Consider the following 72,089-nt stretch of genomic DNA (forward strand, 5'->3'; position numbering starts at 1 on the left):
AATATGTTAGGTGAAGTATGTTAGGTATCAAGGATTATAAAATCAGACCGGACGGGCCATCTCGTTCGCCCTGTGCCCCCAATAAGCACAGGGTTACTTAGACATGAATGGACTGGGAAGGCAAGTAATAAGTCTCCCCAGGAATCCACCAGTGCCCCCCCCTCCCAAACTCAAACATAGCCCCATGTGTCCTCTGCCTCCGGGGGGATACCCCTAACTGCAGTTGAGTCTGGTCAGTCGAAATATTGCTTAACATACTGATCATTTCATCTTTTAGTGAATGGAGACAAGAGATACCGCCACAAGTTCACCGAGTGTCCCTGTGCATCAAAGAACACGGCGTGATGCAGAAGAGAGATCATTACTTGAACCCCCAACCGTCTCAGTCAGTAGCCACCAATTGCAGTTGATTGGAACACTGATGAGATGGCTAAGGTTTTATCGCACAGATGCCCATTTCTAGTCCACTGATCAGCAATGGCCAAAACTCATAAGAGCAATGGTCAGTATATATATATATATATATATATATATATATATATATATACATATATATATTAAAATAAAATATATTCCGTATTCAAAGAACTGACTCACTTTTTCAGTACAGTACCATCATGAAACGCATTTAATGGACGACGACGCTGATGATATGTATCAGAGATGCGAACCCGCACCTGCTGGGCGGTGGACCCTCATTGCGCCTGCAATTTTTATCTGGACACATAAATGTTACGCGATGCTGAGCAACAAGTAAAATGTACCATCTGTGGGATTCAGTGACGGCTCTGCAGTAATTGATATCATTTGTGGAAGACCACACAGATGCTATACCCTACTGGGCAGCACTTTACATACGACGGCCAGCTACCATGTGACCTTTACACGTCAGGTTCAAAATGCCTTCATTCACACGATGGCATTAACAATAAAAGAAGTTGTTGCCACTAGAGGCACTCTGTTTTAGATTCCTGCCTACAACTAACATAGAGGCTCTAATGAATTCATTTTCTGGTCAGCTGAAGATACAGCTGAATGCAGATATTCTGTAGCGACTTACCAGATGAACTGCTAGCAAGAGGAAAGCTCCATCTAACGGACTGAAATAACTATCATTATACAGAAATTTTTATTTGCTCCAGCAGGACATTTGTACTAGATTAAGGTTTTTGGGGGTATCAAATATTTAAGTGCATTTGTCTGATCTTTTAGATCACAAATGCCCCTTGATAGACAAATCACCTCTGGACTCATGAAGTGTCATTCTTATATCAAAGGTATAAAAGTGAAATCATGCTTTAGCAACTGTCATCATTGGAGTATGAAAATCTCTTGCTCCTGAATGGGTTAAAAAACGTCACACAGACCCCCAATAAATATTTATAAATATATGAAATGTTTTTTTTTTCCCCCCATATAAAAATGCTCTAGCAAATAAATACGACCAAGTGGTAAGCCTCTGCATTTTGCACTCCCCATTATTTGCTGGTGATTATTTGGAATGCACCAACATATAACAATGTTCCAGGGGGATACTTGTGGCATTTGGGCTTCACCTATTTCTCTCCAATTTCCATTTTTTTGTGTCAAAATAGGTTTTCAGCAGCTGTATCAGCACTTAGCTTTTCGTTCGTGCCTTTGTTATTGCGTTAGCCGGATAACCCCGCCCACTCGACTGTGCTTGGTTGATTCCATGCATAGCTTTTCGTTCGTGCCTTTGTTATTGCGTTAGCCGGAATAACCCCGCCCACTCGACTGTGATTGGTCGATTCCACGCATATATTAACTGCCGTTTGACTTGACTGTGTGCAGCTGAGCAAATACTTTACAAGAATAGCTGACATAATCATCATGATAATGCAAAGTAATCATGTTACTTAATAAATTACCCATAGAAGTTTTTAATATGACAGTTAACAGCAACAAACAAATATTGAAATGCTCACCATCACCTAAAGTCAGCGGCATTTCTAAAATTCTTAAAGGCTCACCATAACCTTGAAAAAGCAGCATTTCTCGCGACATTAATACCAGGGTTTCTTGTTTTCTCTTTTTTCTCTTTTTTCTCTTTTTTCTCTTTTTTCTCTTTTTTCTCTTTTTTCTCTTTTTTCTCTTTTTTCTCTTTTTTTCTCTTTTTTTCTCTTTTTTCTCTTTTTTCTCTTTTTTTCTCTTTTTTCTCTTTTTTCTCTTTTTTCTCTTTTTTCCCATTTTTCTCTTTTTTCTCTTTTTTCTCTTTTTTCTCTTTCGTGAACCCTTAAGTAGCTGAACTAGGTTTCTTCTCCCATACGGAAAACTAGGTGGGAGCCCCCGGTGTATGATGGACCAAATGGAAGGAATAGTGTTGAGGACGAGATCTAGAAAAAGTGCAGGATCAAAACGTACATCGCCTATATTAAAGAGACTGTTTTATCTTCTATATAAGCAACTATAGCATTAAGAATGTTACTCCTATTAATTTGTATGTCCTAACATTATTTAACCCCATGAAAACTTGCCACTTTGCCATTTACCCTGGGTAGCAGTAATTCTAGCTCTGATCATGGACACATGAACTGTGACGGGTTAAACGCATTGTCGCTATTAGCACGATCGGAATGACGTAGGGTACGGAAGATTCTATATTTACTATTTTCGGAATATATTGTGCTGCGGAGATTAACAGGTGTTGTATCTATTCCGATGTGTTTTACAGAAGGATAGGAAGATGAAGACTCTACTGAAGTCTGTTGGTTCTGAAGGATAGTATGTTAGATGAAGCATGTTGCACATGAAGGATAATATGTTAGGTGAAGTATGTTAGGTATCAAGGATTATAAAATCAGACCGGACGGGCCATCTCGTTCGCCCTGTGCCCCCAATAAGCACAGGGTTACTTAGACATGAATGGACTGGGAAGGCAAGTAATAAGTCCTCCCCAGGAATCCCACCAGTGCCCCCCTCCCAAACTCAAACATAGCCCCATGTGTCCTCTGCCTCCGGGGGATACCCCCTAACTGCAGTTGAGTCTGGTCAGTCGAAAATATTGCTTAACATACTGATCATTTCATCTTTTAGTGAATGGAGACAAGAGATACCGCCACAAGTTCACCGAGTGTCCCTGTGCATCAAAGAACACGGCGTGATGCAGAAGAGAGATCATTACTTGAACCCCCAACCGTCTCAGTCAGTAGCCACCAATTGCAGTTGATTGGAACACTGATGAGATGGCTAAGGTTTTATCGCACAGATGCCCATTTCTAGTCCACTGATCAGCAATGGCCAAAAACTCATAAGAGCAATGGTCAGTATATATATATATATATATATATACATACATATATATATTAAAATAAAATATATTCCGTATTCAAAGAACTGACTCACTTTTACAGTACAGTACCATCATGAAACGCATTTAATGGACGACGACGCTGATGATATGTATCAGAGATGCGAACCCGCACCTGCTGGGCGGTGGACCCTCATTGCGCCTGCAATTTTTAACTGGACACATAAATGTTACGCGATGCTGAGCAACAAGTAAAATGTACCATCTGTGGGATTCAGTGACGGCTCTGCAGTAATTGATATCATTTGTGGAAGACCACACAGATGCTATACCCTACTGGGCAGCACTTTACATACGACGGCCAGCACCATGTGACCTTTACACGTCAGGTTCAAAATGCCTTCATTCACACGATGGCATTAACAATAAAGAAGTCGTTGCCACTAGAGGCACTCTGTTTTAGATTCCTGCCTACAACTAACATAGAGGCTCTAATGAATTCATTTTCTGGTCAGCTGAAGATACAGCTGAATGCAGATATTCTGTAGCGACTTACCAGATGAACTGCTAGCAAGAGGAAAGCTCCATCTAACGGACTGAAATAACTATCATTATACAGAAATTTTATTTGCTCCAGCAGGACATTTGTACTAGATTAAGGTTTTGGGGGTATCAAATATTTAAGTGCATTTGTCTGATCTTTTAGATCACAAATGCCCCTTGATAGACAAATCACCTCTGGACTCATGAAGTGTCATTCTTATATCAAAGGTATAAAAGTGAAATCATGCTTTAGCAACTGTCATCATTGGAGTATGAAAATCTCTTGCTCCTGAATGGGTTAAAAAACGTCACACAGACCTCCAATAAATATTTATAAATATATGAAATGTTTTTTTTTCCCCCCATATAAAAATGCTCTAGCAAATAAATACGACCAAGTGGTAAGCCTCTGCATTTTGCACTCCCCATTATTTGCTGGTGATTATTTGGAATGCACCAACATATAACAATGTTCCAGGGGGATACTTGTGGCATTTGGGCTTCACCTATTTCTCTCCAATTTCCAGTTTTTGTGTCAAAATAGGTTTTCAGCAGCTGTATCAGCACTTAGCTTTTCGTTCGTGCCTTTGTTATTGCGTTAGCCGGATAACCCCGCCCACTCGACTGTGATTGGTCGATTCCACGCATATATTAACTGCCGTTTGACTTGACTGTGTGCAGCTGAGCAAATACTTTACAAGAATAGCTGACATAATCATCATGATAATGCAAAGTAATCATGTTACTTAATAAATTACCCATAGAAGTTTTTAATATGACAGTTAACAGCAACAAACAAATATTGAAATGCTCACCATCACCTAAAGTCAGCGGCATTTCTAAAATTTTTAAAGGCTCACCATAACCTTGAAAAAGCGGCATTTCTCGCGACATTAATACCAGGGTTTCTTGTTTTCTCTTTTTTCTCTTTTTTCTCTTTTTTCTCTTTTTTCTCTTTTTCTCTCTTTTTTCTCTTTTTTCTCTTTTTTCTCTTTTTTCTCTTTTTTCTCTTTTTTCTCTTTTTTCTCTTTTTTCTCTTTTTTCCCTTTTTTCTCTTTTTTCTCTTTTTTCCCTTTTTTCCCTTTTTTCTCTTTTTTCTCTTTCGTGAACCCTTAAGTAGCTGAACTAGGTTTCTTCTCCCATACGGAAAACTAGGTGGGAGCCCCCGGTGTACGATGGACCAAATGGAAGGAATAGTGTTGAGGACGAGATCTAGAAAAAGTGCAGGATCAAAACGTACATCGCCTATATTAAAGAGACTGTTTTATCTTCTATATAAGCAACTATAGCATTAAGAATGTTACTCCTATTAATTTGTATGTCCTAACATTATTTAACCCCATGAAAACTTGCCACTTTGCCATTTACCCTGGGTAGCAGTAATTCTAGCTCTGATCATGGACACATGAACTGTGACGGGTTAAACGCATTGTCGCTATTAGCACGATCGGAATGACGTAGGGTACGGAAGATTCTATATTTACTATTTTCGGAATATATTGTGCTGCGGAGATTAACAGGTGTTGTATCTATTCCGATGTGTTTTACAGAAGGATAGGAAGATGAAGACTCTACTGAAGTCTGTTGGTTCTGAAGGATAGTATGTTAGATGAAGCATGTTGCACATGAAGGATAATATGTTAGGTGAAGTATGTTAGGTATCAAGGATTATAAAATCAGACCGGACGGGCCATCTCGTTCGCCCTGTGCCCCCAATAAGCACAGGGTTACTTAGACATGAATGGACTGGGAAGGCAAGTAATAAGTCTCCCCAGGAATCCACCAGTGCCCCCCCTCCCAAACTCAAACATAGCCCCATGTGTCCTCTGCCTCCGGGGGATACCCCTAACTGCAGTTGAGTCTGGTCAGTCGAAATATTGCTTAACATACTGATCATTTCATCTTTTAGTGAATGGAGACAAGAGATACAGCCACAAGTTCGCCGAGTGTCCCTGTGCATCAAAGAACACGGCGTGATGCAGAAGAGAGATCATTACTTGAACCCCCAACCGTCTCAGTCAGTAGCCACCAATTGCAGTTGATTGGAACACTGATGAGATGGCTAAGGTTTTATCGCACAGATGCCCATTTCTAGTCCACTGATCAGCAATGGCCAAAACTCATAAGAGCAATGGTCAGTATATATATATATATATATATATATACATACATATATATATTAAAATAAAATATATTCCGTATTCAAAGAACTGACTCACTTTTACAGTACAGTACCATCATGAAACGCATTTAATGGACGACGACGCTGATGATATGTATCAGAGATGCGAACCCGCACCTGCTGGGCGGTGGACCCTCATTGCGCCTGCAATTTTTAACTGGACACATAAATGTTACGCGATGCTGAGCAACAAGTAAAATGTACCATCTGTGGGATTCAGTGACGGCTCTGCAGTAATTGATATCATTTGTGGAAGACCACACAGATGCTATACCCTACTGGGCAGCACTTTACATACGACGGCCAGCACCATGTGACCTTTACACGTCAGGTTCAAAATGCCTTCATTCACACGATGGCATTAACAATAAAGAAGTCGTTGCCACTAGAGGCACTCTGTTTTAGATTCCTGCCTACAACTAACATAGAGGCTCTAATGAATTCATTTTCTGGTCAGCTGAAGATACAGCTGAATGCAGATATTCTGTAGCGATTTACCAGATGAACTGCTAGCAAGAGGAAAGCTCCATCTAACGGACTGAAATAACTATCATGATACAGATATTTTGTTTGCTCCAGCAGGACATTTGTACTAGATTAAGGTTTTGGGGGTATCAAATATTTAAGTACATTTGTCTGATCTTTTAGATCACAAATGCCCCTTGATAGACAAATCACCTCTGGACTCATGAAGTGTCATTCTTATATCAAAGGTATAAAAGTGAAATCATGCTTTAGCAACTGTCATCATTGGAGTATGAAAATCTCTTGCTCCTGAATGGGTTAAAAAACGTCACACAGACCCCCAATAAATATTTATAAATATACGAAATGTTTTTTTTTTCCCCCATATAAAAATGCTCTAGCAAATAAATACGACCAAGTGGTAAGCCTCTGCATTTTGCACTCCCCATTATTTGCTGGTGATTATTTGGAATGCACCAACATATAACAATGTTCCAGGGGGATACTTGTGGCATTTGGGCTTCACCTATTTCTCACCAATTTCCAGTTTTTGTGTCAAAATAGGTTTTCAGCAGCTGTATCAGCACTTAGCTTTTCGTTCGTGCCTTTGTTATTGAGTTAGCCGGATAACCCCGCCCACTCGACTGTGCTTGGTTGATTCCATGCATAGCTTTTCGTTCGTGCCTTTGTTATTGCGTTAGCCGGATAACCCCGCCCACTCGACTGTGATTGGTCGATTCCACGCATATATTAACTGCCGATTGACTTGACTGTGTGCAGCTGAGCAAATACTTTACAAGAATAGCTGACATAATCATCATGATATTGCAAAGTAATCATGTTACTTAATAAATTACCCATAGAAGTTTTTAATATGACAGTTAACAACAACAAACAAATATTGAAATGCTCACCATCACCTAAAGTCAGCGGCATTTCTAAAATTTTTAAAGGCTCCCCATAACCTTGAAAAAGCGGCATTTCTCGCGACATTAATACCAGGGTTTCTCTTTTTTTCTCTTTTTTCTCTTTTTTCTCTTTTTTCTCTTTTTTCTCTTTTTTCTCTTTTTTCTCTTTTTTCTCTTTTTTCCCATTTTTCTCTTTTTTCTCTTTTTTCTCTTTTTTCTCTTTCGTGAACCCTTAAGTAGCTGAACTAGGTTTCTTCTCCCATACGGAAAACTAGGTGGGAGCCCCCGGTGTATGATGGACCAAATGGAAGGAATAGTGTTGAGGACGAGATCTAGAAAAAGTGCAGGATCAAAACATACATCTCCTATATTAAAGAGACTGTTTTATCTTCTATATAAGCAACTATAGCATTAAGAATGTTACTCCTATTAATTTGTATGTCCTAACATTATTTAACCCCATGAAAACTTGCCACTTTGCCATTTACCCTGGGTAGCAGTAATTCTAGCTCTGATCATGGACACATGAACTGTGACGTGTTAAACGCATTGTCGCTATTAGCACGATCGGAATGACGTAGGGTACGGAAGATTCTATATTTACTATTTTCGGAATATATTGTGCTGCGGAGATTAACAGGTGTTGTATCTATTCCGATGTGTTTTACAGAAGGATAGGAAGATGAAGACTCTACTGAAGTCTGTTGGTTCTGAAGGATAGTATGTTAGATGAAGCATGTTGCACATGAAGGATAATATGTTAGGTGAAGTATGTTAGGTATCAAGGATTATAAAATCAGACCGGACGGGCCATCTCGTTCGCCCTGTGCCCCCAATAAGCACAGGGTTACTTAGACATGAATGGACTGGGAAGGCAAGTAATACGTCTCCCCAGGAATCCACCAGTGCCCCACCTCCCAAACTCAAACATAGCCCCATGTGTCCTCTGCCTCCGGGGGATACCCCTAACTGCAGTTGAGTCTGGTCAGTCGAAATATTGCTTAACATACTGATCATTTCATCTTTTAGTGAATGGAGACAAGAGATACAGCCACAAGTTCGCCGAGTGTCCCTGTGCATCAAAGAACACGGCGTGATGCAGAAGAGAGATCATTACTTGAACCCCCAACCGTCTCAGTCAGTAGCCACCAATTGCAGTTGATTGGAACACTGATGAGATGGCTAAGGTTTTATCGCACAGATGCCCATTTCTAGTCCACTGATCAGCAATGGCCAAAACTCATAAGCGCAATGGTCAGTATATATATTAAAATAAAATATATTCCGTATTTAAAGAACCGACTCACTTTTACAGTACAGTACAATCATGAAACGCATTTAATGGAAGACGTCGCCAATGACATGTATCAGAGATGGAACCCACACCTGCTGGGCGGTGGACCCTCATTGCGTCTGCTCCCTCGTCTAGGATTCCTGTGATTGCTCTGCCGTTCTTACAGTTTTCCTGAAGAGAGTGGGGTGCTCCCACATGGTGTATTCTATAGACTGTGTACATCGATTAATATATAAATGCCAAGACAATCAACATCCTGATGTCACATATGATTTACACAGAAACACGGCTACTGGATTGTTTTCTGTTGGATCACAGAATTCAGTCCATTAAATGTAAAAAAAACACATTCCATAAAACACCATAAAATTTGAAACCAGAGATGTTCAAAATAGATTTTTTTTAACTTTTGAGAGAAAATGAAACAATATCTTCTCCAGAGGACGGGGTGGTACCTTCTGGCCCGGGGTGCAGGTAAAGCCAGGTGGTCCCCCTGGCCTCGTGTCAGAACTATTCTTCTTCCAAATGAAGAGCTTGATGACAAGTCATACCTTCTCTTTTCTTCATGTATTGAACATACATACTGCGGGTCTGTATTAAAATCTGGGCAACCGTTTCTATATGCGGCTCTGGGTAAAGAAGCCATTGGTTTCTCTATTTTGAATTACAAGCATATTGATGGCTTAGTCACACTGTATGGCCATGTATTGCTTAGCCCGCCACTACGCCAAAGTACCTCAATTTGGCGGGTCCTAACCTAGTGTTATTGCTTACCATGGGGCAATTTTTAACTGGACACATAAATGTTACGCGATGCTGAGCAACAAGTAAAATGTACCATCTGTGGGATTCAGTGACGGCTCTGCAGTAATTGATATCATTTGTGGAAGACCACACAGATGCTATACCCTACTGGGCAGCACTTTACATATGACGGCCAGCACCATGTGACATTTACACGTCAGGTTAAAAATGGCTGAACTGTATCTATCCTACATTCATATTAGACTAACTGCAGATCTAAAAATACTTATCTATGATAAAAAAATTGAGGATTCCGTCACAATAAATGGCCATTTTTATTCTACGCATGCAATAAAATTACTATCTATGTACTGATATATAAACTTATTTATAATGATATTTACTACTATATGTCATTTATATTATCTATAAGCAAGTAAGCTACAGTTTATCTACTTATTATATCGATACATTTTACAGGGATCACGTATCCACACACATTATATATATATATATATAAACTAAGTTTTTTTGTATTTTTGTATTTTTTTGTATTTAATTTCTTTTATAAATAAAATATAAATATTCTATGAATATATTGTTATATTTAACACTATTTGATACTTCTATATAATCAAGTAGTCTAGAGGTCACATTTTAACAAAGAAACACATTAATCTAAGACAAAGTGCAAAAGATTTATGTACAAAACATGTATATTTTTTATGTATAAATGTATAAATAGTATATAAATATATTTTTTATATTTAAAGCTATATGGCACTTATATAAAACATATGGAAGATCTAACATAACTAGTATAACATTACTAAATTGCCTTTTATAAAACACACAGGTATGAGCATATATATACACTTAATACATACTGCTAATCTCATCAGTGCCCTAAAACACCCTGGATTTAGTCACACTACATCCATATATATTTTAGCCCGTCACTATGCCAAAGTACTCCGTCCCCCACAGAGGTACTTAGTAATGGTATACAAAGAGGGGTATAAATTACAGGAGAGACACAGGGGTATTAAAGGGGCAGTCATGCCCACAATGTTTGTTTAAGGAATTAGTGAAGCAAATGTTTTTCTTCACTAATCCCTACCTTTCTGTTTATGCATGCGCAGGTATTGGGATCACATGTTCCCATCACCTCTGTGGTTGAACATGCATTTCTTATATCAATAGAGAAAAATGTTCACATGGTAAGCAATACAGCTAGGTTAAGACTCTCCATACTAGAGTACTTGGCTATAGTGAGGGCTGCAGCCATATAGTTTGACTAAATCCCAATTATTGCTATACATACCTGGGAAAAAACGTAATCCCTCGGAGATCCCTCCATTCTTCTCCATTCTTTATTTCCTGCCCTGTGGGAAAACTCCATCACTCCCAGGTTCTATGGAGTGTCCCTCGCCGACATGTTCTTAAACAGGCCTATTCACTATAAACGAGCGCTTGCGAGTTGGGAAAAATGACAAAAATTCATTAAAACCACCTCATATTAGCACTCGGAAAAAAAAACAAAAAACAATTTGCATGCAGGAGGTGTGAGCGTGTGTGAGTGAAAACATTTTAAAAAACAGGCAACTCACAAATTCACTCATTTCCTAGTTGCCTGAAACTTTAAATTATGTTTCTACTCACAAATCTAACTCAGAGTGTTGCAAGATGCCTTGCGATTTCCTCCCACCTCCATCCGCTACATTAAAAACAAAATAGAAGTCATTCTGTAAATCCAAAATAGGGGTCCTCAGGACCTCCTATTCCCCAGGGAGACTTACCAGTTCTCTCCTCTTTCATCATCTCATGCATGATGACGAGGGGACTTTGGCACCAAAAGGATACCATCTGTAAAGAAAATAAACCTGTTTAAGTGCCTATCCAGCGATGATCACAAAGTCCCGGCGATGATCCATGAAGTATTATTAGGGAGGATTTTATTGATGGAGAGAGACGGTGACTCCTGTTAGAGAGGTGAAGAGAGTGTGAGTTGATCTCCATGAAGTTGTAGAGCAGGAGAGAGCAGTTTTCTTCCTATAGTGATGGGGAGAGCAGATGGTGGTGCTCTGGAGGGAGAGCTGGACAGAGCCGAGGTTGTTGCTCCGTTCAGCATCCTGAACAGAACGGCATTTCTTGATGATGTTGATGGCAGCTGAATATTTGGAGAGGTGGACAGTGTCGGTGTTGATCGACGTTTCTAGAGCTGTTGTTATTGCTCTGGTTGAAGGTACACTTGGAGTGTATACTGGGCTACATCTTTGAAGAGCAGACTGGTGTGATCAGATGTCCCACGCCGGGCTAGTAAAGGAAAAGCCATTAAACAGCGTTTGTTCCTCTATGCTGAAAGGTGTCTTCTTGGCTTCAGTCGATGAGATGGCTTTTCCGTGTATTACGGGAAGAAAGCCGTCCAGCGATGGCTATGCAGAAAACATGAAAAACTCACTTTAGTAAAATCCACAACAAAAACATAAAGCCAAATATATTGTAATTATTTCAATCCATCATTTTAAAACGGCACAATGTGGGCTGCATAGGTTGGCATAGATGTGCTCAGTATGTAGTGCCGTCTAGCGTCCAACACACACAACAAAGGTTAAAAGAAAAGTTTAACCCCTTAATGGCAAAGCCTGTACATGTACGGGCTCAAAATGCATTGTTTTCAATGGGTTTAGGGACTGCCCATTGTCCTTAAGGGGTTAAAAATATATCCCCTTTTGCGCTCTACCTGGTTGTGGACAGGCAAGAAAAGTACACAAAAAGAGACACATAACATTGAGGTCAAAGCAGACAAGATAAAGATGTAATTAGCCCTCTGCCAGCCCTCTCCTGACTGTAAAGGACATTACAATCACTTTTACAATGTAATTACAAATGCAGGCAGAGAGAAAACGAATAAACACATTTCTCAACCTACAGAGCCTTCTCATTACTTGTTTTTCCAACTTGTTTATCTACGCAACAGATATCACCATTCATAACCCGCAGGTCCTACTGCATTCCCCTCTTTACAATCTGTTTATTTGGGTATAAAGCTAACTCATTGTATGCTAGCATACATTTCTGTCGACGTACTTACTGTGATTGGTGAGACGGGTGGCTCTAATGTCCCGGCCTCCAGCTTCTCCCAGTCAATGGACTGGAAAAAGGGATCTTCTCGGATGTGGCCAGTTGCCCCCAACCGCCTGGACGGTTTCTTGCAGAGGAGCTGTAAAGAGAAACAAGGAGCGTCTATAATAAACCTGCCTTTGCCTTGATTCATACAAGTTTGTTTGGGCTTCTTACACCTATTATTTGTTGAGAATTCTTAGCAGTTCTACACTAACTTTATAGAACTCTGCAGAGCTCCATAAACTATTAATAGATGATATGGATACAGCGGTGTTACCCCGAGAGACAACAATATCTTCAGTTGAAGGATGTAACTATGTAACTGTGTAACAAAGTATGTAACTCTCCGTCTCTTGCTGTTGGCCAAATAAAAGACTGCATAAAACTGTTACATATAACGCCTTATTATCACATAACATTATTCCATGGCGCCTGATTATACCTACCTTTTCTAGCAGGTGTCTGGTGTCAGCGCTCAGGTACTCGGGATAGGACGGTGTGTCCTGAAGTGTTGATCTGACCACCATGTCACTGCTGTGGCCACAATAAAAGGGTTCTTCGTCTGTGGCCATCTGATATAAGATCACTCCAAGCGACCACCAGTCCACCGCAGCGTCGTATCTTTTTCCTTTCAGCATCTGCGGGAAAACAAAAAGCAAAAGTTTCATTAGCCATTCACTTAAAAAGCTTGATAGTGATGAACGCTTCAGTATTAATGACGTTTTGATAATAGTTATACATGCTGGTCCTGTTTAGTACTAATTACCTCCGGTGCGACGTAGCCTAATGTTCCAGCATATCCTCTGGCTTTTGTTTCGCCGAAAATGCCCTCCAACGCCAGGCCAAAATCGGCGATCTTCAGGTGTCCTGTGCTGTCCAGCAGGATGTTTTCGGGTTTCAGGTCTCTGTAAAGAGAATCAATATAAACAGATATATATAATAATAAAATATTAATGGTGATGGGGAAAGAACAGAGAGTTTAAACTATAATGTGTTAATGCTATTGTTCACCGATGAATAACTCCTCTCGAGTGCAGATATTGCAGTCCGCATACTATCTCCGCAGCAAAGAATCTGCAAAGATCAGAACATTTATCAAATAGAATGCCTTAAACATGAATCCATTCCTAGCAGGATAATGCTGTCTAGGTTAACCCCTCTAATTTCCATTTATTTCCTTTACATGTTAACCCTGCCGCTGACACATTCTGAAATATTCCATTCTCTCATTCTCTTCATTCGCAGAAAAACTGTTTTCCCTACAAAACCCCCAACAAGCCTTACGTTAGAGTGCGGAGATCCAGCTTCCCGTTCTGTTCCAGGTAGGAAAATAGGTCCCCTCCGTTCACGTATTCCATCACAAAGAAGAGGTGGTCCTGTTGAAGTTAATTATCATTAATTAAAAACCAATTAACGTTCAGCTCTCATCCTGGATACACTACACATCTTTATTTAGTTAACCTACCCCACGTTAGGCAAACTCTAGCGATTGCCTGGCAAGGGGTGTATAAAATCATTTTAAAACCGAGTGATAAAGCATTTTAGTAAATTATGGGCCAGTATCTGAATGTTCTAGTAACATAAAGGTCCATTGACGTGATTCCCATACCTTGGATTGGAAGGTGCCGTATGCCTGGGTCAAGAAGGAACTTCCACTTGCGATTTCAAGGACCCTCCGTTCCACAAAAACGCTCTCTCTCAGGGATCCCAACATGGCTCTCTTCTTGATGACCTTGATGGCCAATTTTTTGTTGTTCCTCAGGTCTGAAGCCAACCAGACCTGGAAGAGACAAGGAAGAGATAGCTACCTGCACGTCACAAATCAATCATGGGTAAGACCAAAGAAACCTACTGAACAAACGTCAGGCCTCAGGTGTGATTGTAGAAATAGTAGAAGATGTAGACATATCCAAACTCTGTGCCCCATTCTCTCTGCCCCATTGTACCTCCTACATGCCCAATCTGACCCCAACACCCCAACCCAGGGCAGAGTTCAAACACCATAAGATGTGAGCCCTAAGACAATGATCCAGCGATGTCCCTGAAGAGCAAAATCTATGTTATTTATACCTCTAGGATCTATATCACTGGTCTATAGAACATTATTTTACACGTCAATAGTCATAAAACATTTCAAATGATTTTATTTGTGTTATTGTTGCAATTCCTTGTAAAAAAAATAAAAAGTTACATCTACGGCTGTGAAGTCATAACCCTCTTTGTTTTGTGTATGGATTTTGGCTTTGCTGAGAATGATAGGGGTTGCAGTTTAGCAAAAGCTGGACATTCTGCTTACTTTTGTCTAGGGATAGAATTCATTATCATGAAGTGGAAACAATTGTAACAATGAAAAGGCTGGGAAATGGAATTGAAGTAGTAAAAAATATAGTTAGAACAAAAAGGAAATGGATATTAAGTTGTGCAGTTTAAGGACATAAAACAGAAGCGATGTAATTGTCATTTTATACAAATTTTTCCTCACACATAAAGATCTGGGGGTTGTTCGGGTATCTGCGATACAGAGAATCTTTGGGGTTTAATCATTAAGATGAGAGTTGTCGGGAGACAATATTCATTATGTAGGGTCAACACTGGCAAGTAGAAGGGCTGAGCTGGCCCTGTATAATGCATAATTCAGCGGGTGAAGAAACCTGCCTCGTTTAAGCTTTTCGGTCCGGGTAAATCAAACACAGAATAGAGTCATCTTAATTAAACCAAAATACGGTAAAAAATGGCAAAAACAATACAGTCTTTAGATACTAAAAATCTTGGTAGGGAAGGGGTTAAAAAATGGAGAGCAGAAGGTCACCTGGGTTGGACCTTCATATGGTGAAGTCAAGGAGTTAAAACGGCAAATATCCTGCAAACTCTCGCTTTAGTTAATAAACCCCTTTGACTGCTTATTATACTGTAATCAACAAATTCAAATCCTTTTACAGAAAACCCTTCCAGGGGCATTTGTAACAGACCGAGGGGGTATCAGCGACTCTGACAGAGTATGTGCCGTCAGCTATGAGATGGTGATCGCCAAAGCAAGGCATCAAGTAAATGAGACTTAGTCTTATTATTAGTATTTAACGCTTTATATATCGCCATCCTATTCCGCAGCGCTGTACAATGGGTCTTATAGAAACATTCTGCTTTTTTTTCACTGATGGGATGAATTTTATTCAATAAAAACCTCAAAATCCCACAAATTTTTTTCACATTATGTGCAGATTCCTTCCGCTCTACGGCATCGCGTGAGCCGGAGTCTGATACACATCGCATTATGCTGGACCAACGCGACCGTCTTGTAAGAGTTAACTGGTCAGGGCTGGCCCTTCATGGCATAATGACATCAGTGACTTATTGCTTCATCGAACCTCAACCTATTGAATAAACGCCAGAGTGGCATTATATATATATATTTACAGTAAATATCTATACTATACATGAAAGGACACAATACCAGATATCACAGCTGACGGAATACCTGCTACCCTTTTAAATGGTTTAGAAGCTGAGATTGTTCCATATTGAAAGAGCAAATAGATAAGGGGAACAGCCTTCCAGAAGACATGGCAGAGACTAAAATAGTGCGGCAATTTAAACATGCACGGGACGAACACAAAGATATCCTAAATCTTAAAAAAATCCTGATTAAGGATCCAGTCTTTAAAGCAGGAACAAAAATGGACTAGATGGTGCAAATACAAAAAAATGGTAAAACAGTGCAAATACCAACATTAAAATAAATACAAACAATATAAACATACTGAAGTAAATCTCATATTAGCATTAAAAACAAAAACACGCAGAAGTGTAAAAGAATCTTCATTTCATGTTATTACTGTTGGAAGTAACACCAGGTGAAGCCATCACATCACATGATAAATACTTTTCACATTTAGCTAAATGGATGGAAATAATCGTTCGTCCCAATTCCATTTGTAGCGAAGAAATGTAAAAATCATATGAAGGAGGAAAGCGGGCAGTAAGTATCGCAGTCAGGAAGAACGGGGAGCTTTCTTCTAATATGGAAATTAAAAGCAAAATACGGGGCTCTGTCTAAAAACGACGGCGGGATGAAGTGTGAATATTGGTGCAATCACCGCAGTCTCTTATTACACGGACTCTGTATACAATATAAGTAGAGATGAACGTTCATCAGCAGAAGGTCATGAGGACACGGAGCAGACTCAGTAGTGTCAGTTGGACAACAATCAACAGTAAATAACGTAATACGTTTAACGAATCTCAATGTATTTCATACATAAAATGGAACTAATAAAGACCCCAATCATCCTCGGGGGACGATGTCTGTAATTCCCTGACTTCAAACACCTTCACAGTGTAAGTAGACAGTGTGAGCCTCATCACCCTGACATTAACAGCAGCAGGACAGACATCATGCGGATAAAGCAAATAAAGATATTTCATTTTATTATTATCCTTTATTTATATATCGCCAGCAATCCACGCAGAACTTCTTACATACATTCAGGGGGAATGAAGTAACTAAAATAGACCAACAAACCGATACATTAGGTAAAGAGGGCCCTGCTTCTTACAATACGTATATTCAGGGGGAACGGAGAAACTAGAATAGACCAACAAACCGATACATTAGGTAAAGAGGGCCCTGCTTCTTACAATACGTATATTCAGGGGGAACGGAGAAACTAGAATAGACAGACAAACCGATACATTAGGTAAAGAGAGTCCTGCTCACCAGCTTAAGAAGTGAGTAATCTTTACATACCTTCCCGTAGGAGCCCTCTCCAAGCACGCGATGGAAGGAAAACCTCTCCAGTGGAAAAGACGTCCTCGTTTTCTTTCCAATGAGATCCTCCAAATCTCCCTTTCTTCGCTTTTTAGCGTCGTTCCTCGTCTCTCCACCTGTTGTTGGTTGGGTCTTCTTTCTCTTCTTATTCTCTGCTGTCTTCATTTGACCTGCTGAAGTCTCTCCAAAGATGGCCGCTTCTTCCAGGGTCTTCTCCAACGACGTATCCTTCTTGCTTCTTTCCATTTTGTGTTGGATGATGTAGCCACACCACCAACAACCAAAAAAGTGAGAAAATCTTCCGCTGTGAAGAGTCACTTCTTTAACACGGGGACGTATTGAAAAAAGTGGCTGCACTGCCTCAGCATCAGTTGAAAGTCAGGCATGTGCCAGAATTCCGTGACAGTTGGTAAGGCTCATGCTGCAATGCAATGTGTCTCACGCTGTTTGTATGGATTCAAACAGCTATATTAGTGGGTCAATAGGTATTTTTAACTAGTTTTCTGTATATTTTAACAATGTTGCCATCCTTAAAAAGGTAGAGACACCATATACACATTAGGGACATTAGACATTTCAAGTAATTGAGAAAATACAGATGAGGAGACTGCATGTATACAATAATTTGAATATTATGAGTGGCTGAACAAGTTCTACTTCATTTTATTTATTGTTTTACAATAAAACAGAAATATTAAGTAAAATGATTTAAAAAATACACTGATGTTTTTACAAGGCTGGATAAGAAGAAATCTATATGTTTCTGAATATGGGACACACTTCTGGACCCAAACTGGGGCATTTAAAGTACTTGTCCAATGTTCCAGGTGTACAAAAGGAATTCCGTCAGAGATAATGTCTCAGGACCCCATGGTGCGCACACTGCCTGATGATTCACTATGTTACGATTTGTTATGATTTGTTATGATTAGCAAAATTGTGGTCTCTGGTCTCTATATTCAGCACCATGGTCAGTAACATAGAATCCCAAACCTATATTTACTGTGATGGACTGTAGTTTGGGGTAGCCGTATTAGTCCAGTGTATAAGAATGCAAAAAAACAGAATGTTGCAGAATCTTGTAATACCTTTTTTATTGGACTAACAGTATTTAAAATAATAGACGAGCTTTCGGGAGCCCTCCCTTTATCAAGTCAAAAGCATTTCTGACCAAGCAAGTGAAAAACACAGTTTAAAACTGACCAGTACATGTTCTGATACAGGGTTAAAACAGGGGTTAGAACAACACGGTAGAGAATTTGCAGACAAAAAACTAAGAGGGGCGTAAATAGTAAATAGTGGCATATACTGCACAGCTAAGGCTACTGTGATGGAGAAAGCATTGTTAGGAGCGCAGTCTGTCTGATACCTCAGAGAGCCTTGTTTGGTATATAACTTCATCTGCGACCCAAAAAATTAATGGAAAGTGGATTATTTAATAATGCTTATATTACACACATTATATATATAATTTAGACTCATAACAAAAAGCGACAAGGATCCTGCTTCAATAAGCTTACAAATACATATATACGTAGGTGAAAGTCAAATATTTCTACGATACTCCTCACTGTAACCGATGTTATTTATGAACAGAAACACAGACCGGGTCGTACGCGCCTAGAAACGTATACATTCCATTTTAACTTAAAGAACAATAATGGTTCCCAATTTAAGGAGCGAAAATTCACAAAAGGCCGGCTATCTCCTCAGTTCTCACCGTGAAGACCACAGCAACCAAATGTAATGATTACTTTAGCACAGGTGGTTTTGTTGAATGGACAGTCATTCTGTCATTCGCTGAGGATGAAGAGCTGACACTCCGTACTGTTCAGGGGGCTCAGGGCCGATTTCATGGCAGTCGGTAACTTGTTATATTTTTTTTATTGTACATTTTATACGTTCCATTTTCTGTCAGCTTTTTAACTTGTACCCGGCCTCATTACACCCAGTATTGGAACATATACTTTCCCCAAAATATTCTGCGCATTCAGAGAAATGATTTCAATCTCTGCTCCAGATGCCGGTTATTTACGCTCCGGCTGCTTATTTCTGTAATATAGCAGACGCTGTACGGAGCAGAGTATTTATTCTTTTTACATCAGACTCTATATGGTAAAAGAACGGAGAAACAATATGTTTGTGTCACAGATTTTCATATAATACATAATACGTTAGCGTTACCCGGGTTGTATTAAAGGGGTTCTCCCTGTAGGAACGTTAAATAAAAGCACCACCGGAACAAGGGGTCAAAATGCAATCATTCTGAAGGTGAAGGAAGTGAATGAATGGAAGGCTGCGGCCTGTTCCTGTCGCGGCAAGGAAAGGGTGCAGATGGCAGCAGCTCTCCGGAACACGGAGTGACATCCGCTGAGTAATAGCAGATCGGGATATCGCTATCATTTTGTACCACAAAAACATAGTAGGAGGTACCTTTTCCCCTTTGAGGAGAGGGTACTGGGATCTTATGAACTGAATAGTTAGGGACAGACAAAAACATTTTTGAGGATCCTTTGGGGCTGAGAAATGAGGAAACTTTGAGGAGGTTGACGATTGAATTCCATCGTGTAACCCTGGCGGATTATGCATAGAATCCATGGGTCTGAAGTAATCTCTGTCCAATGTGGTGGAGAACTGTGTCAGTCCTCTCCCCACTTGGGTCTGCTTGTAATCAGTATTTTTTTGACAACCCCTTCCTATCTTTTTTTTCCTGTATGATCTGTCCCGAAAGGACTGATAATCTTCTCTGCCTGGTCCATATAACACCTTATTCTTGTAAGGTTGGGAAGGTGTTGAACCTAAAGCGAGGTGGCACTCTTCTTTGGGGCAACCAACTTTTGTCCACTGCTGCATCCAGTCTGGAGCTTTCCCACAGATCTGTGGCCATTAAAGTCATGTACAGGAAAGGTTTTTGGTTTTGTTTTTTTTTTTTAATGTGGCCCTGGAAGGAGTTTGACTTAGTAGTGTCTGTTTCAGAGTTCAGAGTTGCAGATTCAGAGTTGTTCTGACTGCAGATATTAACCTTCCCATTTCTTCTACCGGGAAGAAGTTTTCTTCCCTTAACTCGCCCTCTTCATCAGAGGATTGAGGGTGAAAAGGTTCTGGGTCTGAGTTTGAGTCCTCCAGTAGATGCGACGTGAGGGCAGGACTATGCCTGGATGGGCCAGATGTCTGTGCTTCAGCTGGATAGGTGCTGGCCATTGATTTAAAATGATCAAATGCTGACTGCAACTCACTTTTCAGACAGGCAGTTAGCTCAGATGTTGAAGATTGGCTCGCTCTTGTACAGGCCCCAGAGGTTTGCGCAGGGTCTTTTAACACAAAGTACAAGGCTTATGGCTGTTTTTTTCTTGGGGGGAGAGGGAACAGCCAAGGTATCAGGATTCTTATCCCAAATCTTGGAGAGATTTTCTGGTAGTACCCAGCTCAGGTACCTCTAGCATTGGATTCAGCCCATTAGGACTGATCTTACCCCCCTTTTTAAATGTTTGAGTTTGGCAGGTGCCCTGGTGTTTGTAGCCATAAGTGCGTCCTTGGATATTCCTGTCGAGCCAGAAGCGACTAGCTCAAAACAGAAATCCGTTCAGCATCATACTGAAGCGTGTCATCTGCTCCCAACGGGCCAACCCCCCTAGGTGGTACAGAGGAGTGAAAAAAAACCCCTTTGGTTACCTCATCTGAATGTTTTCACCTGCCAGGGTAGGGGAGTGTACAGGGCCTTTCCATATAAGTATTGCCCAATTTCTTTGGTACCCTGGCAGGGACCCCCCCCCCCCCCCCAAAAAGTAGGAACGAGTTGGACAATTGACTCAAAAGCTGTTTTATGACCAGGCGTGGACTATTCATGTATTTTTTCATCAATTAGGCATGCAAAAACCATACTGGAGCTCTGCAACACAGAAACGCCTGGACTTCCACGGAAAACAGTGGTTAATGATCATAGAATAATCTATAAACTCCTTACATTTAGTGAATGCGCTCAATACAAATGCAAGGTTTTATGAAATGCTAACATTTTGTAGTGTTGCATATATTATCCAATGCATTACTTTGTTGAATTCAATTAGCATTTTCTTAATACATTCAAATCCCCTGCCATGGAAGAATAAGACTGAACATAGCTTGCCAAAGACACCAAACTGGGAAAAGTTTAAAGATCAAAGCTAGCTTGCTATGAGGAAATGCATCAAAGACCTATGGAAATCTAAACAAAGGCTATTATAGTGCCTATATTTAAGTTCCACCTTATTCCAGGGTGATTGATTGACAGGATTTATTAAAAGAGGATACATTTTTCTCCAGTATGGCATAGCATCCAAATTTACATTTTCAAGCACCCCAACACCAGACTTCAAGGTTGTGATTCTTTGACATTCCATGGTCTTTAAGATTGAGCTAAACTATATGGCTTGTTTGAATATTAAATAGCGCTTCAGTAAACTTTGGTTATTGCCAGTAGTCCCAATGACTTAATCTTGGGCTAGTCCAGCTACCATTTGACTTCATGTTTTAGACAAAAAATCTTAATGAATTAAAGCTTAGTGCGAGCAACAGTTAAATTCTGTAATTGAACTTGGTACAATTCTGAGCTAATCAGAACAAAGGATAGTACTATGACACCCCCCCCCCCCCCCAAGAACTGTCGTGTAACGAACCCTGAAATTGCTCAATGGCGTTTTGGACACAAAAGAAAACAGACTATTTGGGTAAGTAATGACTTTAATCAGTGCATCAGAAATACCACGTACAAAAATTGAATGAAATTAGTTTTGCTTTTTTTTTTTTTTTATAATGTAGTTAAAATGTTAAAGCTAGAAAGATTTGTAATGAAGACTGCATGGAGCAACGATATTGGAAAAGTGGAATGAACCAGGTCATGAATACGCACAAAGCAACAAGTTTTATTTTCCGTTTTCTGCACTGTTAAGCCGCTCCTGTAATGAGAGAAAACAGACTTAGCGAAGTTACAGATTTTATAGCACAAACAAGAGAATTTCGAAATTTTCTAAATAAGCGGATCAGTCATGCAAAGATATTGGGGATTCCTTAGAGAAAAATTAGGACAACCAGGAGTTATACAAGCTCTGGTGCAAAGGCAGACATTGTTATCACAACCAACAGATTAGTCTGGCAGGAGCATGCCAATGGTCATGAATAAGCACAAAGCAACAAGACTACTTCTCAAATTGCCTTAATAACTTTATACATATCCACTGCTGTCTCAAACTCTAATGCTCAGATTATACATAAAGAACACACAATTCAAGTATCTACATTGTACATCAACAGGCAAAATCAATCCACTGTTTGCTATAGGCTTGCAGCCGTTTAGCAATTATCTCCAGACTCATATACTACATTTATGCCACTAAAGAACTTTATCAATGTATTTCCACCTCAATCACTGTCATACATAAAAATGTGGAAACTGTTATGCATCAGAAAAATACATTATGATGTCAAACACACACCTTTAACATCTTCTCCAACTTGATGGCGTCAGCAGCAAACTTCCGGATCCCATCAGACAGTTTTTCCACAGCCATTTGGTCCTCATTGTGCAACCAGCGGAAATCTTTTTCATCCAGGTGGATTTTTTCCAGATTGCTGGCCTGGGCTGTAATAGAAAGTCTGTTATCAGCATGCACAAGACTTGACCTTGAAAAAGCATAGCTCATGGTAAAAACTTATATCACTAGAAGTTAGTGTAGTCTCAATCATGTACATTCTAAAAGTTAAAACCACAAACGGTCCATGGGATGGCATAAGTAAACACAGATCTCAGTTGAAGGCAACTTTCAAGCAGACAACTCATGTGTTCTGCTCAGTGACCACCAGGTGGCACTAACTGCTCATTTAATGTAAACATGGTGTATTTTGACCACAGGGTGGCGCTACATGCAGATATTTACCATGCTTCAATAGAAGACGAACAATACAAATAGTAATCTGAAATGTAATTGAGTTTCTGGTTTCTTTGACAGCAGCATGAAAGCTTTTATCCTGTCAGATGCCCAAATATATTGCTCTTTGTATACCTCACCATATCTGCCATTCTCAAATCTTAATATGGTCCAGTTATGTCTGCTGTGCACAACTATTGTAAAGCTGATCTAAGAAGTGGCATGAAAGGAAGCATACCCTCTTTGACAGTAAGTAGTGGAGTGAGTTTGGAATTATCTTTGCTCAGCTCCCCCAAGAGTTTGGGGGAGATGGTAAGGTAATCACAGCCAGTCAGCGCTTTGATCTCTCCGGTGTTTCTGAAGGAGGCACCCATCACAATGGTTTTGTAGCCAAATTTCTTATAATAGTTGTAGATTTTGGTAACACTCTGAACACCTGCAAGAACAAAAAAAAATGAAAGGTTTACTATATAGATTATACTTTACATAAACTTTAGGGCTACACAAGTTAAAAGGTTTCAACAAGACAACAAGCATGATACATAGGCAGTTACTTGAAATGGCAAAACCACACAGGACCCCTTCCATATGTTGACAAGGAAGAAACTTAAAACCTCCAGTAAAATGACAGAAAAAGGTGAACGTAGACAAACAAAAAAAAAAATATGACAATGTTACCTGTAAGGGGGCACTGTGTCCTGCTGAAAAACTATGTATGTGGATAATATTGTACTGGGGGAATGTGGTGAACACATTTTCATACATCCATTTGCTCTGCATTTTAGCATATACATATATATTGCCAAATATAACCGTCCAACAAGAGTGTCTTGGAAAATCAAGGGTTCATATAGGATTGTACCTGGGTCCTCTGAAGGCTCATAAGTCTTCTTGTCAGAGTTGGCAACATGCCAATCCAAAATGCGACCCACAAATGGGGAGATCAGGGTGACTCCAGCTTCAGCACAGGCAACCGCTTGGGCAAATGAAAAAAGTAGGGTCATGTTGCAGTGGATGCCGTACTCCTCTTCCAGAACCCTTCAAGAAGGAACAAGTTAGCCATTGTAGAATTCGCATTGGCTTCCTCAGTTATATAGTCGTGCTACGAGTAACAATTGTGAAATACCCTGAGCAAATATGTTCGCATTAATACAGGAGCTTCCTATGACAGGGGTTGCTTGACCACCATGGCCAGTTGTCTAATTGCAAGTGGCAAAGCTACTTCACCAGTCATCTGGTCCTTTCATTCTGCATGGGTCTAGAGACCGCTACACTGATGTGAAGCATCTTGCTGTAAGACGATGTATATGTAGCTCAAGCAAAGAGAAAATGAACCTGGATATAATCATATGCACATTGTTACTCAAACCAGAGCATTTCAGAATCTGTAGAAACATTTGCCTTTAAAATGAAAAGATGCGTACTTGCCAGCTTGAATCCCCTCCCAGGTCGAAGACAGTTTTATCAAGATCCTTTCTTTCTCAATGCCAGCTTGCTTGTAAAGTAGGATGATGCGCTTGGCACGCTCAATCATGCCATTTTTGTCAAAAGAAAGCCTGTTGGCAACAAAATGGATTTACACACAGGGACCACAACTACTCTATGAATAAACCAATTTAGAGCATAGAAAGGCAGATGTAAGGACATTGATAAAAACATGAACTGCTTGTATTAACGCTCTTAAAATGTCCAAAATTGTGTACTTGGTAACCAACTAACCCATTTTAAAGTGCAATGGTCATTTTGGGCACAATCTAGGGAGAACAGGTAAGGTGCATGCGGATAAAGAAGCATACGGGAACTAGAATAAAAGGTTTTTTATTATTAAATACGCTGACAGTCCAGTTTACTCAGAAGGGGTTCCTCTGACACTTTTCATGCAGCCGTCACCCAATCAATAAATGCAGTCATTTCTCTACATCCTCTGCAATTTCTTTCACATGAGAGGTGCAACTGCGGAATATCTGATGCACCAACATCTCATGTACATGTCAGTTAAGACTTTGAAAAAATTTTCATGCTTCCTTCTTTCATTTTTTTACGTTTATTGGGAAAGGTACACAGCAAATGGGAAAAATAAACAGAGCAGTGAAACAAAACGGGAGATCCATGGGGTCTACAAAGGGATCAATACTTGAGATGAACCCCTAAAAATGTCAAGCCTATAGCTATAATAGCATAAAGACAGAAATATAGTACGCAATGTGGTCTGCAGGAAGCACAAGAAACATACAGGCAAAATACATCGCACTGAAATCATACCTGGCATCAACCTCCGTCGACACTCGACCTGGGATTTTCTTAAGGATTTCAACGCCAAACAATACAAAAAGCTTGTCCATGATGTTGTTTATCTGCTCCTCTTGTGAACTAAAAGGTAAAAACACTCAAATGTATTAATTTGGTGATCAATTTTTACTTACAAAATAACCTCTTGCATTTACTTACCCACCAGACAGCCTCCCGTATTCAATCGCATCATTTACCAGATTTTGGTACTCTGGCATTTGGGCAGCTGCCAGAATCAAAGATGGGTTTGTGGTGGCATCCTGTGGTTTGTATTCCTCAATGGCTGCATAACAAAGAAAGCGAAGATGGTCAGAACAGGAGCAGAGAACAGCCTATCACAAGCTACAAGATGCACAAGGTTGGAACTAAAATCATGGGTTATTACAGTCATTCACGATTATTAATGGATGATGAAGCAAAACATTCTTTGCCCCTAGAGCAATTTTCACACAAAGGTGGATGCGCAAGTGAGCTGGGGTTTTATACATAATCCCTAAAGATGCGCGTTTGTTTCACTGATCCCTGAAAGAAAAAAGTAATCTGCTGAAACCGACTGCACGTTGAAGTGTCTTCTTGCGATGACAACTTACAGATTGTTCATGCTCTGCCAACAGAAGATAAAACAACCTTGAACAGGAACACCGTGGCACCAGATGGCAGCATCCAATCACAAGAACATGATGACCCAACAGGAAAGGATGAGGGGTCTCAGACTTTTCCGACAATCTGCAGGGTGCCATCCAGTGCCGATTCCGGTTATTCATTATAAGACCACTCCAAGAACGGCCACCATTACAACGCAGGCAGGGGGGTCAGGATACAATATTGGACAAAAAAAAATTATGTAGCCACAAAGGTTTCAGTACTTCCCGATACACACAAGCCTTATATCATGCAGGTATTTATCCTCGAATTATTCCAATTCCTTGTTTAGATTACCTTTGTCAGAAAACCTGAAACCACTACTGAAGCCGTTACATTGGAATTAAAGAAAGCAAACCTTAAAAGGGACAATCTGTACTTTAATAAATATGATAGCTGTGTGGTGACTTTAAATTTGTGATGTCCCTCCATACGCATTGGGGGAATTCTGCAGATATATCGCCCATACGCCCCTTTTCCAGTCCGCCGTATTTTCCACGCACGAGATGTGTACAGCCAATCACATCTCCCGGCACATCACATACCTACCGCCAGTCAAGTTCCTGCTTGGCTTATGGAGCAGGCGGCCAGCTGCAGGGCTGCAGTTTCTGCGGCTTTCTTGTTTTGGAACAATGCACGTTAAAGTAGTCCTGCCACTTTCATATGCATTTACATGGGGGTTCTTCAAAGTACTGTGCTCTGAACCAGAATCTAATGAACACGCCACATTAAATTGATCTGTAATATTACTGAAAACACTACATTCCTCCACCTTGCTAGATTAACTCATTTGACTCCACAGTCATAGTATTTACACAAATTAGCTACATTAGCCAATTTAAACATGTAATAAAAAGCACTTTATTTGGCCAAGCCAAATATGCCAATACTTCCAATGTCTTCCCTTAATATTCAGCCTACTCATACAGTTGAAAGAAAAGGCTTCTCCTGATTTCACCTTACAGGATTAGGCGTGTTCTTCCAGAAACAAACAAGCAGAACAAAAGCAAAAGCAAATGTAGTTTATGAGCAACATCTTATTCACAGTGACTGTGCAGAAACAGGAGTGATTAGTACTGAGCGAGGAAAGCAATTCCAGACAGAACTGAAACAGTTATTTTCAGCATAAAATAAGTTTATGGCATATTGTACAGCTCTGCAACATACGTCCATATAACAAAAAAAAAAAGCAGCTAATACAAGGCCACGCGATAAGCCAAACCTGAGCAGCGACATGTCTATTCACAAAGAACAGACTGGTCGTAGAGTGAAAGGACAGTTGTGTTGAGCCGGATTCTACAGCTGCCAAACCTCTCGGCCGAGTCATTTACGGAGTTTTACATATTTACAGGAAGACTAGATGGGCTTCTTATCTTATCTGCCATCAAACTCAAATTCTGTCTGCGATTAGGAAGTTTGCTTCATTGACACCGAAATCCAAAACACTGGTAAAGCCCCCCAATTAAAGCCGATTTCTAATGAGTGACTCAACAGGACCTTAAGGTTGAGCACTGCAGCAAGCATGGACAATACCCCAGGTAGCATAGAGTATCCTTTTACCAATTGGTATTTGGTTACTTCCACCGAAAACCAGCAGAGAAAAGGTCTGTGGAACATGGAACGTGAACCTCGACACCAGTCATCCATTTGTGTAATGTGTAACTTCTGCTGATACATCAGGCTTAATGCAACACTTACTCCACGACCAGGTACACACATGACTTGGTCAGAGTCCTAACATCCATTAGGCCATCACAGGGTGGGTCAGAGATGACATGGCAGGAATGACCAGACCCACTGTCATCTTTTCATGTAGACTTGTTTTATATCAGACAAAGGCCCCTGTGTCTATTATACAAGGGAATCCTGGTCTGACTACTTGCACAGCACATTTTTTCTTCTTAATTGGATTTAGCCTTTTAGATTCAGAGCTTTAAAAAGGTTAAAAGTCTGCACTAAACAAAAGTTTAGCTCGAAATCCAATTTACACCGAATGCACTTAAACCATACTAAAAATGTATTCATAAATTGATGTTGCAGTTCTCAAAATGATAACTATTATAAATGTGTTGAAATCTGACTTTCACTAAGTCATCATGAGCCACTCGAACAGAACAGATAATCCCAAATAAAACAAAACTATTTTATCACAAAGATAAAGTACAACATTAGTTACACAGAAGCCAATACCGCCGTCCCTTTAAGGGACATCGATTTGCTGGATAGTTCTTTTCTGTTGACCGCAGCTGCCGAGGGCCATACAACCCATTTTAATCGCAGCTGGCACAGAATTTTTACAAACACGCACGAGATGAAAGCTTCCCCACAACTAGAACATTTTGCACGTGATGCAGATTGGCCAAGAGAAAATTGTAAAAAAGTCTGGCTGTACAGTAAATAAAAGTAGTGACTTTTATATCATTTTACCGACTCAAATTGTGTGGCAGATTCTCCAATATTTATGTTAAAAATAAACTTTAAAGGGACAGTTTAATGCTTGACATCCCCTAAAGATTGCATTTACCTGAGGAAGAAGCTGCAGTTCCCCATCCTGCGTGGCTTGATTCTTGCCACTGATTGGCTGCCTGAAGCGACCAATCGCAGGAAAGAACTCTGATTCAAATACATTGAATAGGCCCCAAGCACACAGTTCGCAGAACAAGCACTTTAGCAGCCTGGTGGTTCGTTTCTCGTGGATATGGGTGGACAGCATAGGCATTTAAGAGGACCCGCTATCATAGGCATTAAAGCACACGATGGCTGAAGTGCCCCTTTCAGTAGCATTTGAGGGGCTCATGCAGATTCCATGCTTTGTTGTAAACATTGGTCAATTCAACAGAACCCCAAAATCTGTATTTACAGGCTTGTTAGTGTGCGTCCCTCTTTTGGAAGGATTCCTCAGCTGTACATGCCATCCGCTTATTACTACGTATACGCACTATTCTCACCGCCAGCCGTCTCCGGGATGGGCTCACACGGGAACACGCAGGCTCCGATCTAAGGAGCCCGCCGCACACAAATGCATCCGTTGAGTTCAACCAGAGCACATTTCTGTTGGCGATTGGGTGCTTTCAGCAGGCAAAACAGGTGTAATAATTGAGAAGAGGGTGATGCCCTGCATTTCTTTCTAACTTTTTTTGCAGGTAAACGATGCTTATCAACAAAATGCTTTAATATGTCTTCATTGGTGGGGCTGCATTGGCGTCTGGAGTACCCCTTTAAAGACTCAAACAAAGAAACCAGCTTTGCCACCAATTTCACATCTGCTTACTGCAACCCCAACCAGCATTGGCTCATAGCCGGGTGCCGCAATACTGTTAAGTAAAAACAAAACTAGATTTCAAACACTTTACATAAAACAAGAAACTGATGACATTCCAATCAGGTTTGCCATCACCCGGTCTAACTAATATTTCCTTATATTTTAAGGAAGCATGACACAATGCACTTCTTTTGAAAGTCTTCTTGCAACATCCGGTTTCCCCATAAATACATCATTTCAAAGCACCCCTTTACATGCACCGTATAAGATCTACAATGTTAAATATACATCCGCCTACTCCACTACCATTCACATTTGGTGGCACAATACAATTTCCATCACAGCGCCAAGGAACAGCACCCTGCGCCTTTATTTGCCAAGCATTCGCTGCCACTCCCTGCACCGGGAATTCCAACCAATGCAAAGCAGGTTGGCATCAAAAAATTATAAACGGACATTTACATTCAGCTCTCTAAAGCTGAAGCCTCAAATCTTAATTCTCAGGAAGCAAACTTTGTAACAGGTGTCCTAACAGGATAAAACTTTAACTATTAAACCCTTTAAATGATGTGGTGCCATTGTGTTAAGTTTTACACAGACTTAATATATTAAGCCAGATCCCATGTGAAGGAATAACTGCTAAAGTGCCCCATAATGCAGCGCACCGCATGCCAGTTACCTGTTCTGTGATTATGGATAAGGAAAGGAGATCATGCAGAGCGAAAGCCCCTGAAACTCCCCTATTTCTCTAAAACTTTATCGCCACATGTCAAATCTTGAGGCCACAAGCCCAAGAAGACTACTGAGGGAGCAGGGAACCAGAAGGCCCCGATCCCATAATATACCAGTGACTCTGGCAGCACCGCTGCTGGTTTTGCTTCCTTGGCCTCCTGAATTGAATCAATAAAGCTTGGGCAATAAATCCAAACTCAATGCTCTTTAACAATGTATATAACACGGCAGCTACGATACGCACGTATTAATGATAGTTACTGTGTACTAGGCACCTCATTCATTCTCAGCCATCTGAAAGCCACCCTGATACTAATATTTTCATATCTAAAAATGTAATTTTTATTAGTTGTCTAATCTGCCCGATTCCCTCCTCATCGCCCAGCCACCATTAGTCATAAACGCACATACATGAAGCCACTCACAGCCCGATACACACGTGCTGGCTGTAGCCCAGGAACTGACAGGGCTGGAGGGGTTCAGCAGTCACATGTTCACTGACACACATGGCTTAGAGTGGTAGGGGTTAATAAAGGAAGTCTGGTAGTTCGGGGCTCACCATTAAAGTCTCCAGTATCGGCCACCACCACGGTGTGCTGCTTCAGCTGCTCCAGCGCAGACTCCATCTTCTGTTTCTTAACAGGGGTACTGGACATGACAAACGTGAACCAGGAGCCTGGGGTCCTATATATACCTACGGTCGGCGAAGGGGGCGCGAGGACGGCGGCCAATAGGAAGAGGGAAATTGGAAAGACCGAGCGCGCGACACACAACACGCGATACGGGCCACACGAGAGCGAGCGCAAGAGCGATCCGCAGCCAATCAAAAGAGCAGAAGAGATGAGCGCGTGCTGCAACCCGGCCCACTCAATGCAAATCTGGATGAAAGCCTGCAGAGAAATCGACATTTGACTGACACGATAATAGACTAATACAAAAGCAGTGATGTTGCATGGTAGCCAATCAATGGGCAGGAAATATTGGGACTGGTGTTAACCGACTGTAAGGTAAGAGGGGCGTGTAAAATAAGTTTCTTCGCAGTGGATTGTAAACGATTGGTGGGGTTTACTTGGCAAATGTGGAAACTATAATAACATTCTTAATTATGACAATCGTCTGGCATTTCTAAAGTATACCCTCTAGATTGCAAATTATTATGAGCGAGATCCTGCCATTGTTTCTGTAACTTCAAAGCATGAAATGAACTGTTTTCGTTTCTTTTAAATAAATCAGAGCCGTAGCTAGCTCCTTTTGTGTCTGCAATATTTTATTCACACTGCCCTTACACACACATATACACATACACTGCCCTTACACATGCCTGCACATACACACACACATACGGTACGTTGCCCTTACACACACCTGCACATACATGCACATATATACACATATACTGTCCCTACACACAACTGTCCATACACACATATACTGCCCTCACACACACCTGTCCATTTATACACATACGCTGACCTTACACATGCCTGCACATACACACACACACAGGCCCAGACTGGCCATCGGGCACACTGGGCATTTGCCTGGGGGGCCGGGTGGCCCAGGGCCGGATTGACGTAGGGGCTGATGGAGCTGCAGCTCCAGGCCCCTACCTTAAAATAGTCCCAGTCAGGACTCTAAACTCCATGTTAAATAAAGTTTTTTTTAACTTTATTTAACATGGAGGATGTTAAATAAAGTTAAAACAAAAAAAAAACCCTGATGTTTTAATTTAAACCCTGTGCGGCCGCACACCCCTAAGGCCAGCCCTGGTGGGGGCTGCCCGGCCCGTTAGAGTGGCGGGCCCGGTCGCAGTTGCTGCTTACTCCGGCAACAAGGTAAGTATGGTGAGGGAAGGCGGTGCAGTAAGAAGGGGCAGAGGGGAGAGAGGGGTTAGATAGTGAGAGGGGGTACATAGTGATAAGGGAGAACATAGTGAGAAGGGCAGATAAGAAGGGGAGGGGTAGATGGGGAGAGGGGGTAGTGTGAATGCGTACGAGAATGAATAAATGTGTGGATGAATTGTGTGAATGCGTATGAGAATTAATGAATTCATGTGTGCATGAATTGCTTGAATGATTTGTGAGACTGCATTAATGAATATGTGTGAATGATTTGTGTGAATGAGTGTGTGAGTGTTTGTGTCTATCATGAATGTTTAAGTGATTTGGGGAAATGTAGAGATGGTACATGAACCCTTTAACAATAAATAAATAAAAATGGGCTGCTCAGTCTTAAATGCCCGGGCCTATTTTTTGTCCCGGTCCGGGCCTGCACGCACAAATACACATATACCGCCATTACACAAACTTGTCCACACACACATATACACATACCGTGCCCTTACACATGCCTGCACATACACACACATACAGTGCACTTACACACAAATGCTCATACGCACATATACTCTTCCCTCACAAACATCCTCTACCATTATCATCCCCTATGACACACACACTTACACACTCATGCTAAAGCACACACTTATTCAAACAGACACACTTATACATATACACTCATGCTAACACAGAGTTGAGCATACACATAAACATTTATTCATACATACATACATACATACACCCCTTACCCTTTTAGGGAAGCTTTCAGCTGCAGTTGCGCTTTTACTGCAGGGTCACGTAACAAGATGTCATTAAGTTTCCATCTCCTTAATTGTGCCAGACCAATTTGGATCAGCCACTTTTTAAGATTAGTTGTTCTCCTGCCCCTATGTGGACTTCCTCAAGACCATTTCCGACACAGCCCACTCGGAACGTTCCCAGTGTGCCGGTGTGGAGCTCCAATACTCGTCCAGAGTATCTCTGCCAAAGTCTCTCTCCCCACCCAAACATCAGTCGGGACTTGAGGAAGGGTGCAAACAAAAGACCATTTATTAAAGTACAGGACAGACATTGAAATACAATCCTCCACTCCCCAACATTCTAGCTGTCTGCCTGGCGCCCTTTTTCCCTGGCGCCCTGCTGTGAGCTGTTCCGGTGTACAAAATACAGGATCACCCTAATGGGGTGACCCCAAACCCTGTATATCCCCGGAGGCCTGTCACCATTACCTCCCTCGTTCCTAAATGGTCTATTTATACTATGGCAGCACAGCCTCCATAACACATAATTCCTATGGGTGGCTGGGGGAGCTGTCCTGGGGGTTACATAGCACGCATTATGTGACCTCACGAAAAGGAAAGTGACAGCTTGTACAGAGAGTGCAAGCTTCAATGAAGACAGAGTTCTACGAGACATAAGGGAGAGACACGAAGGGACAGCAGTGCTAGCTTTTTATTGTTCAATATTTATTTATTTATTTTTCAATTCTGTGTTTTTGAGACAGGAACCACAATCATAGAAAATCATACATCGACTGTCAGGACATTGTGTACATACAAATGCCTCGGTAATAACAAGTAATTGGTATATGATAAATAAATCGAGAAACAGCGGTGAGGTATAATAAAATACAGACGTCAATAGGTACACATCTATAGTAACAAGACAATGCTAGGTGATTACCGTACATAAATGCGGTTCAATAAGATGAACAGGAGAGACGGATAGAGACCAACAAAGTACTGGCAGTTGGTGCAAGTGTTCAGCCTGAGTATATGTAATAACAGAGAGTTAAGTAGAGATAAAAATAACTAAACCAAAAACTAAAATCAATCCGTGAGCGGTATTACAGATATAAGTAAGAGATAAGTAGAAACGGCTGGTCGTGTAGGAAATGGTCACAAAAAGATGCAAGCTAAAATCAGTGTTATCCAGTTGCTTAATTGGATAGCTGGGCTTCAATCCTTAAAATGGTTTTAATGTTTATTTTATTTTTTAACAATATTTAACCTAATAAATTGCTATCTGATCAATTACTCTTTAGGTCACTGATCATCAGCCAGTGAAATAATCTTATGGGTGCATATTAGATTTGCACAAATGGACCAAAAACGATTTGGATACATTTTTTGTTTTGTTTTAGTAGATTTTTTTTTGAGAAAGATCAAAGATCAATTACACACATATACACACATATGGTCTGCCATATACACACACATATATACTGCCCATACACACACATATACACATACAATACCCTTACATACACCTGCCCAAACCTAAAGCTGATCATCCAGCGGTGACATAGAGTGGCTTTACATAAATTAGCTAGCACCTGTAATTTTGGGAAGTATTTATCAATAGCCATCAGAGACCAAGTTGTTGTGGGCCTTAAAGCAGAAGCTATTCAAAGGAAATCATTGCCAAAGGATGATCTGACCTTAAAAAGAGCACAGGAAATAGCTGCAATTATGGAGCAAGCTGTGAAAGAAGCAGAAACAACTTGATGGACGTATACAAGAAACTATTATTGTGAGACACGCATAAAGCAATGTTTTAAATCTTCAAATTAAATGTTTAATTTGTGTTAAAGATGTGGCACAACAGGCTACAATGCAAGATTTTGCAGATTCAAAATTGTAAATTGGCGTTGTTGTAAACAGTATCATTTGAAACACGTTTGTCGAAGTTTAAAGGATAAGACTACTGTAACAAAATGAGTTTCAAGGAAGGAAACATACAAAAGGGATAAAGATGATTCACTGAGACATCTTTCTACCGGCACAATAAGCAGAAGTACATCAGGTTCGACATTGCTAATGGACAGAAAAGAGACAGAAACAAGTGGTTGTAGCTACACCACCGCATGAGTATGAGCATGAGTGATGTCATCAAGTGAATGGAGTTTTTTGTGTCAGTTGCTGTTTTGTATGCAGGGATGCTGTGGCAATGTTGTGTTGGAAAAACTCAGAACCCTGTGTGTATCATTTTAGAGTAAGTGGTTGGAGTATGTGTGTGTTAGTAATTACAGCGGTCGTGGAAGAAATACTGCATCTGGCCACCATTATCCCTAGGCTTGTTTCCATCTGCTTCTTATACTGTATGTTACTAGATAATAAAACCCACAGTACTACAGACATGATGGACAGGATAATAATTCTTTCATTCTTTTACTTGGGGGTACCAAGCAATCCTGTGTGGGAGTATGGAGATTTTTCACCTTGACTGTTTCTTCCTTGACTGTTGTTTGTCCATGATTAAATACGGGTCGGGACAAATATATTCCAATCTTAATTAAAGCCTGACACTGACTTTTGTTTAAACTTTTGCAGAACTTAAGTGTATTGGAAAATGCCTCCATTTAAAAAAAAGGAAAATCACTAATTGAGGGTGCCATCGACATGGTATCCATGATACTGTAAACAACAGTCTCACCATTTAGATCACCTGACATTTGCAATGATACATGCATGGTGCTGTATGTGCTTACAACCAAACATTTTCTGGGGTTGTAAGCCTAAAGGGCTAATCGCAGTATAATGCCAGGAAAATTAGCTTGGGCACGTAAGGGCAAAATGACACTGGTTATCAACTTATAGAGATTTTCCGAAAATATACCGTATTGGCTCAGATATAGGCCGCACCCGAATATAGGCCACACCCTAAAAGTTTGGTGCTTTTTTAAAGAAAAAGTTTTGTAATAGATATGCTGCCACTCTGTCCCCCCCCGATATGCTGCCACTCAGTCCCCCCCCCCGAGATATGCTGCCACTCTGTCCTCCCCGATATGCTGCCACTCTGTCCCCCCCAAGATATGCTGCCACTCTGTCCTCCCCCCCTCGAGATATGCTGCCACTCTGTCCTCCCCCCCTTGAGATATGCTGCGGCACCGGGAGTTGTATACGCGTATTGCGTAGATGTCCCCCGCCGGCCCCACAAGACACCCGGGAGTCTGCTCTGGTAAGTCTTGGGGGCAGAGGTAAAATGCATCGTGCGGACGTTCACCGGCTGCGGCGATGCGCGTAAGCAACCTCCGCTGCCGGCACGTCTGCACGATGTGCTTTAACAATCTCCCTTGCCAGGACCCCCCCTCGTGGGGAGTGCTGGCAGGGGAGGCTGTCTGAGCGTATCGGACAGTAAGATACGGGTCCCCTGCACCGCTGCGGGGGATCTGTATCCTAACCCTGCTGCCTGCCCGCCGCCCAGAACTGCATGTCCCGGGAGTCGGGCGCTAGACCCCGAATATAGGCCGCACCCCCACTTTAAAGACTTAAAGTGGGGGGGGGAAAGTGCGGCCTATATTCGGGCCAATACGGTATTTTAATAGAACTCTTCCCGCACCACACACATTGTTTTTGAGTTTTAGTGTAGTACACAGATTCTCAGGGTCATAAACGTGCCCCCTCCACCTCCAGCTCTGCTAACAGATTTCTCCTGGTTGAAATGGTTCCAAATGATGGGGCAGACTAAATGTCTTGTGCAGGAATCCAAAACAGCTCGTCTCATATATACTGTATTTTAAGACACTTTCTCAGACTTTTGTTTTCTTTCCCTGCTGACTGCTATGTTGACATGTAATGATGTTTGTGCAAACCCATTAATCTTTTTTCAGAAGTGTAAGTTCCTTTCTAACATTTAACTTTGGCGAAGAGCAAAATGTTCTTTTATAAATGGAGTTTTGAGAAAACAACCTGTGCTCTAAAAGTTACAAACTGATGTCTCAATGCAACGGGCCATGTATGCTTCCGGGAAGTGATCTGGTCATTGATGGTTTCTCAGGGTTCCTGCAGTAAGTGTCTCTGTTTGAATCAGGGGGAATTGCATTGGTGGGGTTCCCCCATGGGCTGCACATGTATAAACATTTAGGGCACTGTCTGAAACTTTTTTGTTTGTTTTAGTTGCAATTCCACATATACACATAGAATTTGACAGCTGACAAAAACAGTTTGGCCTGTCTAGTCTGCTCATTGTTTCTACTGTAAAGACTTGGTCTCGTTCTAGATCAAGGAACCATATGACTACCTCATGCATGTGTAAATTCCCTCACTGTATTAACCTCTGTTACCTCTTATGGGATCAACCCACAAGAGGGTCTAGAGCAGTGATTCTCAACTCATGGGTCGTGACCCAAAAGTGGGTCGCGACCCTGTCTTCAGTGGGTCGCGGAGGGTCAGGGCCCAACTGGAGGCATACCGGGAAAATTTCACTTTCCTGGGGCTGCCTTACACATTCTAGCGGCAATCCGCGAGCAGCAGGCTGTCAGGACCACGGCTGCAACAATCAGGGCCATCAGGCAGCCTCCGGTCTGGCATGTACTTTAGTATTACTCCCCGAACGCAAAGCAAGTTGCTTGATTGGTTTGCGGTCGCTGTCTGCTCCTAGTGCTAGCTGAACAAAGTTTTACTCTGCAGCCCGCGGACAGCCTTTCCACTCCCTCATCTTTTCTGAGGTTATTTTTGAGTTGCGACTTAATGACCAAAGACAAATGTGGGTCCTGAGGATACACGGGTTGAGAACCACTGGTCTAGAGCAACAAGGACTTAGGTAGCATTTATTTGATGACTGTATCCTTTCATTACTCCCTTTAGGTGAATATGTTTTATATAGGACTTCAGAACTGCATATTACGTGTGTTGTCTGCCAAATATGATTTGTCTTGCTTGATCCCAACTCCTTTTTTTAAGATGCTGTACTTGCAGATTGCTTACTTGGCTTCCTGTCTCAGCTGAATGTGTAGCTACAAAAGAGAGTACATCTCAGCTGACATAATACCTTTTCCTAAGATACCTTGCAACAAAACCAAAGTGTATTCTAAACCTAAAAGCCTCTCTTATAGTGTTCTGCTATTAATTAGTCCCCTTTGGTTCCCGTGTGCCTGACTCTCCTAGATGTCATCAACCTTGTGTGGTGTATTCTTAGTATAGTTACTACCTAGTGATATATTACCTGCAGAGGCAAAAAAAGGAATAGTATTATAAATATCAACATCCCAATTTCTTAGGAATAACAAACAGAAAACTGTTACACTGTTTTACAAGAGGCTGTAAAGTGTGTAGCGAACTGGTCTTTAACTTTATTTCGCTGTAGGAAACACTTTGCATGGTGTTTGAGAGTTTACACACATTTTGACTTATGCCACTTATTTCACTTAACATTTATTTAATGTAGGATAATAAATCTTGATAACTGTGATCCTCATATGAATCTATAATGTATATGGAATGTCTCGCTTAGTGTAGTTTCCTATTGTGTATGGCCCAATACTTCCTTTTGTATAGGGATTTCTATAAGACCTTGCCAATCCTTTTATATAAACAAAAACACAATTACGGGTGGTATATAATTTAACCAGTTTAATAAATCTTACACATATCAATTATTGTATAGTCTCACATTGTACAAGTGTTTATTTTAAAGGAATAATTACAATATACATTTTGTAGCTAGAAATAGAAGATATACAGATGGAGATCAACAGGGGGAAGGCATCTGGTTTCAGTCAGTAATATATTATTCATGTTTACCATTTGAGTTAAAATAGATTTTGGTAAGACCAATAACAATATATGAGTCCAGAATTATTCCATTTACATATTGCTCCTGCGCACTCTATATTAAATCTAATAATACATCTTTAGGACACATTCCTGTAGCACATTCACACCTTTAATATATATCAGATCACGTAAATTCATGTCATAGTATGGAGTTCATATGAAATTTCAGATTTCTGACTATTCATTTTAAAGCATGATATGATGTAAAGTACATTTTCATGTGTTTAAATTGAAAGCACTGTTCAATGAAATTGTAAATGGCATTTATGCAGCCACCACCATAATGGAACCCTGCTTGGATACAGACCTTATTTCACTACAGTCAAAAAGTTCTCCTTATGTATTTTTGGGGCACCACCAAAAAAGAATGCATATTAAAGTACTTTGTAAGTAGTTTAATATCCATTTTTTACCCGTAAAACAGATAACTTACCTTTAGGAGAAGCTGCAGAGCATCGCCCCCCCCACCCCCATCAGTGGTGCCATATTTTGTCCCGTTGTTGCTGCCTGAAGAAGGTGATCAGTGGCAGGAAAGGGCTCTCAAGTCAATGGGATCCCTTGCTTCTCATGCTCGTTAGACCCTGTATAACTTTTGCACGCGCCAGCTCTGGAGTTGGCTGGTGGTTACTATAGCTCACATTTTAGCGTGCAATTGATGCATTCAGCCGAACACATTTCCTGGAAGCTTAGGAGCTGGATAGCAGGGAAAGAGGCAATACAGAGGGTACGATTCTGTAGACTTTCTGTAGAATCTGAACTATACAATGAATTATATACCTGCTCATTTCTGGGCAATGAGTGTTCTACTCTTCAGAAAATATATCGAAATATAATTACCGCTAATTGATCATATAGCTCCTTGTTTCTAGATCTTTGGCTTCAGGAATTTGATTACTTGTTTATATGACATTATGTATTCTTGGATTGGGATTTTGTTTAAATGTTTAGTTCTATACATTGATTGAGGATAAATTATATAAGATATCGCAGTCTTGTGACTCCTAACAAGTTTGTTGTTTAGGGAGGGAGCAACATTATGATATACAAGGTTAGATCGACCCTAGTTACAGAGAAAATGTACAGATATAACTCCAGAGAGTGTAGGCGTGACATTATAAAATACTAATGCAGTGCTAAGGGGTTCCACTGAGAGGAATCCACCCTGGAACTTTCTGACTAGACTTTGTATCCTCACTATCCGACAGCATCCTTTCACTCACACTTACTCCTGCTATGAGTGGGGAGTTTCATGTACCCGACCCTAGGAAGTTTGCATTTTTTGCTTAAGTAGTGAAAATGCATAAGTTTAGTTAACAAATAAGCATTACGTTTCCATTTCTAGAATAGACCCCACTCAAAGTTTTGACTGATGTGAGCCACTGCTGCGTTAAATCTATTTTATAAAATATATGAATATAAATGAATATATATATATATATATATATATAGAAAAATAATACTTTCATGCAATACTTAAAGATCTACCCTCTGTTTAATTCTGCAGCTGCCAGTGGGAGGAGAAGCTGTCTTTTCCAGCAGCTGAGAGGTTAAGGAAAGAACTTGCAGTGGCAAGAGAACAAAATAAGTCCAGCAGATTTAATATATAAATATATAACATATATACCTATACATACAGATGCAGTCGGCTTTATTGCCAGGGCTCAATTTACATGCAAGGCATAGCCAGTCAAAACCGGTGCCCCTATCCAAAAGAGAGGTGAAAATGGTTATAGACAGGAAGTAGTGCATAGCTTACATGTCTGGAAAATGGTTAAAGGTGGCATTCGAGGTCTACTAATTGAACAAGATATAACACCCTGAAACAAAATGAGTGGATCCCATTTTGGGTAGAATTATGGGGTGAAAACAGAACACAACTTTCCAACATGCGTTCCACAATGAAGTATGCAATAAAGCCTACCGCATGTTCATGTACACTCATATATATATATATATATATATAGTATGCAAATAGTCTTTTCTCTTAAACATATAAAACCATAATCCTTTCTCAGCCATAAAGCTGGCTTACAAAGCAGCGGGTGATTCTGCAAGGCGTTGAGGGTCTTTTTTGAAAAGTAAGTGCAGATAGTAAAGAAAGTAGGTGGCAAAGAGGAAGGCGTTGAGCTAGTTGGGAAATTCAATCCTCTCTTGACGTTTTTTCATTATTTCTTGGAGTTCTGAGTCACCTTGACTTTTCTGAAAAAGAGAATTCAAACTAAATTGTAATTTTTCTGGTTATATTTAATAGGAATCCCTGACAATATTAACAGGACTATAATGGGCAGGCTTTAGTTTACAAGACGGCCACCTGGCCCATCACAGGGCTGTGGTGTTCTAAGTTCATACGCAACAACACTTAAGTGTCTTCAAATCTTTGACTGCATTAGCAGGCACATTTAAGATAATCTTTACTGGAAGATGTATCTAGATAAATGTAATTCAATACATGTACTATTCTATTTTACAAAGGCAACAATTCGTAAACAGTTCACTTTATGTCTAAAATAAAGTACTTCTTGTGGTGGCGTTTACAATTATCTCTCATGTTCACTCCACTTAAATAGAGTTTGTGCATGTAAATAATACATAAGACGCTTGTAAGTACGCTCCACTTGTTTTATGTTACGTGGGATGTAATGGAAGGTGGAGTAATATTATGGTTTATGGAACAAAGAATTGGCATAAAAATACAATATACAATAATGAATGGAGGACAATATCTAAAAAGGAAATGGACCAATCAGTTCATTTAAAGTTACCAACTGAAAGGGGCACTCGGAAATTGTGGTCAATAACAAAAAATAATTGTATATTACAGGAAGAGCAGTATGGTGTGATTAGGTAGTAAAAAAAAATCTGACTTGAAAAAGTAATATATTAGATATATCCACCACTAGATGGCAGCACTGTGTTGAATTAAAAAAGGCTCAATTAATTTTTATAACAAATGTATAAAGATCAGGGCATACGGCAGAATTACTACTATACCATAATTATTATAGTTTACAGACTGCCAGTGAATAGTCAGTGTATAGTATACTTCCACATTGTTGATGCTTGTCATATATCCAAACAATTCAGATCATCAGAGGGATTTGTTTATTTTGGGATGCACATCCAAAGGGGCAGACCATTTTAGGTGACTTTGTGATCTATATACAGCTATTTATGTAACTAACACCATATAGGCAGGTTTAAGCGCTTCCCAATTCTGTACACATTAATGTCAGCTTTGTTACTGCTTAATATCTTCATGCACATCAAACATTCTGAGCTCCCAGAAAAGTAGGGCCAGGGGTAGCAGGGAGTCTCAAAGAGGAACTGTCCATCTAAAAGAGGTGTACTTTGTACTTAGGGCTTCTATATGACCAGGTAGGCACTGCCAAAAACAAAATAGGTCCTACAGCCAAAAAATGTATGGCTGTTAAAGCACATTGCATTCTGCGTTCAATTAAGACTCTCTTTAAGGTATAAGGGCTGTGGCTTTTGGGCTCACATTGCAAAAAAAAAAACACACCAACTTCTACCAACACTCTCTCATGCATTCATTCACACCTTCACTTGCTTAGAGGTAGCATTTAGTAAATATTGGGGACTCTTATTTGTATGCACTTTTTAAAAGCTGTTTTATTATTAATTTTGTTTAGTTACAAATGGTTATTTTAGCTGGATTATGGCTTACCTCTAACTCAGACTTCTGAACAGCCAACTGGCTGTACACCCGAGCCCCCTCTTCTCCGCACACTTTCTTTAGCTCTTCCTTATTCAGAGAGAAAAGCTGTGCTCCATTTAAAATACCCAGTTGCCCTGAGGTCCTAAATAAAATAGATAGCAAAATGATCATTAGATTATTGTCATGATGTAGAACACTGTTTCGGTTATGATCCTTTCTGCCAAAAAAAAAATCTATATAATAAAACTTTATATACTTGAAAATATGGCAGTTACCACTATCCCTAACATTTTCCAGTAAAATTTTGCACGTACCCTTTACTGAAGCCCTTGGCTTCCAACCAAGCTTTGACCTCCTCTGGGTCAGACTGGAAGGTTAGTGGAACATAGACCTGCTGAGGTTTCTCAATTCTGTAGTTCCTTTTAGGTGGCTGATTACTTGTGATTTTCTTTAGAAGCTCGTCATTCACCTCGTCCATGTGGTGGATTAACTCTGTAACAGGAAGAATGGGAGAGCACACTGTTAATTGCATAAAGCACCAAAAAGACTTTTAGGAAATATCACACAGAGAATAACAAATAAATGTATTCTCCCTAAAGAGTAACCCTTTTAGTGCCAACAAGGTATGTGTTATGTGATTGGCAAGGTGGAGCCCAGGAGAAGAATGTGTCCTGACATCGAATACATAAAAATATTGAGATTTTGATCCATCCAAGTTACCATTTTATAAAACCTTTTGAAACATCCTGCTACACGAGACAAGTAAAAGTCCCACATGGTTACGTACGTTCCTTGTTGTTCTGGCTAGTTGACCATCCTGCCATCTCGCTTCCCCATTTATCTCCAGCGTAACTCCCAGGAAGTTTGTATACTGGGCTTACTGGTCCCCCACCTCGAGGACTCTGGTCTCCTCTATATTTGGATCCAGGCTATTAAAAACAAAATTAACATTCATTTTTGCTAAATACTTTTTGTGAGCTCATTTTGAATGAGAAAACATTCAGGACATTACTAGTGAAGCATCATAAATAATAGAAGTAAACTGTGGTTTTATCGGTGCATTGTTACTTTGTCCTTAATTTATCTTTTGTTTGTCACAATTTAATCTTTAAGTGTAAATAGCAGGTCATATGGTATCCTGTGTTAGGTAAGTTTCATTAATATATAAATTTAAAAAAAAGAGACGCTGACCCATCAGGTAGAACAATTTCATAGTAACCCGAAATTGCTAGAAAGCTATTGTTTGTGTTAAATAGTTTTTAATACATTGTATATAATACAATTTTGCTGCTCTGTGTAACATTTGCTCTGTCTCGAAATTATAAAATAATATAGATTTGTGCCTCTTTAAAGCTAGTGAAGAAGATGAATGGTGTTAATAGGATGTATACAACCTCATATCACATATATAATCAGCAATACAGTTTGGATCACTTAAAACGCTTTTTGTAAATCCATTTTTTTTAACACAAAATCTTAATGTGTTGTATGTGCTATTCCCCTGGCTTCCATCATGCTCCGAGTATCAAAACAGATGAAGCATATAGCACACTAATTAAGCAAAATACTGTCACAATTCTTCGTTTTTCAAACATTACCATTCCGTATGGTCCATCTGGCTCAGATGATTCTTCGTTTGACACGACATCAAGTATGTTATATGGAACATAACCTTCCTGCCTGGCCCTGTTTCTCAACTTCCACCACTGCTTATTGTCCTCTAGAACCTGTACGACAACAAACATATTCTAAGTCTATGCAATATCAAGCATGGGATGCGTAATTATTTTGGACATGTTTACTTTAAATGTAAGGGACTATTTAATGTGTCCTGAAGTCCTGCACCATTTCCTCGTCCATGCTCATAAAGCAAAGACAAAAAACAGCTTTACAGAAGGGCATGAACAACTTAACTGCTAGGAATAATCACTCTAATGCTAAGACTGGAAAGTTAAGATGGCTGCACCTATAGTAGATCCATAAAGTGGCATTGTAATGTGTATATATACGGTATATTACAATCTGTAATATAGTATTTAGTACTATAGATTTCAAAACATAACTCCAGGTCCCCATGTGCTTTGCTGATGGCTATGACCCATGTAATTCTGTCATTTTCCCCCCATGAAATTTCCACATTTTTTTTTAATCCTAGCAATTCAAGTGAACAAATAATGCAAATTAATAAAAAATAAAACATGCAGCTAATGTTTTAATTATTACAGTATATATATATAACTAAATAATAATAATACCAATAATAATACCAATCTTTGTTAAATGAAATAAAAATTATTTATTTTTTTTATTTTACATTGTCTATTATTTTATTTTTGTTAATTTTCCACAGAACAAGGCCCCGCGGAATAGAAACCCTCGTTCAGCATTCAATATAATGTTGCATACAACAATGCAGTGCAGCATTAATGAAATGTGGGTTTTGAGTTATATTTTGTTTCCAATGTGGTATTCTAGGCAGTAATGTAGTCTCTTTATGGCAGACCAAATGAAGTCCCGTTTAAGCTACTGAAATCCCTTTAACTACATTGATCTTCCTTAATGAGATGACAGAGGCATTTTATGGTTTACTAACAGGCACTAAGAGAAGGACGTTGAGCTTTGTCAAGTAGGATGGGTTAAAACACTTAAGAGTGAGTATTGCAAAAAATGCAGATCATCCTTTAATTAACTGAATGACATGAAGGAAGATGAGGGGACAGAGGGTTTCATCATTTTTTATGCCTATGTTTTATGTCAATGGTCTGCTGTGGCTCATGAAAGTCCCCAAGTCCCGAATGCTTCAGCAGTGAGTACGATGATGCACCCTGGCAGTAGAGGGTAATGCTGATATTTGTTTAAGTATAAACCAATATTGGTGTATAAACTTGTGCTTTACCTCAAGAACTTCATCTTTCAGTACAGACAATTCATTTGCGTTCCGCGCAGTGAAGTCGTAGCGAATTTTGGCGTATTTCTGAGGTTGGGCAGGCACTGGAGCCTCATATTGCCTTACAGAAGAGAAGCAGATAATATTTGTGTATCAGGCAACCAAAATCTGGTTAAGTGTGACAGAACCCAAACGACTTGGGGAGAAGATCAATTTATAATGATTTTAAGTAGTGTTATTTGGTAACAAATGATCCAAGGTTTCAAAACATGCTCCTGTCTCGGCAGGTCCCACAGAAGGTAGAACATATTTCGGCATTAACCTTTACTAAACACAAAAAAGTCATTTGTTTATTGGTATGAACAAAAGAAACGAATGCAGATTAAATGAAAAGTGATCTCAACACCATACATCCAGCCTCATAATCACCAGTACTTACCTACTGATTTTAGGACTTGTGGAATGATCAAGAGTTTTTTCGGGTGGACTTTGCTTAAAGGATGGTGAGCGGTAAGGCTTTCCATTGGGTGGAGGAAGCTAGAAAATGAAAAACAGTTCTGTTGTCTTCCTGAATAAAGATGGTGTTTTTTTCCAGTCAGAAACCTAATGACATACACATGGTGTCCCACTGAATCAATCCACTGATCCCTTATTTCACTACAGAGTGGTACTGGCAGCAGTTGGGTAAAGTGCTGACTGATAGGGGCATAGAGCGGTATCTGGCAAATGTGCAAAGCTTGATTAAGGTGCCAGAGCCATTCATAGTCTCTTAATTTGGGTTTATTTAAGTGTTCCTATTTCGGAGCATGAATGTAGAGTGAATGCTCTGAAATAGGAACACTTAAAAAACCCAAATTAAGAGACTACGAATGGCTCTGGCACCTTAATCAAGCTTTGCACATTTGCCAGATACTGCTGTTGGTACTATGGGAAAATGACTGCAGATTGTCCTTATTACTAGTCCACTATTTTTTTCAGTAGTGTAATTTTGGACATTCCTCTAGGAGTTAAAAAGCCACCCTATATGTAAGGAAGAAAAAAGGGATGGCATACTCTAGATCAGGTTACAGGTTTGTTATCTCTCTTACATTTGTTTTGGGTTCATGGTTATCTGATGGCTTCCGACCCTGAAACACATTAACCAAATTAAAGTAAAAGTGACAATGAATTTGTAACACATGCAGCCAATGAAAAGGAGCACTTGTCATATATATCTAGGGAATTATTAAATAGCAAAGAAATTTAGACATGTATCCGATCAGACCACACATATTTGAGAGTATGCCACTGATTTTTAATACCTGGTTCAAATAAGTTCACAGCAGATATATCTACATGGACAGGACAGAAAATTACTACCTATTGTGTACTTTATGTTTGTTTATTTGCACTAGAAGGCACTGCATCAGACTTTATATTTGAGTATATCTGTATATGTGTGGGATTGATACGAATTATCAAAGTGCAGTCCAGTTCCTGTGTTAGTTGAGTAATTTGCTTTATTTACATGGCTTTTTGGCAGCAAGGCTTCCATAAAGACCACTTCTGTACAGGCTTCACCAGACCGTAGATGGGTGTACCAGGGTCCCATTGTTTTCTGCTAATGCTATGCTGATGTCCCTGCTGGACATCTTCTGATTGCGAAGGGAAGTAAGCATGTGTCTTTGGCCAACCACTGCATCTATGGTCATCAACATTGCACGTTTATTTGAACTCCTTAAAAAATACTTGGTCGGAACATCTGGAAACCCCTGTCTCTCTTGTTGCTGTGCTCAGTCTTGCCATGCTGTATGACTTTTGACATTAAACTGTCTTCAGGAACCTCATCTTATTAGTGGGTTTGGCTGTTCCTTACCTAGTTGTGTTCCCCTGGTTTTTTGGAGGTGTTTTCCCCTCAAAGATTTCAGTTTGTTTTGCAATTGAATTGTTCACGTTATGGGTCACATTAAAGGTGGAAAAAGTTCTGACATGATTTATCTTTGTCTCATTCTTTAATTTCTCAAGAACCTGGCAAAATGAGTGCTCTGTCACACATATATATTTATATATTCTGTGTAGATTTTGCCAGCAGATTAGGACTAATGAAACAATGTAGTTTGCCTGCACATAAACATCATACCCTGCCATTATGAAATGGGAGAAATGTGTGGCCTAGGGTAGACCCATTTAAAAAACATCTATTTGTAGTTTGAGGGTAGTTTGGCCTACCCTTCCCCTTAAGGACCACAATGAGGAATGATCTTGGCCAACCATAGCTAACTATTATGCGTGGGAGCTTCAGAAAGTAGGAAGATTAAGTAGCGCACACATACTGTACATCCTGGATACAAAATGTGAGTTGTTAGAATGTGAATTCTAAACATGTTAAATCCAACCTGATTGTCCTTATGATTTCATTATCTTAAGCTCTCTCACCTCTTCATGGATCCTAGATTTCATAACATCTGGTGGGTGTCCTATGTCCAGCTCCCAGGGTGCACCATGAAATATTTCAGTTGGGGGCACCCACCCATTATTAAATTTTGGAATATACTGTGGAATCGCTGGTTCTCTTGGCCATTCCGCCCTGGAAAATAGACAATGTTGGAGATATTTTGGTTTAAAAGTAAGCTAGTAGAGCCAGGGCCGGCCTTAGGGGTGTGCGACCTGTGCGACCGCACAGGGCGCCATGGTAGCAGGGGCGCCTGCCTGGGGCAGGGGGGGTTAGTTTGAAGGGGCAGAGGGGAGGGGTAGTTTGAGGGGGGGTAGTTTGAAGGGGCAGAGAGGGGGGGATAGTGAGGGGGGGGGGCGCCAGAGGAGTAGTCCGCACAGGGTGCCACAACGCCTAAGGCCGGCTCTGAGTAGAGCATGCTTTCATGTTTTGAAATTAACTCCTGTCCTCCACCCCCCCATGTAAGGCAGTCAGCAAAATGGGAACGCAACTTAACTAAAGAACAAAAAAAGTTAATGGAGAAGAATCATGCAGGTCCTGATATACACATATGGTGGGTTTCTAACACATGTGTTCAGGTAGAACGTGCGGTACCATCAGGGCCGGCCGAAGACTTAACGCCGCCTGGGGTGAAGTTTAAAATGCCGCCCCACGCCGACGCCGGGGGGGGGGGGGCATTATCTACCCCACCCCCACCGGTACTTACCCTTAAACAGTCCTGCGGCGAGTCTCCCTGTGCTGCCACGGTGCAGGCTTGTAATGCTGAGCGCGGGAAATTCACGTCACTTTCGGCGCTCTGCATTACAAGCCGGCACCGAGACCGAACAGGTAAACTCGCCGCAGAGGAGAGAGAGAGGGTCGCCGAGCGGGTAAGCGAAAACCACTCGGTGCCCCTCTCTCCTCCGCTTCAAAAAAAACAACAAAAAAACGCTTGGGGCGGCAAAGTGCCGCCCCTTCTGAAGTGCCGCCTGGGGCAATTGCCCCAGTCGGCTCCATTGTAGGGCCGGCCCTGGGTACCATTAATAAGCACTTCACAATGTGTTTATATCCTTATACCGCAACAAATTATCAAGGAATTTATTATGTCCCATAGCCCCAAGTAAAACGTTGGGCGGCTCTGCAAAAGACAATATCACCTAATTCCACTCTCACCTGGACTTAGTCCATCTCTCTCCCAGTATTTCCCAGACTGCCATTTCTTTAGGGGTCAAATGTCCCTTAAGGAATTCAGTGGCCTCTTTAGATAGCAGAGGACAGGTGATTGACCTCCCAAGCTCTGGACCTCCTGAGCTATTAATTATCTAGAAGAAAAAGTACAACACACAAAATTATTTAGTGACAGTATCAGTGATATTCGGCAAAGTGCCATTTCTTTAGTTCTTAGATCTAGATCACCAAACTTATTTTTGTAGATAAAATGCCTTCACCTTAAATCACTAAACAAAAAAAAAGAAATATATTTACCAGCTCCAACGGCCCGAAGATGAAATGAATCAGCTCAGCAGAGCTGGGATTCTGAATGTGATTTTTTAGTTTGGCCTAAAAACAAAAACAATTGCAAAAATGTAGAAAACTTGTTATTGAATAAAAGATGAATACATTCTTAAAATATTGTACTTAATTAGTCAATATTATTTGATAAATGGATGAGGATATGGTAAGGACAAATTGTTAAATAATGTAACAGGACCTCATGTTGGTACAAAAAAAGCTACTTAAATAGTTTCAGCACATGCATATTACATAACATTGTATTTATTGAGTGCCCTTGAATTATATAGCCCTATTATAAAAGTGGGAGAGGGAAAATAATAACATTAAAATTGACAATATACAAAACAGCCAATAAAGTTGACCTGCTCTTGTGAGTTTACAGTCTATTAGGTGGTTGATAGGAAATAAGACAAGGTGTGGGACTGCTTGGGTTGGATTGATTGTAGTGAGGGTCATTGCAGAAGTCCCTGGTCTGGAGTTCTTGAAGTTGGAAAGAGCAGATGGTTTCTTTTGGGAAGCAGGTCACGGATGTTGGGAAGATAGATTGTATGCATCTATGGGGAGTTTTTAGCAAGGGACTTATGAACGGACTTTGGTATAAAAATGGTCTTTGATCTTTCTGTGTCACTATGTGACTGTATAAGGTGTACTAGTACTCTCACATTTATGAAAAACATCCAAACCTTAACATAGAAAGGTTTATAAATACGTATGTGACATGAGGTCTGGTTAACACTTAAGACTCCAAAGCTTTAAAACAGGGCCAATTCTTACCAAAAGATTAATAGCCAGTTTGATCTTCTGGTAGCAGTCTATGAACTCCATTTCTGTTGGTGGTCTTGACCTTAATGTAAGGACTCCCTCTGTTATCAGGAAAAACATAAAATGCTATTACCATGATGTTTGCTTATACACTGTTGTTTGCATTCTGGTAACTCACAAAAAAACCTAGAATTATGAAATGGTAGAAATATGTGGCCTGGTAAAGGCTCATTTACAAACTTATATTTGTAGTTCTAGAATAGGGCTTTCCAACTACCCAGCCTATCCTTCTGAATACAAACAAGGCTCCACCAGATCACATTGTTGTATAGCACTAACAGGAATTTTCAGTCACGCAACATGACGGCTATGGCATCATACGAGGTGCTGGAGCATTACATGTAATGTTATGGATCCTGTAGGGGTGAGTGTATTTAATTGAGGATTAATTCTGGGTTAATTGAAGTGCATTGTGGGCTGCATCTAAACTCCAACTCAGAGCTTCAGAGGTCCTACCAAGGCTAGTTGCAGATCTGAGAAGCTAATGTTAATGCTCCTTATTTAATGAAACTAATGTTTTTCTCTGCTGAATTCAAGTAATATGCACCATGCATATTATATGCTTTTATACTCTATAGGTTTCTATTTATCTCCAGTGTGTTTTGTTCTGTGGTCACAATAGTTACAGAATAACAAAAAATATGAACAGATGGATTATTACCGGCTGGCCCTTTCTTTTTACTCTTTTTTCCTTTCTTCCTCTGGTTCAGTTGCTTGAAAGCCTCGGCTGCTTTCTGCAGCTTGGCCACAAATACCTCAATGTCATCCAGTGTACAGTTTAAGACTTGCTGTAATACAGATACAGACAAGATGAGAAACCTTTAACTGTCAATTTACCACCAAGTGAAGCAATAGTAAGCACAAAGGGTTAATACACATTTCTCAATACTTAAAAAAGCCTAAAGGGGACACACTTGTTACTTAAGTACAAATTACTGTGGTTTTTTTGCTATAGAACACTCTTACCCAGCAAATATTCTCTCATACAAAATGAAGACACTAGGGGAGAAAAATAGAACACCGTCCAAAAGAAGGAACCGTTGGGAAATACATTAATGCATTATTCTTTTGACTGATTACAGAGAACTTTTGTATGCATTCGTCTTTGGTAGGGAAATCAGAGGCATTTAACGATCCCTATGAAGAATGCCACATATAACTCAGGTTTAAACAGGCCACGTAAATCATGCATTCACATTATTAGGTGACACTATTGTAGCACGAAAAAAGTTATATTTTTTTAGATATATACAAAGTCATGTGTTTTTTTTCACACTTACGGTTTCTTTCTCAATTTTTTGGGCTAACACTTCCCGAGACTCCTCTGGCTCTATGGAGGCATTACTACGTCGATCAAACTCTGTGGAAGTAAAGACATACACCTCTGAACACTGCTATATAAGAATTAATAAGACCAACACTATTATACTTTACTTTATCTACAAGTGCTATATGTGGCGGGTGTGTAAACTAAGCAATCTATGTCCCAATATCACATAAAAATTGATGCAGATTTCTCTCCTTCTGCTTCATCTTTACAGCTTCAGTAAATCATAGCCCCAAGCTTTTGGACTTCCTGGGGTTGGGGGGCTGGTAGAATACACCCTAACATTTCAGGTGTCCAAACTGGGACACCTTCATTGGGACATGGGTATATGCGGGGCTATAGGTGGCAATAGGTGCACCTACCCCTTTGCGAGGTAGTGAAGCCAGAAGATCCGTTTGTCCCCAAGAAATCCTGACACTTGAGAAGAGGGAGGTATTGTATTCCTTGCAATGACTAAAATTGCTCAGTTCCCATATGTGCCAAAAGTCCAGACATTTTCAGGCTATGTTTAAATAGATTATTGTGGGAAGTTTGGAGCTATTGATTGACATTAAGCTATTTTCTCGTTAAATGTTTAAGAATGCCACCAATAATTGCTCTACACCCCTGATAGCTTGCATCAAATAAAATTACGGTAATAACAAAAAATGCTCTCCAAGAAAGGGAAAAGAATATGAGGACACGTTATGTAAATTTACCAATCTCATTGGGTGGAGGAGGGGGTATTACACGGTTTCTGTTGTCTCTGTAAGCTGGTTTGGGAGCTGTGGCAGGAGGCTGAGGAGGCAGAATTGACTCCCTTTGTTTGATTCTCTCCTGATTAATCCTGTAATAGAAAATAAAGTTCAATTATTTGCAAAATCTAGCAATAATACAGTGACCCAAAGAAACGTCGTCCAATACGTTAGACGTCATGGATTCCCCCCCCCCCAAGGTCTGGAGTTCTTTTTTATTAGCTAGAGAGGCAGTTTTCCAACAGAAAGTTAGCTTGTGTGTGGTTTTCACTATAACCTGTCGTTATTCAATACATTGCATTCGCACATCAATAAAGTTAAGTTTAGGTTTTCAATCCATTGGTAAATATTTTAATTCCAGTCCCTACCCAGACCAGTTTGATCATATAGGTTCAAAATAAATAAATAAAGACATTTATAAGCGGCTTCCACACCCAGAGAAAAGAAATACAAAAATACAAAAAAGGGCATAGGTGCTCTACTATATACGTGCTACAAACTCTAAACAGTGACTTTCCCCCTTCACCGTAAAGGGTTTGTAACATGTATATTTAACAGCCCTTATTCCCTTTTTTTGTATTTTTGTATTCATTTTCTCTTTGTGTGCTAGCAGCTTATAAATGTCTTTATTTGACTTTAGGAAACAAATGCACAATAATGTGGGACACGTATATAATACACCTATGGAATGTATTGGACAGCTGTTAGAGTGAATGAGCATATCAGAAGACAACATTTTCTCATTTTGCAAAAGCACATAAACCCTAAGGGTTTATATTTTGTGTGGCCAATGTCAGCTGCAGTTAAATAATAATAATAATTATATTTTTAATCTTTTTTTTAGGAATATTTCCTTTACAAATGTAACTTTATAATCTCTGGAGGAACATCAAATTTGCATTTAATAATTAATGTTCCTATTTTTGACAAAGAAGCATGGAGGATTTCAATTACAATATGTGTAATAGTTGTTGTAATGCAATAAAATTTTAGATCTAATAATTAGGTCTCATGGTTATTTATATGGATTTATATTCAATACATGCATATATATGTTAATGTATTTTATATGTATATAATCAAATAATAAATAATGTGTAATACATTAATGAAGTGTAATTAATTTTTGTATTAAATAATTTGATACATATTGAAGACATTTATATTTTACATTTATGTTTACATTTTATGAACCATATTCATACATAATGTATACATACATAGGTTTTTTATTTGCTTATGGGAATAAGCTGTATTATATACAGTATGTATTCACACTTTCTTATACTAATTCTAATTTTCTAAAATAATGCACTTTATTATTGAATGGAGGTAGATTGTATTGAGTGAATGTAGATATTTAAATAGTTAATAAAGACCCGTGGTATAAAAAGGCTTATGGTATGGAGAGCACATATACATCTTGCGTGGCAAAACGCGTTGTTGGTGTGTGTCATCGTCAAGCAAGAAGTGGAGATGGAGCCGCTCGTGGACCTGGCATTCAGCGGGTCGAACTTCTGTTACCGGCGTGAATTTGAGCAACAGTAACAACTACAAGCTACTATCACACAATGACTACTGCTGACCGAACTGCTTTTGTGAACTCAGAGTAGTGCTCACATTTTTATCTTGTAAGCATTTTATTTATCTGATATTGAAAGCTTCATTTTGGATACCACACAGCCGATATACCTGGGGACTGGTTTGTACATTGGGCTCTGCCTTTGGGGTTTTTAACCCTCCCTGTGCTTACCTCATGAGCATATTACGCTCTATATAACGCGAGTGAGATTTTGGGAGCATTAACTGATATGTATGATCATACAGGTTACGCGTTGTTATATATTTTTTTTGTTTCTACCTTTCATGTACACCGCTGAGCACCATTGGAAGAACTAAGAAGATTTGTTATTTATCAATACAAGTAGAAAATCCACCTTTTTATTGCAATATTTTTTTGATTTATCTTGAAGGTTCCACATTGCTGGAAGCATTGGCAGATGAACCAGTGAACTAGTTCTAACGAGCAGCTTTTTGACGGCACTAATACCGGTATATAACATTTGTTTATTATTTTTTGAGTCTTACCGGCTTATTATTTTTTCAGTCTTAAAACGCAGACACGGGAACAAGGCTTTTCTTGCAAACGTTTCCATAGGGAGTAAAGGGCTACTTTCTACTCATTTTCTGAGATGAATATTTCCTTCTACTTTCAAGTGTGTCACGTAATAAGATAAGATAAAAAATTTCACCTACACATTTTGCCAGTTGTTTTGTGTAGATACGTATAGGGGAAGTTTATCATTAGTATCATAAACTTTATCTCTATGTCAGCACAAACAGATGGTATGGAGATTGTGGGTGCGCGCATGCAAACACACACCTTAACATTTCATTTGCCATCTCCGAGAGAAATTTTCCAGTTAGTACTTACTTAAGTGTCTGCGGTCGCATCTTTTTCCCTTGCTTTATGTCTGCGCAAGCGCTCGTGATATCTGCTTGAACCAACTCGGCCTGTTTGAATGAGAAACTATTAATGGATGTTCTTTTCCACTCCTGCAACAAGCTCATAGTGCAACACAATGTATAGATAATTCAAATAGGCGTCACATGCCAACATATGTATGCTAATACCCAGTTACTGATTACTAAAGCTAATACATTTCCATCCCGAAGACTATGTAAGGCGAACTCTCGCCATCTGCTTAGCAGAAACATGTTTTTAATACATATGGATAAGTGAGATATCTTATGTTACATATACAGTGTAAGGGGTCGATACTGTAACCGCCAGTCCATTATTTCCATGACGTTGGCTGTAGTCATGTGCAAATCCTGCTCATTACCATGGGCAGGGTATTTGGGTTACATGGTACTTCACTTGCATACTTGCATATATGCGGAATGAATCTGGAAAACGTCCAAGTAGTTTGATTAGCTCGTATTGCTGTCACTCACCTCCATGTCACAGTTAAAGAAGTGGATATCGGGTTTGTGTTGATCTGCTTCCTGACATACTAGGAGCAGGACGTGTGGATAACGATGGGGTCCTGGCACACTCTGGCAGTGGTGGACAATGGAGAGAGGGAAATTCTCCAGCTCTTCCTATTGTAACCAAACACGAGATGGAAACCAATTTCAAACAGTTTGCTTGTGATTAATAACATAACCATCTGAGGGTCTTCGTTAAATAACTCATTATGACAAAAATACCGCAGAAGAGTATAGACAGTTCAGTTTACTGTATAATAACACATGTAAATCTAATCCAAACTTGCACCCACAACAATCAATGCAAAGTGGCACTGCTTTTGGTATTCTTTTGCTGGATTCTACAACCACAGAGAACGGGGGATAGTTTTAAATTATTTGTATTACTTCCACCACAAAGCACATGGTGTGGAGGAAGGGCAGCGGGTTCTGCATCCCCTCATCCAGTGTGTTTGCCCTCCATCCCATCACAATACGGTTGGAGGAAGAAGGGCAACCTTTTTTAATATTTAAGTGTACTTTGGATTTTTTATATAAATATTGTACTGGGGGCTTGAGGACGGCACATTATTGTTTAAAAAAATGTAATACCAATGTGAAAAGCTGGGACTCTCCCAGCAGCGCTGTTTTTTTGCCCTCATTGAGAAAAGGTTATGTGTTTGTTTTGCATAAATTGGTGCTGTAAAAATTGTAGAATTGTAGAAATGTATTGACTGGCAGAGCTATTACTGCAAGTGGTGGCTTCTGCAGCCTACAAAACCACATTTTAAGCTCTACTTAGGAACATAACACTCAGTCCTGTTAATGAGTAAGCACGATCTTCTCTGAGAGTTAACAGAATGAAATTCCAGGGTGGATACATCTCATATGGCTTTTTTTACATAATGTCAACTGAAAACATTTATTATTATTACGAGGTCATACTTGGTCACAATCTAGCAAAGGACCACGTACACATACAGTACACACAGATAGATAGACATGTCAATTTGAGTTTACAAATCATATAACATATTTAGTCTATGTTACAATGTCAAAATATTTATAATGTTGGATTTTAAATTAAGGTTGTGGTACCAATAACATCACATTATTATTTCTTGTGATATCATAGGGATATGTAATTATTAACAAAATCCATTGGACAATTTACAGTCTGCAATCCTACACTGAGTGACATATGAAGGAACGCTATGGTTCATGTCCATGATGGTTATATTCTCATACCTGTGTTCCTGAGTCTAGAAGACTGATGGAGGTGGACATGACCTGAAGAAGCATCTCCTGGGCCCAGATTTTGTCCTTTGAGTTCAATTGGAACAGTCGTTTGACAGCATCGTCCACTGTTCCAAGGGCATCGTTCTTGTCCATCATAAATGTAGCCAGATGCTAGCAAAAGAAAATGCAGGCTACTGAAAAGTTTATTCTACCCTCCTGAGGTATAAAACTTCTTTGTCTACACAATAAGACCAGTAGCATATACATGCACACTTTGAATATTGAATATTTGAATATTTCATTATTTTTTTCTCACCTTTGTCCTTACAACCCATTACCACATCTGTTTTACAGCTATATTAACATTCTACCCTTTCTTTAGTCCTTTTCTGTAGCGCTGTACAACCCACTTATTTTTAATAATACTTCGATGAATAATAATGTGAACAAAGACCAGAATGAAAGAGATTCTGTTCACATTCACTGATAGAATAAAAACGCAAATGCTATTTTTTTTCTTATCCCCCTTCAGCGGGGAGGGCTGGCAGAGGGACCAGGGAACAAATTGCCCCTAGGCTGCTCTGATTTTAAGATTTTGGATCACTACCTGAAGTATCTATGTGTGTTATACATTTTAGCCACTGGACTTTCTAGCAGAATTTCCTGGCTCCTCTATGACTTCTCTACAGGCTTTGATGTTCTTGGGGATTGGGTGTCCAGTGAGTGTATTGTCTTAATGTCTTGGACCCCTTAGTGGGACCTGCCCCTGCCCTGGGAGCCCCCCCCCCCACCCTTCAGCATCAGTTTGGTTGAACTTGAAACCTAAATGTAAAATTACAAAGTGAAGACAAAAGTAGCGTAGCTTGCCAGTGACAGTGGAATCATGTTAAGTGACCTCTGTATTCACTCTGTCCGGGTGCATGTATGTGTGTCTCTGCATTATCAGTGCATTGTGTTACTATCTTTCACTGTCAGCATCTTTCCCCCAAATTTAACCTCAAAATGTTAAATAAATAATATGGATGAAAAAAGTTTATTATATTAGCCTTATATATTGCTGTTACCTTGAATATGTTGAATGAAATCAAATAATTTTACACACACCTGTGCTACATTACTCTATGATGATATGATTAAAATCATATTTTGCAAGCCGTGAAATTATTCTCAGGGTATTTGGCTGTTTAAAGTTGACTAACAGGTATTAGCAGAGCACCATCTCGTGACTTTGACCTCCTTGCTTTTGACGATAATGATCCTGGCCTTGGCCGAGCAGTGTTAATACCCCGACATTTTGAAAACACTGGCTCTGAAGTTAGGTCCACGTTATGATCACAGTTAAAAGTCTATGGCTGTTCCCAGATGGTGTGTAAAAGCTAAAGAATTTCTATTTTATAAGACTTTAAGAATCTTATTTTCAAAAATGACAGCCAATATTTCCAAACTGCGTATTCTTGTAAATGTAATATTAATAATATAAAACTGTAATATAATAAATGCATCATGCTTAAAATTTGAAAAAATATACACTTGTGCCTCCTTGAAAGTATATAAATTAATAAAAATGCCTTAGATGGGACAAAGGGAAAAGCATTTTGTGGTTTGCAGAAAACTAACTATTGTGTGAACTCTGTGTTGTGTTTTGGCTCATTAGGCTGCCAATCATGTGTCACAAGTTCTACTGCTGCCACTAGAGACATGAGCTTGGAAATAATGCTCTTTGTTTATCCAGATAAGTGGTGCTGTGTGGGTAGCAGACGAATTAGCCTCTACTGACGATCCCTGTAGTATATTCTAATTATTCTTATTTCCAAAGGTCAATTTTCTTTAATAACTTTGGACTATTCTGAGACAATTTAAGGTGTGGCTTTTGGTTCCAACTGACCTTTGATATAAAAGCGTGTTTTGTTGTGAAAGTAAGGCACGACAAGCACAGTTAACTGTTAACTATGAGCTGTTCCGTGTACCATTAACATCACGTGTTATAGTTCCTTGCACCCTAGGCAAACTCGGGCTTTAGTGCTCCTCTTCAGCAGCCACTTGTACAGGTGGTGTCCCTTACCAGCTAAGTGTCCTGGGCACCTGGCTAGCTTGCTTTAGGCCCTGGTGTTTCCAAACTGTTACTGTTCAATGTATTAATGAGTAGTCACTTACATACCTCCACTTTGTTATTATAGCTCCCTGAACATCAGCCATTTAGAATTATTCCCTGTATCACAGACCTGTTTCCCGTACATTTTCCTTAGGAGTGGTTGTAGGGTTTGTAGAACCTTAGGTGAAGTGTTTGTCCGGCTTCCCTTTCTGTATGCACTTACTTTCAAACATTCTAGGGAACATCATGAGAGAACCCTCCATCCGATCAGCACCTTACACAGCCACCTAGTCTGCCTACATGTTAAGACTTAAGCTGCCTTCCATCCTGTGTTCTCAACTCTCCAGTACTAAACTCCTTCCTGTATTTTTCTTATTATGTGCTATTGAGCTTCATTCTAAGCTGATGATAAAACATTTCCTGATTCTCGTTTATTGAAGCTTACACCAAACACTTTCTGTGCTGCACTTTGCCCTCCTCTGTTGTTCTGTATTTAATGCCCTTTAAATACTGAACTGTCCTCTGCTCAGCCGCGTTGCTTTGCTATTGAGCTCTTCTACTATGAACTTACTGCTTACGGGAATAATGTACATAGCTAAATGTGACATAATATGAATATCTTGCTCGATTACCTTCCGTCCTGCATCACAATCCCCCACTTACCTCTACGTTGTACTGGGACGTTTCATGCATGATAACGTTTGAGTTGGAATATTTCTTTCTCTGTTCTGCAATTTAAAAATAAAATCATTACAATACAATCTATTGCTCAGATTTTTTTTATGCCGTAACTAGTTGTCTTTGACAGGCAGCGCAGTATATTAAGCAGACCCACACGTAAATATAGCGCATACAGATTAATATAGTCACATCACCTTGAGTCAGCGGTGGGTTCCCGTATCCCTTGCACGCTTCGCAACGGAGACAGACGTTTAACTAACAGGAAAAAAACGTCCCAGCCGTCCCACAACACACCTCTTCCCAACTCCATCATCTATTTTCATTGAAGATTAACCCTAGAGCCTGGTCACGCCCTACCTGTTGAACACACCTGAGATGGCTAACAATCCCGCAACTCTTTATAGAAACATTTAAACCTTAGATCTTTTATCGCAATATACTAATCTGCACTCAGAGATGATTGACCCTACTGTATAGATTGTCTTTGGAACCATATCTGTAGCAGAATTTTTGGGGGGATGAAAAAATTCACTAACATTGCATTGGTAAGCAATGTCTTCGGCTTCTGTGGACTCCAACAACTCCCACCATATTCTGACAACTCGGCTTGTTTATTTTTGAGGCAATTCTGCAAAATGGCATAGTTCACATAAGTTCAGAGTCTATCAAACCTAACTCTTTTGTGACCAGAGGTTTTACTCCACTAAGTGACCGGCGCTTTTTTGCAGCTTTAGCATATTTTTGTTCAACCATGTATTCCCTTTTGCGTACCCACACAAATTATATATGGTGTTTTCAAACACCGATAGTGCTTTCTCTTTGTATTACATTTTTTGTATAGTATGTAATTTATTATGGATAATATGTCAACAACAGTAAAAATAAAAGAGTATTTGTCACGGAAGCTCCGGGACTAGGAGCCAAGAACTATTTTTCCCTGACTACCTAAAATATGTTTGTGACAGAACCCTCCATCACTGGGGTCCCTGGAGAGGCCTGAGAGCCAGCCTCCTCCCTATCGACTATGGGCCCAGGCCTTGTAGAGACTTCTGTGTGTGGATACAGGGGTTCAGTCTGCTGATGTACCCCATGTTTTAGCACTCAGAGTCTCAGAACTGTAACGTCAGCTGGACATCCTGTGGTAGGAAGAAGGCTGATTATCTGTACATTGTTAATTGTATAGGTGTGAAGTGTTTCCCCTGTTATTGTGTGAGTTAGCCCTTGTCTTAAGACCCCATGTAGGTATGACTTGGTGTCACTGCTGCATACCTAATTATCCATTACATAACAGGTAGCTGTTAATCCTGTGAGCTCCTGTTATCCCTGTGTCCTGGCCATTGTCTGTCTCAAGCCGATTATATGTCTATCGTCATTCCACGTCTACGTCCCCAGTTAATGTCATTATTTATGTCTCGTGTCATCCTGTCCTTCCCCCAGATATTGTGTTGCAGGATTTGATCTAATTACTTCCTTCCTGACATGGTAATTGGATCATGTGATATTTGTCTTGCCCTTTTCTACTTGTGTATATATAGTTCTGTATTTGGCTTTAATAGATGAGTCCTGTTTTCACCTCAACATGAGTGTTGCCTGATGTTTGGGGTGGGCTGTAGCCACACTGTGTAGCTAAGCTTCGGATAGCCACAGTGACAATGCGGCTTCGGTGCAGCGACGTCCCTCCTTCTATCTACAACGCTGGTTCTGCCCGGTGCTGAAGGGGTTACTTGTTGGTGTCCCGTCAGGAGGAAGCAACGTTTGGCGGGAGTACCCAGTCGGGGTACAGGTCGGTCCCGTCACATTGGTGGCAAGCGGTGGGATGCTTCCTTAAAGAAATTTGTTATGGTCTGATTTCCGGGGCCGGAAGTTTCCTCTTTCACACCGGAGCGGGGACATCCAAAGCACCAGGATTGGTCACCCTTCGGGCAGAGAAGGAGCAACGCCAGGATCCTCAGCTATGGAACTGGAGTTCAGATGGCGTATGCAGGAGGCATGGGCCCAACACAACGGACCTGTATCGGCTGAGGACGAGCTGCGGTGGAGTGATCATATCCGTCGGCAACTCTGGTGGGAGACTCTGCGATGGGAACAGGAATACTTGGGTAAGTGCCTCCCAACCAGCAAGGACATTTACTGGTTCCAGCTGGAGGCACGAATGCCGTTGCTGGGAGAGCAGCCCAAAGAGGAATGGGTGGCAGAGTTAGAGGTGCTGGTCCAGACAGAGCTGAGGTTGGACGATGGATATCGGGCTCCGCGGTGGTACGCAGCACAGCTATGCCCGGGGCTGGAGGATAAAGGTCCTACAGAGGGCTATGGCTTCGGTGGCCCGGGATTACTATTGGAAAGCATAGAAAAGGATCCCGACTTCGGAAGTACATCGGAGTGTCGGGGGGAAGACATCCAGGAGCGCAGGGCAGAGGCTATCCCATATGTGGCCGAGCTGTGGGCTGACCTGGATTATTTGGTCACACAAGAATGGGAACTGGAACAGGCATATCAAGAGTTGTTCGACCATGTTCAGCAGTATGCCCCAGTATCCATGGATTTTGTTGACTGTTTATACGAGGATGGTAACTCAGGATGGGTAGATGAGGCTGCGGTCTTCACACCGGGGTCCTCCGAATGCTGGGTAGTTCGCCCAGATCCATACCCCTCAGCTGAAGCGCTGACAACAGGGTGGAGAGCCCCTGGCTTCTGCCCCGTACCTGCAACAGGAATCCAGGGAGATGCGGCAGCCGGCCCATCTCCCCAGCGGAAGCAGGAGCACGAGGGAGTGGAGGGTATCGTCCCTCCTCCCCAGCGGCTGTTGGATGACCCGGGAGACAGCGCAGCCGGCTCATCTCCCCAGCGGCGGATCCCAGTTGAGGGAGCTGAGGGTATCGTCCCTCCTCCCCAGCGGCTGACGGATGACCCGGGAGACAACACAGCCGGTCCGTGTTCCCAGCAACAGAAGGAGCCTCAAGGAGGGGGTGCAGGTGGCATCCCTCCCCAGCGGCCAAGTGAGTGCACAGGAGATGGCGCAGACGGCCAGTCTCCCCAGCAGCAGCTCACAACTCTGGAAGCGGAGGAACCTGTTCTCCCTCCCCAGCGGCAGATCCCAGCTGAGGGAGCTGAGGGTGTCGTCCCTCCTCCCCAGCGGCTGACGGATGACCTGGGAGTGGAGGGTACCGTCCCTCCTCCCCAGCGGCCGTTGGATTACCCAGGACACAGCGCAGCCGGCTCATCTCCCCAGCGGCAGATGGAGCACCAGGGAGGGGATGCAGGCGGCATCACTCCCCAGCAGGTGGGTGAGTGTCCAGGAGATGACGCAGCTGGCCAGTCTCCACAGCGGCAGCTCACAACTCTGGGAGCGGAGGAACCTGTTCTCCCTCCCCCGCATCAGATCCCAGTTGAGGGAGCTGAGAGTCTCGTCCCTCCTCCCCAGCGGCTGACGGATGACCCGGGAGACGGCACAGCCGGCCCATGTTCCCAACAGCAGAAGGAGGATCAAAGAGGGGGTGCAGGTGGCATCACTCCCCAGCGGCCAAGTGAGTGCACAGGAGATGGCGCAGGCGGCCAGTCTCCCCAGCAGCAGCTCACAGATTCGGAAGTGGAGGAACCTGTCCTCCCTTTCCAGCCCCAGACCCCAGTTCAGGGAGCCAAGGGTGTCTTCCCTCCTCCCCAGTGGCGCACAGATGACCTGGGAGATGGCGCTGCCAACCCATCACCACAGCGACAACAGGAGCCCCAGGGAGAAGATGCAGGCATCATCACTCCCCAGCGACTGGGAAGATTCCAGAGAGAAGGTGCTGTAGGCACTTCTCTCCAGCGGCAGTTGTATTTTTCTGGAGAGTCAGAGGTGGGGCGGGGGAGTGCTGCTCTTGGAGGGGCAGATTATTTGGGGCACCAGTTTCGGGAGGGCATTGATGGGCTAAGTGAATTAACTGACTACGGAGTCAACCCGTTTGGGGTTTCCTCCTGTGTCAGTCCTATTTGGAAGGGGGAGAAGTGTGACAGAACCCTCCATCACTGGGGTCCCTGGAGAGGCCTGAGAGCCAGCCTCCTCCCTATCGACTATGGGCCCAGGCCTTGTAGAGACTTCTGTGTGTGGATACAGGGGTTCAGTCTGCTGATGTACCCCATGTTTTAGCACTCAGAGTCTCAGAACTGTAACGTCAGCTGGACATCCTGTGGTAGGAAGAAGGCTGATTATCTGTACATTGTTAATTGTATAGGTGTGAAGTGTTTCCCCTGTTATTGTGTGAGTTAGCCCTTGTCTTAAGACCCCCTGTAGGTATGACTTGGTGTCACTGCTGCATACCTAATTATCCATTACATAACAGGTAGCTGTTAATCCTGTGAGCTCCTGTTATCCCTGTGTCCTGGCCATTGTCTGTCTCAAGCCGATTATATGTCTATCGTCATTCCACGTCTACGTCCCCAGTTAATGTCATTATTTATGTCTCGTGTCATCCTGTCCTTCCCCCAGATATTGTGTTGCAGGATTTGATCTAATTACTTCCTTCCTGACATGGTAATTGGATCATGTGATATTTGTCTTGCCCTTTTCTACTTGTGTATATATAGTTCTGTATTTGGCTTTAATAGATGAGTCCTGTTTTCACCTCAACATGAGTGTTGCCTGATGTTTGGGGTGGGCTGTAGCCACACTGTGTAGCTAAGCTTCGGATAGCCACAGTGCCAATGCGGCTTCGGTGCAGCGACGTCCCTCCTTCTATCTACAACGCTGGTTCTGCCCGGTGCTGAAGGGGTTACTTGTTGGTGTCCCATCAGGAGGAAGCAACGTTTGGCGGGAGTACCCAGTCGGGGTACAGGTCGGTCCCGTCACAATGTTACCGGGAGAAAGAGGATAAAATCACTAGGTCCCTTGCCCAGGAACGTATGCCCAGGTGCGGCATACAATAAAGGTTAAGCCCGGCGGCTGGAGTATGTTCTTAGATCGAGCAAGGAAGACACATCCGGGATTGGTCGCTTGGATCACCCTATAGGGTGCGGGACGTAGCTCCAATTTTCATTATTTTCATTCTAAGTCCGCACCCCCGGAACTCCATATATGGTGTGTCGGGTAGCTCCCTACCTGATTGGCCGAGAGTTTAAAGGGACCGCCATGAATACAAATACCCATCCCCTCTAAAGTGATTGGTTGCCCCCCTACCAAAGAAAATACATTTTTGACTGTAGATCCCTTTGAGGTCTTTAAAAATCTCAGGAATCTCTCTTGGAATGGGATGGGACTTGTGATGTTATGGTGACATCATTGGAGTCTGTTTAATTATTGCTTTGTTATTTTATATGTTATTTTTGCTTTTACACTTTTTTAAATGTCTTTTGAATATGTTAATTAATTAATTATTTTTTTATCCCCATTGCTGCTGATCACAGAGCGTACCTGTTAGGTACATTGAGTACTTGTGATCTGGGGGCTCATTCAGGAGGCTCAAGATAGTCCAACTGTGAACCTTTTCAAATTTGAGCTTCCTACTTACAGATGTCATACGGACTCGAGCGCTAATTACATCAAAGCTAACAAAGCTAGCTACTGCTGACAAGGGAGACCCAATGCTGTTATTCTTTTGCCACCCTGCCCTGTGAATGTTTGCACTCTATGTTCAATAATGACATGACAACACATAATTGTTTGAATGTTATTAGTTGAAGCGGACTGTATTGGTAAATTGTTGTGACTGATCAAAGTTAATGGACAATATTTGCAGGTAACTCCAAAGGGTTTACACACATTTTCCTGCAACTGTATTTACGTGGATATGACCTGTTTGTGTATTCTGGAATGACTTACATTCCAGGGAGTACAGCCCTTTTACAGATTTTTCGGGGATACATTGCAATACCTGGGAACTCTCCGGGTTTGGCCTGGAGAACTCTGGGAGAGGCGTTGGTGGCCCCAACCACTGATTGCAGTGGGAACGCCCACTGATGGCATTGGGAACGCCCACTGAAAGCATCAGGCAGTCCTGGCCATGTTTCACAAAGAGAGGCGACGGGTACCACAAGTTGCCTACCCTTGGTCCAGATCCTCAGAACTATACTAAAGAACCTCTGTGTCAGGGCCAAGAATAACATAATAAGCACAGTGTTGGTGGGATAGCACAGGCATTAAGCGACAGACTTTGTCATTTCACTAAATTCCCCAAAGGTCTTTAGGGATAACTTTTAGTTACCTTGCCATTTCACACCAGTGTCTCAGTAAAGGCACTTTATCTGTGCTAAATACACTGATATTTCTGTGGACACTGCCAGTTTGGAAGTTCTGCACAGACTATGTGGAGAGGAGGATAGTTTATGGTGGCAATTGGCCCAACCTTATTACTACCTATTTTTTAGGACTTGGCAGGCCAGATGAGGGGGAGGGGTTGAGTGATTTATAGAGATGACAGAAGTTGACTTATTAAGTTTATTCAATCCCATGTTTCAACAAGGTAACCCCCAGGCACACTAAGAGGGTTGATATATTTGGCTGGTAAACAACATGTACCTTTCTTTCAAACATGGAACCAACAATGAAAAACTCAAGCTAATGATCTTTCCTATAACAAACTTGACAGCTCTGCATATGGTGCTTGAAAGGTCCCTTGCATATATGATGATACAAAGAGAACAATTCATTTCAGTTGTAACTGCTTCCATGCCAGGGGTTCAGGCTGTGTGTACATTTATATTATACCCTGCAAATTCACTGAAATTGAAATCTATATATAAAAATCAGACTCTTTTATTTTGTGTTATATTTTATTTATTGTAAATTGCAACCTGATGAATGTGCTGTTAATGTAACCCATCCTTTGCCAGGTTAACAGAATCTCTACAGTAAAACTCCAGACTTTTTTTTGCATGTGCAAAGTGTTAGAGGATATTAGCATCCAAAAATGTATGAGTGTAGATTTTGAACTTGCTACTTTGGTTATGTCATGTTAAAAAAATGTCAGTTATTTCAGAATTTTCAACAAATTCTGAAACATCAAACAAGGAGAGGAAAACTGCATATAAAGTTATAGCTTGCATTTTACCTGTTTATATGAGTACATCTTACTAATATTTCTTCATTTATTTCAATGGGTATAATGCATATACTAATCAACTAGTTACAGATTCCTGGGATAGTCCTTAGGCTAGGTTTCCACTTGGGTATTTTTTGCAAAAACGCCTATAATAACGCCAATTCAGCCACACAGCATTTTATTATTGAAAAAACGCTGCAGCCAGATGTTAGCTGTTCTTCAATAGGAAATCACACAATGCCATATCCACTTGGCGTTTTTCTGTTTGGCGTTTTTTCAGTCCTCTTTGGCGTTTTACTGCTTTTTTGGGCTCTGTGGCAGTTTTTCAAAATCGCAGCATGTTGACACTATGGCGTTTTTTGCAAGGAAATCTTGGCGTTTTTCTCCAATAGAAGTCTATGGGAGAGAAAAACACCATGAAAAAGCCATGTGGGTTTTGCCTTGGCGTTTTTTATGGCGTTTTTTTCCACAGTTACAATGCAGAGGATAGACCCAGTATCTGTGTGTCCTACGAGAAATAGGCTGGAAACAAACACTTTCACACAAAACAAATATTGAATTGTACACCATTTGGAACAAACATGCCATTACAAACATACATACCCAACTGGATCCTGCGTGCCAAAAGCAACAGCAAACAATTTGCCCCATCATTTGGGGCCAATCTTCCTAGAGGAGCAGACATTCGGAATAAAGCATGCCTTACAAACCACAGAAAAGAGACAAAAGGGTCCGCCGGAGCGTGTTTAAGTAGAACTCTACCTAAGGAAATGACATCAGGAGGGGGCAGATACTTGCCATTTATCCTTTTAGCTGGGTGAAAATTCTAACGTGTAAAGGCTGGAAAAACTGCCTAAGGTCAAAAAAGCTATTTCCACAGAAAGGCTAAAATGCCAGAAAAAAACGCCGAAACGCAGGAAAATACAGTGGCAGTTTTCCTGGCGTTTTTCATCAAGAAAATAACGCAGGAAAAAACTCAAGTGGAAACCTAGCCTTAATGTGACATCTTGTTCAGGTATCCTGGGAGGGCCAGTCTTATTACCAGGAGGCCCAGGCTTGGACACCTAATCAGGGGCTCCCTCCTGATGCTGCCAGCAATTCATTCTGAGCTCTGGGATATGACATCATATCCTGGTGCTTAGCACTGAAGCCGCAAGCACCGCACAGAAGCCCTATAACAGAGGTCTGTAGGAACAGACCTTGCGCTCTTACCTCAATATCACAATGTAAAGAAGGAGAAAAACGTAAGGTAAGAGATTGGGAGAAAGGGGAGCGATACCAAGAAAGCTGAGAGATGTTAGTGAAGAAAAAGGAGAACTAGTGAACATGTTTGTATGTTAGGGCAAGTGTGTCTAAGGACAAGTAGAGGTATGGCGGCAAGGCATCAGTAGTAATGTTAATGTGTGTGTGTGTGTGTGTGTGTATGGGCAGGTATTTGTAAAGGCAGTGTATACAGTGTATATGAGAGTATGTTGCGGTCATCACAATGTCTTACTTGGCCTCCCAAAGGCGTCCTTGCTTTCCGCCAGCAAGAACGCAGAGAAAGTACCTGCCTCCTTCTATCGTGTGCGTGTGAGACAAGCATGAGGCATGTGCACCCATTCAAGTAAATGTTCAATGTAATAAGCACCAGGAAACACAAATACAGTACAGCTCCAGTGCTAATGGATGACACTATAAAAATACACCAAGCACAGCCATCAGTGCTTGGTTATTCCAGTGCCACAATGGAAATATATTACATCAAATCATTTAATTGCTTTACTATTGCATTTTCCATATTAAAACTAGCCCCCAGTTTTGACCTTTGGACTGTCCCTGGATTACGATTCTTGTCATCTGCCTCAACCTGTGCCTGTCTACCCTTTATGAGTGAGAAGCTGTCTGCCCTGAAATTTGGACTGTCTGACCATTCTTCTGTTTTGCCCTTTGGTACTATGTTTTGTACTGCTGACCTCAGTGCTACTGGACCTGGGAGAGAGGGACTTCACCTTTTTCTCCTCCCTACCATCACATATACCCTAGAATTGATGCCTTCTTGATGGGGAACTACCCACTGGACCTTCTGAGGTGGGTAAATATTGGCTTAATTCAGGGCTCGACAAATCCCAGGCACCAGGTTGCCATGGCGACTCAGAATTTTGTCCTGGCGCCTAGGTGTTTGTCAGCCTGTGATCGCGGGGGCGCTGCTGCTGATGTCTGCCCAGGAGTCTGTGCAGACCAGCACAGCCGCTGAGAGCCCGCCCCCGAGCCTGAGATCACTCCCACGGAGTGATTTTGTAGGCTGAAACCGCGATTGCATGAAAACCTGCAATCGCGTTTTCAACTGCCACAGGCAGCTTTAGGAAAGGGGGTTGAGTGTTGACCTGACACAACATCCCCCTGCTGCCTGATCACTCCATGAGAGCGAAAGTGCAGAGTTAACCCCTTCAATGCCACGGCATTTAAGGGGTTAATTCCCATTTTGTATGGGGCTCTGCTGCTGGTCTGCCTGGAAGCAGGCAGGCCAGCAACAGCAAAAACGAGCCCCCACAAGCCCTGTGATGACTCCTGTAGGCATGGAAGCCTACAGCAGTCATCAGAGACTCCCCCTCTGCATCCCAGCTCCCAGAGGCAGCTTCAGGGACAGGGGGAGAGGGTTCTTTGGTCTCCACATGAGTGTGGACACCAGCCCCAACACCCACCCTGCTGCCTGATTGCTCCATGACAGTGCAGCGTTAACCCCTTCAATTCCACAATTGTGTATAACACATTTGTGGCATTGCAGGGGTTAACATTTGTCCCCACAAGCTTGTGGGGACTAAATATCAGTCAATGCTGTGCTCCAATGGAACATCAGCATTGAAAGCGTTAAAAAAAAAAACATTTATAAAAAAAAAAAAACAACAACCAGCACTGACCTGAAAGTCCAGGGTGCTTCCAGGTCAAATGCTGTGAGTTTAGTAAGTGGGCTGATGATGATCAGATCACTCCTGACCAACTGTTAGTTTAAAAAAAAATCCTGGCTCCTAACTTTTTTAGCTGGCACCTAGATTCACAACAAATTTGCCAAGCCCTGGCTTAATCAATTGGTCGGGCAGCTAACCTCTTATAATGAAATGGTACCTTTTCCTCTAAACCTGCCAGACCTTTTTGGAGACTTAACAAGGCCCTTCTGTCAGATTTGGTGTGTCTGCTGAAGCGAACATTGCAAAACTACTGTAGAGATAATGTGGTTGAGGACACGCCTAGGCCAACCATTTGGGAAGGACACAAGGATGTCATTCTCGGTTTCTCTGTTAAATTGTGTTCCCAGGTAAAAAAAAAGCAACACACCCATGTGATCCTTTCTTTAACTACACAAATTGCTCATCTGTAGAGAACACCTACTCACTCCCTTTTGGATGATATTTATACCGAACTGCTAACCATCAGGCGTTTATCTACTTTTTTTTCAAAAGTAAATAGGGTGTTCTATGAGCATGGGAATAAATGCAGCAAGCATTTGGAGCTTTGCAACAAGCAACAACAAGCATGTATTCCTAAAATTGTATTTCCTATGGCTGGGGTGGTGTCCGCTTCAACGGAGAAAGCTAAGACATTCCAAGATTACCACAGTTCCTTGTACAATCTACAGTGGAGACGGGTGGCCTTGGAAGGGCATAGAAAATAAGAGAATATTACACAGGCTGATCCTGCTCAGGCAGAGCTCTTAGAGAAGTGAATTACTGAGTGTGAAAAAGTGCTGATTGCAATTAAATCCATGAAATCAGTTAGGGCCCCTGGGCCTGATGGCCTCCCCTTAAAATATTACGTTTTTTGGTCAGACCCTGATACGGCACATTATAGCTACGTTCAATTTCATAAGAGAAGGTGGAAACTTTCATCCACATACTCTGGCAGCCACTATCGTGGTATTGCCAAGGGAAAGAAAAGTCCCTATCTAATGTCCCAATGTTATTGCCCAATCTCTTTATCCACTGCTGACTTAAGAGAGATGTTGCTGTCCTTAGTGCATCCAGATCAGACAGAGTTCATTTCCTGAAGAGAGGCTAGGGACAGTACCATAAATCTAATCTTTTGGTGGTCAGGGGGTCTTGCTTCTCTCTGCTGATGCAGAGAAAGCCTTTGACATGGTAGCCTGGTTATTTATGATCTCAGGTCTTAGATGGGTTTTGGGAATCTTCTGAAATAATATTTTTTGTATAAGGATCCATCAGCTGTTTAGATAAATGGGTGTACTCTCAGCTTTTCAAATCTCGAATTTGATGCAGTGAGGTTGCAAACTTTCAATGCTGTTTGTACTTACACTTGAACTCTTACAGGAGGCTATTTGAAAACAAAGGAACATGTTTATTTAGCTTTTTGTTACAGAGTTCCTGTGTCGCTAGCAAGAATTATTTCAAATTCTGATCCAGAGTGTTGGAGACGTGGGGCATCATATTTGCATATGTAGGACTGCCTGGTTATTCAACCATTCTGGTTATTCCACTATTAAGAGACTAGTGGAATGTCCTCCATCCATCATCAAATCATTTTGTGTCCTCTTACATTGCTGTCTAGTTTGAGTGTCTGTGGGGTTCCTGAGATCTTCTGCCCTCACCTCTCTTAACTTATTATATACATTCCTTATATTTTTCTGTACTTTTCTTTCTTTATGCAAAATATGTTGACAATGCAACCTGGAGATTCTCATGCGATGTCAAGATGTCAAGACTCATACCTCCCAAGCTACCCTCCAGTCACTCTTTTAGTGCCTAAACCCCCTGCACCTCTTTCTTCCTCTGATGTCCCTCTTGTCTAGAGCCTTAGAATGTTTGCTGGTTATGGATTTATCACAGTGTTCTACAACCCCGGAATTCACATTAAAAAGCATTATAGGAAATATATTGGCCACGCCAATAACTACATGCTCTAAAAAAATTGTCCCTTTTTTGGCCATTGGACACGTACATTCCCACGGATATACAATTCCGAGGGAGTTTAATATTTTATACTCAATTTAAGTAAAAAATATTTTGACAGCTGTTGCTTTTAAGTAGCTGCAAGTGGATGGCACTACTTTGAGCTAGTTCATCCTTTGAAAGAAGGCCATGGGATTCTCAGAGACTCAGTGGTATACAACGCTTCCACTCTTTCTAACACTGCAAGTTTTATTTTGTTCTCTTCAAGTTATACCTTCCCATTTTTTACCGGCATTACTGTTTAAGGGCTTGCTTCACATAATTGACCATAATAAAGGATAGGGTAGTCCAATCAGGTCTACACGGTGCCATTAACCTGCCAAGATTTTATTGTCTGTCTAATCAGCATGTAATCACCCAATGAAATTTGTGGCACACTAAGCAACATGCTAATTATTACCCAGATAACCTGATGTATCAGCTGCCTGTAAGGACCGGAGCTGTAGATTAAAGTATATACTGCTGGTCTCTTTCACCAAGAGCTGCCTGTTGCAGTGGCAGCAGATGACTGCTGCTTGGTTATTTATCAATCAAATTGTTTGACTTTTTGACACAAATGCCTATAATTTAAAGTGTACTTAAAATACACAAACATAATACCCTGTCACCATGGAGGCTGACTGTTTCTGTGGAAGGAGGTTTATTGGCACCCATTGCTCGGTGGTTAATTATAGTCATGAAAACAGTTCTTTGATTTGAATATCTTCAGAAAAGAGGACAAACAGATTGCCTATCCCCGATTCAGGAAAGACACTCAGCGCAATACACTTTTAAGGGCTGGCAGCTTCCATCCAAAGGCACTGATAAAATCACTGCTGTAGTCACAATTCTTAAGTTGAGGAACAACTCGGAGGTGGCATTAATGCATATACAATAAAAGGAAATGTTCAATTGATTTGGCCATAAGGGTGTTCTGAAAAGCAGCAATAAAAAGAGCCCTGCAGGACACCAGTATCAAACTTCAAAAAAGAACAAAAATTGGTGTTTCTATTATGCTGGCGCTGGACAAATTGTAAAATTGGTCCAGGAGAATTTGGTAAGTGTTGCAAGACATCTTTAAACAACAGCCTATGGTGTGTTAACAAGAGAAATAATAACTTGAAAGATATTCTAGAAAAAACAGACCCGTGGGAAGAGTATACATTAAATCATTTTTTTGCTGGAGATGGCTCATTTTGGCAGGATGTGTAACTTGTACCTATATGATACCAAGCACCAGATTTTACCATCTGCATAGACAGAAACAATATATTTGAAGCAGA

At 40.9% G+C, this 72,089-nt stretch overlaps 3 protein-coding genes across 3 annotated transcripts; all 3 read right to left on the reverse strand.

The window, feature by feature from the left end:
- Nucleotides 1-12,498: 12,498 nt before the first annotated feature.
- Nucleotides 12,499-17,541, reverse strand: LOC149278253 (protein kinase C delta type-like; the record flags this gene model as incomplete). The annotated part of the gene is made up of 6 exons (XM_089502165.1): nt 17,275-17,541; nt 14,140-14,310; nt 13,815-13,906; nt 13,297-13,435; nt 12,977-13,168; nt 12,499-12,627 (listed from the first exon to the last, which is right to left on the reverse strand). Coding segments are annotated over exons 1-6 (990 nt in total), but the record flags the coding sequence as incomplete, so codon positions are not given.
- Nucleotides 17,542-22,196: 4,655 nt separating this feature from the next.
- LOC149278254 (transaldolase-like) lies at nt 22,197-30,779 on the reverse strand. Its single transcript, XM_089502168.1, has 8 exons — nt 30,683-30,779; nt 25,647-25,770; nt 25,461-25,568; nt 24,623-24,754; nt 24,061-24,236; nt 23,437-23,634; nt 22,767-22,912; nt 22,197-22,229 (listed from the first exon to the last, which is right to left on the reverse strand). The coding sequence occupies exons 1-8, from the start codon at nt 30,777-30,779 to the stop codon at nt 22,197-22,199; spliced, it is 1,014 nt and encodes a 337-aa protein (XP_089358294.1).
- Nucleotides 30,780-40,645: 9,866 nt separating this feature from the next.
- LOC149278255 (epidermal growth factor receptor kinase substrate 8-like protein 2) lies at nt 40,646-64,363 on the reverse strand. Its single transcript, XM_089502154.1, has 20 exons — nt 64,258-64,363; nt 58,854-58,918; nt 56,108-56,269; nt 54,848-54,994; nt 54,324-54,403; nt 51,854-51,981; nt 51,109-51,188; nt 50,490-50,616; nt 49,781-49,869; nt 48,977-49,051; nt 48,665-48,813; nt 47,497-47,647; nt 46,170-46,208; nt 45,521-45,618; nt 45,091-45,202; nt 43,793-43,921; nt 42,982-43,123; nt 42,509-42,686; nt 42,204-42,336; nt 40,646-40,717 (listed from the first exon to the last, which is right to left on the reverse strand). Exons 1-20 carry the CDS (start codon nt 64,361-64,363, stop codon nt 40,646-40,648), a joined length of 2,262 nt encoding a protein of 753 aa, XP_089358280.1.
- Between the last annotated feature and the right edge of the window lie 7,726 nt (nt 64,364-72,089).

This window comes from Sceloporus occidentalis, unplaced genomic scaffold, assembly GCF_023333645.1.
Source record: "Sceloporus occidentalis isolate IW3139 unplaced genomic scaffold, rSceOcc1.0.p SCAF_196, whole genome shotgun sequence".
Classification (NCBI taxonomy): domain Eukaryota; kingdom Metazoa; phylum Chordata; class Lepidosauria; order Squamata; family Phrynosomatidae; genus Sceloporus; species Sceloporus occidentalis.

Excerpts from the sequence above, each read along its gene's own strand:
- LOC149278255 (XM_089502154.1), bottom strand. The coding sequence starts at position 64,363 with ATGACATCTGTAAGTAGGAAGCTCAAATTTGAAAAGGTTCACAGTTGG. Across the intron at positions 56,270-58,853 it reads CGTCCCAGTACAACGTAGAG|CATCTGGCTACATTTATGAT; the intron begins GTAAGTGGGGGA and ends TTCTTTTGCTAG. Across the intron at positions 54,995-56,107 it reads TTCTAGACTCAGGAACACAG|GAAGAGCTGGAGAATTTCCC; the intron begins GTATGAGAATAT and ends TGGTTACAATAG.
- LOC149278254 (XM_089502168.1), bottom strand. The coding sequence starts at position 30,779 with ATGTCCAGTACCCCTGTTAAGAAACAGAAGATGGAGTCTGCGCTGGAG. Across the intron at positions 25,771-30,682 it reads CGATACTGGAGACTTTAATG|CCATTGAGGAATACAAACCA; the intron begins GTGAGCCCCGAA and ends TTTGTTATGCAG. Across the intron at positions 22,230-22,766 it reads AGTTGGAGAAGATGTTAAAG|GAGCGGCTTAACAGTGCAGA; the intron begins GTGTGTGTTTGA and ends CTCTCATTACAG.